The 60,948-nt window shown below is 32.7% G+C and overlaps 2 protein-coding genes across 3 annotated transcripts; one reads left to right on the top strand and one right to left on the bottom strand.

Annotated features, from left to right (window-relative positions):
- Window positions 1-10,463: 10,463 nt before the first annotated feature.
- Window positions 10,464-22,693, top strand: LOC124929987 (protein ROOT HAIR DEFECTIVE 3 homolog 1-like). The gene is made up of 23 exons (XM_047470361.1): window positions 10,464-10,785; window positions 16,458-16,607; window positions 16,734-16,800; window positions 16,884-16,986; window positions 17,801-17,871; window positions 18,034-18,097; window positions 18,183-18,248; window positions 18,335-18,382; window positions 18,461-18,523; window positions 18,668-18,724; window positions 18,824-18,982; window positions 19,060-19,128; window positions 19,209-19,300; window positions 19,551-19,629; window positions 19,700-19,865; window positions 20,064-20,188; window positions 20,350-20,612; window positions 20,681-20,777; window positions 20,863-21,024; window positions 21,651-21,755; window positions 21,893-21,987; window positions 22,103-22,199; window positions 22,302-22,693. The coding sequence occupies exons 1-23, from the start codon at window positions 10,464-10,466 to the stop codon at window positions 22,503-22,505; spliced, it is 2,724 nt and encodes a 907-aa protein (XP_047326317.1). The 3' UTR covers window positions 22,506-22,693.
- Window positions 17,926-24,636, bottom strand: LOC124930696 (putative pentatricopeptide repeat-containing protein At1g64310). Of its 2 annotated transcripts, none has more exons than XM_047471037.1 (2): window positions 22,918-24,636; window positions 17,926-17,949 (listed from the first exon to the last, which is right to left on the bottom strand). In XM_047471037.1, exon 1 carries the CDS (start codon window positions 24,586-24,588, stop codon window positions 22,936-22,938), a length of 1,653 nt encoding a protein of 550 aa, XP_047326993.1. In that variant the 5' UTR covers window positions 24,589-24,636; the 3' UTR covers window positions 17,926-17,949; window positions 22,918-22,935. The 2 variants fall into 2 exon arrangements, with proteins under 2 accessions (XP_047326993.1, XP_047326992.1); XM_047471036.1 differs by lacking the exon at window positions 17,926-17,949 and adding an exon at window positions 20,571-21,000.
- Window positions 24,637-60,948: the final 36,312 nt, after the last annotated feature.

Genomic DNA, 60,948 nt, shown 5'->3' with positions numbered 1-60,948 from the left:
TAAAATATTTGATTGACAAAGTGAAAGTGTAAAGTCACAAAATGATAGATTATTCGGAAAAAATATGTGATGAAACATGTGAGAAAATAAGCTGTTTTATCGAAGTGAATAAAATGTGGAATGAGAGCGTTATATTTTTTATTTTAGTAATTTTAAACATTGAATAAATATTATTATAATTTTTTTAATTTATTTTATTTTTATCCTTATCCGTGTGCATCGTACGGAAATTTTCCTAGTAATAATAAAGTTGTTATATTTTTCAATTTCTATAATATATCTATGTAATGCAAATAAATAATATTTTTATTTCTGTTTTTAATGTTTTGTATATCTAGAAAATAATAAATATAAATTCATATTTTAATCGGGTAGTGGGTATCCGTCGATAGAGGTGGCCAAAAAGTCAAATTCGAAAGATTCGATTTGTTGATCCGGCCAATTCGATTCGAATCTGATGGATCAGATTCGAATATCGATCTAATTCGATATTTTTATTGGATTTCCGGATTGGATACAGATCGGGCAAAAAAAATTGAATACCCGAAGCCGATCTGGTGAGTTTTAAAATTTAAAAATAAAATAACATATTTATAAAAATTAGAAACCCTAAATGCCTAAACAATAGTTAGTCTATTTTTATTATTTTTCTGAAATAATATTTTGATGATTTTTAATCAAATATGTCAATTAAAATAATTCTATATTTACTCAAATAAAAATATTATTAAATAATTAATTATCAAACAAAAAATTAGAAATATGAAAAAAATCGGATCGGCGGATATCCGGCTGGCCGATCCAATCCGATCTGGATAGTTGTCGGATACCGGGTCGGATAAGGATCACAAATTAAAAAAATAGAGGCGGATATCCGATCCAAAATATCGGATCGGATCGGATTAGTAGGTTTCTCCACCCTTACCCGTCGGGAATTGGGTACCCGATAAATCGGGGATGAGATATAAATAGAGATACCCGTCGGATTTGGGGTCAGGTAGTAAAATAAAAATCGAGTTCGAAGTCGGATAGTAAAAATGTGACATCACACCCTAATTTATTAAAAAATCAATATAATTCACTATTTATTTATTTAATTATAAAAAAATGGTAAAACTTACTTTTATCCATTCGATTTATTCAAAATTTTCTCGTTATTTTTTTAAAATCACCTTAACTCTAAATTCTGGATCCGTCCATAAGGGATGAATACGGGTACCGTTGTCGTCCCTACCATATTATTCAATGAATAATGGACCATGATGTTATATTGGGAAAAAAATGTAGTAAAAATTTAGTAATAATAAATTGTATTAAGGTTAGTTATGTTTTTAGGAAATAAAATTAATATTTTCATGAGTTAACTTGCATTAAATAAAAGAGTAATGACAGAGCTACAAATTTGTTGGGGATAGATTTAATGTCATATACATTTATATACACTAGCATTTAGCCTGTGCATTTGCACGAGTAATAATATAAAAATCGTGAAAAAAAATTACGGATAACATTTTTTATTTTTAACCGTTTTAAGTTTATGGGTGGGTCAACCCACAATCCGACCCAAGTATCCATTTACTCAACATCATTATATATTAGTTAGTTAAAAAGTTGAACTTATATTAATATTAAAACGTCCCGCGTTTATCAAATTTGGTGTTGAATTTAAAATATAAAGTCTTTGTAGCCTAGTTGGTTAAAGAGTTGTACTTGTTTTGTTAGGTTGCAAGTTCGAAACATACCTCTAGCATTTTTAATTTTATTTTTAACCGTTTTAAATTTAAAAACGGGTCAACCCACAATCCGACCCAAGTATCCAAATTAATCACAGCTCTCGACCCGGCAATCCGAACACTTTAAAAATTAAGCGTCATTATATATATATAGATTTGTAGATTTGAAGAATAAGTTAGTCATGTACAAGTACATTATCTACAAGTACATTGTGTAATAATGGCTCTTTATTTATTATGTATTTGATCTCTTATCTCTCTTAATTCTTTCTATCCTTTTTATTTATTTATTATGAAATATATATTTTAAATAAAATAATAATAAGAAGAATCAAATTAATATATATATATAAAGTAATTATAGAAGTGCTAAATGTAGTTAATTGATTATTTCTTTCTGCTAATTATTTCTCTCTTCTCATTGCTCGTAAGTAAGAAAATCTTAACTAGTTGCGACTAAAATAAAATTTTTGATAAATGAATATAAACCTTGATTTATATTAGTTAAATATATTATTTATAATTTGTTATATTGTATAAAGTAGTTAATTAATTGAATAGTGTTCTTAAGAGTTAATTAACTACTTGAAGTTTTTTAAATACATTGAAAGTTCAAAGACTTAAATAGCATAGTTGAGAGTTAGGTACTTAATTCAACTTTGTGTAATCTTACTTAAGTATAAATAGATAAATGATAAAATCGAAAGTTCATCAAATTATTTTCTCATTTCACTATTTCTCAATGGTTTTAGCTTAGTTCATTTTGATTAATAATCAAATTGAATTTGTTTATGATATCAGATTAACTGTTAAGTGAAGAAAGAAAATCAATTCGAAGTTATTCAAAATATAACATCCAATTTCCTAACTCCACTAGTACGTCCTAACATTAACTCAAACCCTAACAAAGTTCCTATGCAATTTCCTTCGATTCCTACCGTTTTGATTCTGATTCTGACAAATCCAATCTAGATTCCAGTTGACATACCGATTTCGACCGTCAACCACATGACAACAAAAAAGAAATACAACAATGATCCACTTATCATTTATTCAGTTGTTCACCCAGTCTCTACATTTCAACAATGGCTCTCACTAGAAGGGAAATGTATTTCGAATGGAGTTTAAGTGTCAAACTAGCACTACAAGCCAAAGTCAAGATATGTTTTATTGATGGCTCATATCTGTAGCCAAAAGAAATGAATGAAGGTGATCAATGAGGGATTATATATGCCCTTGTAAGAGCATGGATTATGAATACGACCGAACCAAGGATTGTAATAAGATTATAGTAAAAAAACAAATTGTGATATGTGGCTTGAAGTCAAATCCTACTATGAAGGCAATAATGGACCAAGATGATATGGATTACAAAATAATATAAGTTTCGTACAACAACAAAAATTTAGACCTTGAAAAATATTAATCTAAGATAAGGCTATTGTTGGGTTTTCTGCAACGGATTATGACAATGGTAACGGTGGAGATAACCGAGGTCGTGGCAAATGGCAAGGTCGAGGGTGAGGTTGTGCATAAAGCTCACCTCGACAAGAAGACACCAAGCCCCGCAAAGACAAGAGCAAAGTGAAGTCTTACGACGAGCTATGAGATTCAATTAAGAAGAGGACTAGAAGTTGAAGAACTTGTTAGTTTTATTAACAACGACATAGCCGGTGACACAGACGACATAAAAAGTACTAAAGGGATGGTGTTTTATCTCAACGAGAATTTGGCCACCTGACAATCTCTGAAGCAACGAATTATTGCTTTATCTTCATGTGAAGCAGAGTTTATGGCATCTACTACAGCGTCATGTCAAGGAATTTGGCTGAGAAACTTGTTGAGCGAGGTGCTCGGATGCGAGCTGAGGCTGATAACCCTCTATGTCGACAACAAGTCCGCAATAACATTAATGAAGAATCGGGTGTCGATGAATCTGATACCAATTGTGAGTCTAAGCATTGATTGTTAGTAAATTGAAAGTTGTTGGTCTTTATTGTCTTTTATGCAATTATGACTTATTTAATTATTAATGGGCTTGAGCTAGTATTTAGGGTTTTTAGGATAATTACTTCTTTATAAGAGTTGTTTGTAAATGTTGATACACAACACTTAAGACTCTTAAAACTTTCTTCTTCAACAAATATTATTGTCCTTTCTAGTTTTTCTAATGTCTTCTTTCTTCATAATTTGTAGAATTATCCTCAAATATGCAAAGTCGGTAGCAAATCAATCAATTAAACTATTGATTTGCTAACTGACCAAGAATGGAAAGTCATTAGGAAATCAATCAATTAGACTAATTGATTGAAGATTTTTTATCAAATCAATTATATAATTTTATCGTTTAAATTATTTCTTTTCTGTAAATGTATTTTTCACTATTTAAGCATTGGACTTCCTATATAAGAACACAACCAATAAACTAACAATAAATTTCTATTTTTTTTTAAATTTTTACATGATATCAGAGCAAGTTTTTCCATCTTGAAGGAACCTGTTCACAACTTCCGCTGCCTCCTCCAATGGTGGAAATAGCCATTGGAGGAGAACTCAAATGATTATATTATTTTATATTTCTTAAGTTTTATTTTTCTTTATTTTATTACCCACTATGTTAAACAAGTGGGACATTATTTCAAAATTGCATTTTATATTATCACTTTGCACTTCAAGAGCTGAGCCAAGAACCAAGTGCCAAGAGCCAAGAACCAAGTGCCAAGAGCCAAGAACCAAGTGTCAAGAGCCAAGTTCCAAGAGCCACTCCTCTAACTAAGTGAATCATTGATTAAAATTAGACAAATTGAAAGAATGTCATCATCATCATCCAATGAAACTCCAACGTTTCAAGCCAACTCGTTGTCATCAAATTCTAGTGAAACTTTGGCAATTCAAAGCCTTTTCACTGCCATCCAGTGACACTCCGGTGTTTCAAGCCAACTCATTGTCATCAAATTCTAGTGAAACTTCGGCAATTCAAAGCCTTTTCACTACCATTTAGCGACACTCCGTCGTTTCAAGCCAACTCGCTGTCATCAAATTCCAGTAAAACTCTAGCGTTTCAAGACTTTTCACTACTAGCGATACTCCGACGTTTCAAGCCAACTCATTTTCATCAAATTCTAGTGAAACTCCGGTGTTTCAAGCCTTTTCACTACCATCTAGCAACACTTCAGCATTTCAAGCCAACTCGGTGTCATCCACATTTCATCGGTTAACATTCTTATTAAAGCTCTTCCCAAGTCGATTTGAAGAAATATATGGCAAGTTGGGCAATCTCAACATCAATTACCCAACTTGAAGGGGAGTGTAGAATTATCCTCAAATATGAAAAGTCGGTAGCAAATCAATCAATTAGACTATTGATTTTCTAATTTACCGAGAATGGAAAGTCATTAGCAAATCAATCAATTAGACCAATTGATTGAAGATTTGCTATCAAATCAATTATATAATTTTATCGTTTAAATCATTTACTTTTCTGTAAATGTATTTCTCACTATTTAAGCATTGGACTTCCTATGTAAGAACACAACCAATAAACTAGCAATAAATTTCTCTATTTTCTTTAAATTTCTACATAATTATTCTTAGAAGATTCGATAATCAGAACTAACATTTGGTAATAGAGTCTATCTGAAGACCATGTCGTCGATAAGATCAACTTGAGATGCGACGACAATGAAGATCAGAAGTGAAGGGAACGTGATGCTCTCATATCCGTTACTCACGAAGAGTAACTACTCGTCGTGGGCGTTGAAAATACGAGTAAAATTACAAACATAAGGAGTGTAGAAAGTTGAGATGCTCGATGAGGTCCACGAGAAGAATAATAGAATGACTTTCACCGCCATCTATCAAGCACTCCCCGAGAACATTCTTCTCATGGTGGCCGAGAAGGATTATACTAAACTAGTGTGAGAGACACTAAAGACAATGCATCTTAGAGTGGAGAGAGTCAAGGAGGCAAAAGTACAAACCTTAAAGACATAATTCGAGACGATTTGCATGAAGAATGAGGAATTAATGGATGATTTTGCCATGAAATCGTCATCCATTGTGACTGGTATCCATTCCTTGGGAGAGAAGGTGGAGGAGATCTCCACTCTCAAAAAGTTCCTTAAATTCGTACCACAAACATACATGCAAATCGTTACAACTAAGGGTGGCCAAAAAATTCGATCTGAAAGATCCGATCCGTTGATCCGGCCAATCCGATCAGAAAAAATCCGTATCCGATGGATCGGATTCGGATATCGATCCGATCCGATATTTTTACCGGATTTCCGGATCAGATACGGATCGGGCAAAAAAAATCGGATACCCGAAACCGATCCGATGATATTTAAAATTTATTTAATAAATAAATTTAAAAACAAAATATTATAAAATAATTAAATATATATCTCTCTCTACCTTTTTTTTTCTCTATCTGTTTACAAATTACAAACCCTTTCAAACGAGTTTCTTAATTCTTACCTTTCAGATAATCAGATCCGTTTCTTCTTCTTCTTCACATTTTCCTTTCTTCTTCTTCTTCACATTTTCCTTTCTCTGTCTGTTTCTCAAATAGTCATTAGAAGCTGCCGGAGTTGTTCTTCTTTACATTTTTCTTTATCTGTCTGTTTCTCAAATCCTCATTAGAAGTTGCTGGAGCTGGAGCTTGGAGGCTGGAGCTGCTGCGGTAACTTGTAAGTAATGTTTTCTATTTCTGCTGTAACTTGCAAATTTGTTTTCCATTTCTGCTTCTTCCATTTCTAGATCTGTTTTTCAGTTCCTATTTCGTAGTGTTTAAGTATTTGTTTTCTAGTATCTATTTAAGTATATGTTTTCCAGTTCTTAGTGTTTAAGTATATGTTTTCCATTTCTACTGCTGTAACTTGTAGATCTTACTAGTATTCAAGATCTACAAACATGAGTGAGAAATCTATGTCTGAGAGAAATGAAATACCTATTTCTACAAGTCAAAAATCACTAAAGCATCCTATGTCTAGTGATGTTTCTTCTTTTAGTTCTATCTGTGATAATAAGAGAAAAAGTTCTATTTGGTGGTCTCATTTTGATAGAACAGATGATATAAATTATGCAAAGTGCAAATATTGTGCTACAAAAATTGGTTGTGCGGCAAAAAATGGAACAACTCCTTTAGCTAATCATATCAAGAGATGTAAGCAACTTCCTGCTAATATGCTAATATGGATAAGAAACAAAAACTTATGGGAGTTGAAACAAAAACTATTGTCCGTGATGATGGTGTGTTTGAAACAATTTCTCTTCCGTCTTGTTGGCAATTTGATCAAACAACTTGTAGAAAGGCCCTTGCTAGGATGATTATTGTTGATGAGTTGCCTTTTGCTTTTGTGGAACATGAGGGATTTATATACTTCTGTAAGTGTTTGAATCCTGCATTTTCAATTCCATCACGTCAGACCATTACTAGAGATTGTTATAGCTTTTTTATCGAAGAAAAACGAAAGTTAAAAGCTATTTTTGAAACACTCTCTTCTCGAGTTAGTTTGACAACCGATGCATGGACTTCTGGTCAAAATTTGAGCTATATGTGTCTTACCGCTCATTTTATTGATGACAATTGGGTTTTGCATAAAAGGATCATTAATTTTTGTCCTCTTGCTGGCCATTCTGGGTATTTGATAGGTCGAGGTGTTGAAAAATGTTTGATTGATTGGGGACTTAAGAATATTATGACTATGACTGTAGATAATGCTAGTTCTAATGATTTGGCAGTTGATTATTTGAGAAAAAGACTTAATCATTGGGAATCTAGTATTTTGGATGGAAAATTTCTACATATTCGTTGTGTTGCTCATATCTTCAATTTGGTTGTAAAGGATGGTTTGAAGGATATGGATTTATCTATTATGAAAGTTCGTTCTATCGTGAGATATGTTAGATCTTCTCCTTCAAGACTTCAAAAGTTTAAAACTTGTGTAGAAGAAGAGAAGATATAAAGTAAAAGTCTTATTTGTTTGGATGTTGAAACAAGATGGAATTCAACATATTTGATGCTTGAGTGTGCTGTGAAGTTTAAGAAGGCATTTGATAACTTGATATTTAGGGACTCCTCTTGCCATAAAGAGATGATGAAAGTGGGTGGAGATCCTAATGATGAAGATTGGAGAAGGGTTAGTCATTTCTTACCAATTTTGAAGGTTTTTTATGATGCTACTTTGATGTTATCCGGTTCTCGTTATGTCACTTGTCACTTGTAATAGTTGTGCACAAAGTGTGTTTGCCATTGGTTTAGAGATCTCTAATTTGTGCAAAAATGATGATGAAGGATATAGGAAAATGACACAACAAATGAAAGTGAAGTATGATAAGTATTGGGGCGACATTCTTAACATCAATTATTTGATATTTATCTCTATGTTACTTGATCCAAGGCATAAGATGCATCTAGTTGATTGGGTTGTGCGTAATTGTTTTGATGATACCAAAAGCACAATCTTGAATTTGAATGTGAATCTTCTTATTGATGAAATATTCAAGCTCTACACTTCTTCAATGCCTCAAGAAGATAAGCAAACATGTTCCTCTTCAAATAGTCCATTGAAAAATAGGAATGAGAATCGTCAAGGGGAAGTTATGGATTTTGCAAAGTTGTTGACTTCAAGGTTTCAAATGGATGTTGGTTTTGATCATGCTCAAAGGAACAAATCTGAGTTGGATAAGTATCTAGAAGAGACACTTGAGAATGATTATGAGAATTTTAATATTTTGTCTTGGTGGAAGGATAATCAAAGGAGATTTCCTATTCTTGCAAAGATGGCCCGTGATGTACTTGCTATACTTGTGACAACTATTGCTTCTGAGTGGGCTTTCAGTACCGGGGGTCACGTCCTTGACTCATTTCGTACTTCTTTAACCCCGAGAATAGTTGAGGCTCTTATTTGTACCCAAGATTGGGAACGAACAACTAAGGTTGTGATAATTGAAGAAAGTTTAGCATCATTGGAGCAACTTGAAGAAGGTTTAATCTTTTAATTGTTTTATTTAATTTTAATTGATTAATATGTTTTTAAATTTACTAATAATGATATTTATAAATTGTTCATTGTTGATTTTCGTAGGAATGAAAGATTTAACTACAGAGCAACCAAGCTTTATAATTGATGATGAGAGTTATGACTTAAGTCTATCATACCAGAACTAGAAAAATGTCAAGGTACATCATCTTGTAATGTTTGATTGAATAAATCATTGTGGTAAAATATGTGAAGCTATTGTGTTGTTTTTTTTATAGAATAAGCTCATAAATTTTGAGACTCATTGAAGAAGAAGACACTAAAGTTGATGGAACTTCCTACAAGGTTGCAGCCTACAAGTATTATAAAATGTTGAGTCACTTGGGTGGACTAATGTCTTTTTGTTTTAAAAAAATATTGATTTCATTTTGGTATTTGAATTATATTTTTGATATGTATTGTACTTATGAGTTGAATTTTAAGATTTTTAATGAACAATTTCAATTTTCTAGCATATGAAAAAAAATCGGATCAGCGGGTATCCGGCTGGCCGATCCGATCCGATCCGGTATTTTCGGATCGGATAGTGGTCGGATACCGGATCGGATACGGATCGCAATTTTTGAAAAAAAATAAAAGCGGATATTCGATCCGAAATACCGGATCGTATCCAATCCGTAGGTTTGGCCACCCCTAGTTACAAGAATCAAGCAATTTGGTGACCTCAAAAATATGACCGTCAAGGAGATCGTCGGTCGTCTCAAAGTCCACAAGGAGAGACTTCACGGCTACAAAGACCAAGAGGAGGAGCACCTATTGATCACGTATTATGTATGGATGTCATGAGTGAAGAAAAATGGATAAGCCAATTTTTTTATGGATCGTCGAGTCACAGCGACAACGGTGGAGATAACTAGGGTCGTGCAATAAAAAAAAAATTAGACCTTGAAAAATATTACTTTAAGATAAGGCTACTGTTGGGTTTTCTGCAACAAATTAGGGCAAGGGTAACGGTGGAGATAACTGAGGTCGTGGCAAATGGCGAGGTCGTGCATAAAGCTCACCTTAACAAGAAGACACCAAGCCCCACAAAGATAAGAGTACAATGAAGTGTTACGCTTGTCAAAAGTACAGTCACTACGCGTCCAAGTGCCCTAACAAAAGACCCAACAATGAGGCAAACCTCACTAGCTTCTATGACGAGGAGCCAACATTAATGTTTGTTGAGGGAGTGACACATTCTTTGCATGAAGACAATGAGGCAAACCTCACTAGCTTATATGACAATGATCCATTATTAATGTTTGCTGAGGGAATGACAAATGTTTTACCCGAAGACGAGGAGACAAACCTCGAAGAGTTCGTGCAAGAATCATCCAAAAAGGAACCAGAGGTGGTGTTGTTGAATAAAGAGAAAGTAATGGAGAACCTCTTTGCAAATGATGATGAGTATAATCACACCGACGTGCGGTACCTTAACAATGGAGCAACAAACCATATGACGAGCCATCGAGAGAAGCTCAATGAGCTCGACGAGAAGATCATCAGAAATGTGAAGTTCAAAGACAGAAGTAAGGCGCATAGTTTTCTTGATCCTGTTTATGGGAAAATCCGTGTGAGTAGAGATGTCGTATTTGAGCAAGAGAAGAAGTGAGAGTGGTGCAATGACAACAATAAGCTCGTACAAAATTCCGTGGAGTTTAGAATCCTACGAGATGTCTACGCGGAGGAACCACTAGTAGAGATGAATCGTGATGAATTGTTGTTGCTCACCACCGATGAGCCAATAACATATCACGAGGCAGTAGTCAAAGATCTCTGGTATGAGGCCATAAAGAAAGAGCTCGAGTCCATTAGGAAGAACAAGACATGGGAGCTCATCGACTTACCACCCAGTCATAAGACCATCGGGTTTAAGTGGGTTTTCAAGTTGAAAAGAGACAACAAATGCAACATCCTGAAACACAAAGCGAGATTGGTAATGAACATGCAGAAGAAAGACATTGACTTTAAGGAGATCTTTTCACTTGACATAGTTAGGCTAATTCTTACCATCACAGCTCACCGTGAATGAGAGATCCACCACTTTGATGTCAAATCAACATTTCTTAATGGTGACATCGAAGAAGAAGTCTATGTCGCTCAATCTGAAGGCTTCATAAAAAATAAAGAGCACAAAGTGTACAAGTTATATAAGGCTCTCTACGTACTACGTCAAGAACCAAAGACATGGAACATTTGCCTCATCAAGAGAATGATGAGTCTTAGCTTCGTGAAATGTTCTCAAGAGTAGGTTGTGTACACGAGAAACCATGGAGAAGAAGTACTCATTGTTGGCGTATATATCGACGACTTGATCGTGATATGATCAAGCGATAAGGGTGTTGAAAAGTTCAAAAAAAAAGATGATAAATGAGTTCGAGACGAGTAATCTTGGGCTACTATCGTACTATCTTGGTATCGAGGTGGACCATAAAAAAAATAACATCGAGGTGAATCATGCAACTATGTGAAAAAGGTGTTGAAACAGTTTACAATGGAGGATTGAAACTCAAGAAAGTATCCGATGGAAATAAAGTTGTTGCTTGGAAAGGATGTGGAAGGAAGCTTAATGGATCCGAAGGAGTATATGCGTATCATCGAGTGTCTCAAGTACTTGACGCACACTCGACCTGATATCTCTTATGCAGTTGGAATAATGAGTCGAAACATGGAGCAACCTACCATTCTACACCAATACACAATAAAACACATTCTTCGTTACATGAAGGGAACGACGAGTTATGGATCCAGTTAAGAAGATGACGAGAAATTGAAGAACTCGTTGGTTTTATTGTCAAAGACATAGCTGGTGACACGGACGACATAAAAAGTACTAGAGGGATGGTGTTTTATCTCAACGAGAATCTGATCACATGTCAATCTCAGAAGTAGCGAACTAGTGTTTTATCTTAATGTGAGGCGGAGTTTATGACAACTACTACAGCGTCGTGTCAAGTAATTTGGATGAGAAATTTGTTGAGAGAGGTGCTCGGATGCGAGTCAAGACTAGTAACCCTCTATGTCGACAACAAGTTCGCAATAACATTCATGAAGAACCCGGTGTTTCAAGGACACATCAAACACATCGACACCCGGTTCCATTTCATCCGTGAATGTGCCGAGAACCGACATATCGTTGTAGAGTTCGTAAGCACTAGAGAGCAACGTGTAGACATTCTCACCAAGGCGCTAGCAAGAGTCAAATTTGTGGAGATGCGAGAGCTCGACGTGAAGAATCTCAAACAAAATCAAGCTTATAGGGGGAGATTGTGAGTCTAAGCATTGCTTGTCTGTAAATTGAAAGTTGTTGGTCTTTATTTTCTTTTATGTAAATAAGACTTATTTAATTATTAATGAGTTTGAGCTTGTATGTATAAGTAATTTAGGGTTTCTAGACTAATTTACTTTTTATAAGAGTTGTTTGTAAATGTTGATACCAACACTTAAGATTCTTAAAACTTTTCATCTTCAACAAATATTATTCTCCTTCCCAATTTTTCTAACATTTTCTTTCTTTATATTTGTTATTAGAAGACCAATAATCAGAACCAATACTTGTAAGAGCATGAATTATGAATACGACCGAACCAAGGATTGCAAGAAGATTATAGTAAAAAAACAAACTCTGAGCTGTGGCTTGAAGTCAAATCGTACTATGAAGGCAATAATGGACCAAGATGATATGGATTACAAAAGGATATAAGTTTCGTGCAACAAAAAAATGTACAAAAAAATGTAGACCTTGAAAAATATTACTCTAAGATAAGGGTGTTGTTGGGTTTTCTACAACAGACTAGGGTTGCGCAACGGAAGCAACATTCAATTTTTTTTCGCAAACCCTAATTTATTTCATCGTGCTTAACGATTAAACCATAATAAGTATACTAACCTGGTTCCCTTTTCAATGATTATCGAGACACTACTTGATGCGAACGTCCTCTATTTGTATTCACACATGAGCGGGAATATTCCAACGTCGTTGATTCTTGTCTACTAGGACTCTTAATTTTTTACACACACTTGAAAACCCTTTTCAATGGTATATATATATATATATATTGCTAAGTTTTAATGAAACCCTAATAACAACTTTATGGGTTTCATAAGCCCTTTAAAATTTTGACCTTAGCTTTATTTTTCAAAACTCGTTCAGTTGTGCGACCCAATAGACTTATTTAATATGACAGTGGGCTTAAAACATTTTTACGGTTCAAAAGTGGTAATTGGTCTCTAGCAAGACATTACTACTAACCATATTAAATGAAGAAGTAATATATAAATTGCCTACTTATAATTATTATTAAAATCCCTTTGTCTCATTATATGTGATTGAACATAAGGCATGGATAAAGTCACCTTATCAAATTCAATCATTGTTCGATCGATAAATAGACTGACCTATTAAATGATATTAATACACTTATTAATTCATTATAGCACGACCATGCATTTCTTAGTCATACTTACACGAAGGACATAGATATATCACTCTCATAATAAGATGAACAAATCTCATCTTAGTTATTCACTATCCACCACATAATTCAGAATATGTCCGAACACACTTTTATAATCATCCAGTTAAAGATGATGTTTAATTGTGTCAAAACATATTGATCTTTTGTGCAGAATTCTATGATATTCTCATGTCTAAGGATTGAAACAATCAATCATTACGAAATTACTTATGACTTATATCCATGTAGTAATTTCCCATGGGTCGGTCTAGTCTCTTATACTCTTATAAGAAAACCATGATTATGATTTATGTCTCCACATAAATAACTATCTCATGATTATCAATCATAACTCATAGTTGTCTTAATTTATTATTGTTCCCACAATAATAATTGACTAGAGACCTTTTAGAATACATCAAATATATTCACAGATCTTTATTAAACAATAAACATGCAATTATATAATAATAACGAAAGAAAAAGAAAATTAATATCATTTATATAATTATTCTAGAGCACTAGCACCAATAGTTGCTATGAGATGAGATGATGGGATTGAAACCACTTCGTAGGTGTGGATATCAGGTAATGAAAACTGAATGTAATGGATGTTATCTTGAAGCACAAATATTTTAGGATGACGAAGAGTTGAAATTCTTACTGTTTCTAATGGGCCTCGAGGAGAAATATGAGTATGTGAAAGCTACAAGATCCTTGGTCAGACGTTTACAAATCATTTACAATGCTACAAATGTGGAGAAAAAATTAAAACAGAAGAGACCTTACCAAGAGTCAATTAAATAAGAGAACTCAAAAAGAAAAGAGTAAGAACACAAATGCATATTGTTCTCACTGAAAATAACATATTAAGGAATGATGTTTTAAGTTTATAAGCTACCCTATTTGGTGGAAACAACCTAATGAAGGAATTGTAAAGAGAAATAACACGTGAACTTCAACGAAATATGTTAGAGGACATGTCGATGGAAAATATTGAATGTATAAACAGTTTCTTAAAAACATGCGAGAAATTAAGAATAAAGAAAGTAACTCCACTTTGTAAGTCATCTTATCCTAATTCATTTACTTTGAATATATATTTGGTTATAACATCATGAACCTATAGGCATAGAAAATATATGGCTAATTGACAACAAAATTTCAATACTGATATCAGAAATCTTAATTTGCCTAAAGTAATGAATTTAGCTGATGAAATAACTACTTTGAACTTAAAGATGTATTATTTGCACATTTTTTCAAACTAATTTTAATAAAAAGACGTCGAGTCAAAATTCAAAAAACACTCAGATAAGTTAAAAACTCGAAGAACACTCAAGAATTTTTTTTTTTCAAATTATAAAGATAATGAGATAAATGAAGAAGATGTGTGAGATATATTAAAAATTCCAATAGTATATATTATATATATATATATATATATATATCATTAAATAAATCCATTTATCAATTTTACAACAATTAATACATCACATAACTGTTATTTCTAGCCCTTGACATTTTTAAATTTTTGTTATTCAATTTTATTCATTAACATTCAATCTTATCAATTGGTACCAGAAATTCACAATTTGATGTTAATTTATATTATTTAAATTAAATTACATTTAATTTATTTATCCAAATTCTTTATTAATGTAATTATTTAAAATTCTAACATTAAACTATCATTGATTTGTATATTTTTTTTTTATCTCTATTATTACGATTTGAAAATGAGGTAATATTATAAATCAAACCATGATTAATATCAAATGAATAATCAACTGCTCAATCATCAAAACGGCTTGAAACAATGCAAAATAGGAATTAGGGCACAAAGAAACAAAATGTTCTAAATTTAAAAATAAAACATTTTTGGGTATAGAATTTTTAGCACTTTTTTAAAAAAATTAAGAAAATTCATTTGGTAAATATTTCACTGTCAACAAATTCATAAACAAAAAGATGAGCAACTTTTTGTATGCAATGATTCAAACAAGTCTTAAGTTAATAATACTAATAAACAAATTTAATTATCATCTTAATTAACAAATCACTTCTTTTTAATGAATTAAAATATATTTACTTTATTTTTATTAAATTTAAATATATAATTTATTTTAATAATTAAAACCCAAATAACTTACATATCAACTTTTTTTTTTATAAACCTCAAAATAACCCCAAAATAACCCCAAAATCAAACAAGCTCTCAATCTTTTTTCTCATTCATATCTTTACCTCTCTTACCTCAATCTCAAATCAAAGTTGTCTGAATATTTTTCTTTTTAACTAAAATTTTGAAGTTTTTTTACTACATTATGAATCTTAATTATTATTTGATTAATCAAAAATATTTAATTATAAATAATAATAATGTCTTAATTTTATTTATTTATTTAAAATTGCAATAAATTATTTGATCCAACATGACATAAAACAAAATTCATTGTAGTTAAAAAATAAATAAAAGAAAATTAATATAACAAATCAAATATAAAAAATGGCAGGAATAAAAAAGTAAGATATAAAAAAATCTATAAAAAATGACAAATAAATAAATAAATAACAAATAGTTTAATCTATTTTTATCATACCAAAATGAAAATCATTCACTTTACATTTATTTGTAAGTTATACTGAAAAATAAGAAAATAACTTATACCAATAATGAAGAGTGTACATGCATTAGAGAAACCTTAAAACTAATACAAAGTGTTTTGCATCTAATTATGGATTTTTCTCTCTTAACCCAATTTCTTATTTCTCTAAATTTCCATCATTGAAAAATGATGCCACTTTTTAAGGAGCATGTGAGAAGGTGAATGCTCGTCAAAGGAACTTGTTTTGATTTCTCAAATTTCTCATTCCTGAGAATCCTTTCGTTCCTCCTCCTTCTTCCTGGATCACGCCATTGATGAACGAAATGGGTTTGTCTATCAACTCTTAATCTCTACTTTCATGGAGAATTACATATTACCCATTATTTTTAATCCTTCATTCTCAAATGCCCTCCAAAATTCATGCCGAATTTAGTATTGTTCTTCATTCACCTATAATGCTTTTTGTTCTTCCTGAAATTTTGCCCAGATATTTCATTCATTGATGGATCATTGTTCACTGTCTCTGTTTACACTAAAAAAATGATTTTCCTCTTGTCTAGCATTAGGTTTCTGGACTTAATTTCTTATATCTATTTCAGTTTTCATGATCCTTTTGTTCTTATATGTCAGATAAAGAGAGTAAGTGTTGTTCCACTCACCTTATTGATGGAGATGGTACATTCAATGTTGATGGAATAGAGAGTTTCATGAAAGAAGTTAAATTAGGCGAATGTGGACTTTCCTATGCTGTCGTTTCCATTATGGGCCCTCAAAGCAGTGGTATGCATTTTTCATTTTTTTTGGGTCAGGAGTGGAATATTCTCAGTACTTAGAACAACAGACAAAATCACTTGATCTTTCCATGTGATTGATGATGATGATGATGCTTCTTTACTATTCTAACAGGGAAGAGTACTTTACTAAACAATTTGTTTGTGACCAACTTCATGGAAATGGATGCTTTTAAGGGAAGGCATGTCAATACAACTCTCTTTTTTAGTCCTTAATTAGTGAAGTGTTTCATCTTCTTCCCTAAATTAATTGAGTTAATTTCAGATCTCAAACAACTAAAGGTATTTGGATGGCGATATGCGCTGGAATTGAACCTTGCACTATAGTTATGGATTTAGAGGGCACGGATGGAAGAGAACGAGGAGAGGTGCTTTGCAGTTATATTTATTCAGTTTCCATGTTTTTTTTGGAGATTATTTATGCATTTAGGGCACTTTTACTTGCCCATTGTTTCAACTATTATCTAATAATTTTTTCCCTTGCATAAAGCTTCAAACCAATAGAGGTAATGTTACTTACCAACAGAAGATGTGAGATTTGTATAAGAATTGTAGCTTTAAATACCGGAAGCGCTCTAAATGGAAACGGGTATGACGGTGGGATGTATACTAGTTTTCCTTAATTAAAAAAAATAATTGTAGCTCTAAATCACACAAATATTACCTACTCCACTATTTATAAGACACTAACTTATCCCACTAGGGTAACGAGTGAAAAAAAATAAATCGTGCCTAAGAAATCAAAGATCAGGAGTTTGATCCCACTAAGAACAACTTGAGTTTAAGTGAGGGTAATAACTGTGAGGAGTCGTGATAACTTTCAAAATAAAAATAAAAATCAACTTACTAACTTACTCTACCATACTATCCTTTACAGTATACAAACTCATATAGTTTTTTTTTGGGTGAAAAATATTAGGGATATAAGTATATATATTTTTAAATTAGAATAAAGGGTATTTGGATTTTGATTAATTGAATGAAGTGGTTGATGAGTAGATTGTTGATCGGATAATAAGTTTTTTGAAATTAATCTTAAATAACCCACATCAAACAAGGCCCGGAAGTTTTTACTCTCTAATTTGAAGTCCTTGAGATGTTTCAGCTTGTACAACTTTGAAAAGTACATAAGGGAAAGACCAATGCATTTGTTTATGTTTTCTAATTTTGCCTCCTTTTCAGGATGATACTGCATTTGAGAAGCAGAGTGCTCTTTTTGCCCTAGCTGTTTCCGACATAGTGCTGATTAATATGTAAGTTTGTTTCCCATTTCAATTTCGATTCACACTAATAACACCTTGTTGAAAGTTGGGATTACTGGCTTCCTCTCCCTGATTTTCATGAAAAAATAAAATCCAGTCAGCTTTCCTAGAAACTAAACAAGTAATAACAAGTTCATCATGCATGACCATTAGGTGGTGTCATGACATTGGCCGTGAGCAGGCTGCAAATAAACCTCTCTTAAAAACTGTATTCCAGGTACATCATATATAGTACTTTCTTAGCCAATTTACCTTTTCTCTTGCAAAATATGTAAAAATATAAATTGTTGTTCTTTGGACAGGTTATGATGAGATTATTTAGTCCACGTAAAACAACGTTGATGTTTGTAATACGTGACAAGACAAGGGTGCGTTCCTACCTCTGACATAGATGTTGAACTTTCCTTGGATTGATTGTCTTAAGAGTGTATAATAATAGATTGAATGTTTATAGACTCCTCTCGAAAACTTGGAACCTGTTCTAAGGGAAGACATTCAGAAGGTAAAATTTTCTGACTGTTATTTCTCATTATAAACTTCACAATGTTGTCAATAATATGTTTTTTTTCTTTGTTTGAAGATATGGGACTCTGTTCCAAAGCCTGAGGCTCATGCAGAAACTCCCTTAAGCGACTTTTTCAATGTACAGTGTTTTCCTTCCTCTTAGATTAGCATATGTATTTCATGTATAAACATGATCTCATCTGGATTCACATCCAGATGAGATATGTCAATGGAAAAAGTGTACAGAAAAGTTGGCTAAAGGTAGTTATGATTAATATTCTAGGTTCAAGTTGTGGCTCTTTCTAGTTTTGAAGAGAAGGAAGATCAATTTAGAGAGCAGGTTTTCCTCTAACCTAAATACAACAAAGATCTGCAGCAATTCCTTTGACATTTTATAAAAGATTGGAGTAATGAAGATAAATCATGTCTTAATTTGAAGGTGGCTAGCTTGAGGCAGAGGTTCTTTCAATCAATAGCACCTGGTGGGCTGGCTGGAGATAGACGAGGAGTAGTGCCTGCCTCTGGGTTTTCATTTAGTGCTCAACAAATATGGAAGATTATTAAGGAGAATAAGGATCTTGATCTTCCCGCTCACAAGGCAATTATTTGTATTTTTTCGTGGAATCAGTGGAGATATTAGTCTTATAATATGCGGTTCATTATTGACGATCGCAGGTTATGGTAGCAACTGTAAGATGCGATGAAATTTCTAATGAGAAGCTTGCAAATTTTATGGCAAATGACGTAAAATAAGTCACCATTCAACTTTTCTTCTGCTTACCATTTTTTATTTTTGTCTTTGAGAGTTTGCATAACCTTTACAGGACTGGGTTGAATTAGAAGTTGAAGTACAATCTCATGTTGTTCCAGGTTTTGGAAAGAAACTGACTTCAGTTATAAGTGGTTGTCTATCACAGTAAGTACATTAGGTTATGCTTGGTTTGAGGCAGAATGGAAATGGTTATTGTTTGTTTACATTCTTCACTCATTGGAATTAGGTGATTTTTTCAACAGAAAAACAATTCTGGAAAAGATATTTCGTATTTTAATCTTATTTGGATTCATCAAAGACCTAAATGTTTCATGTTTAATAGAATAATATACTTATTAGCCATTATTTGAATTTAACATTTTCACTGAAATTTTGACATATATAATGGTTGCAGATATGATGCAGAAGCTGCCTTTTTTGATGAAGGTGTTAGAACTGCAAAGCGAAAACTTTTGGAAGAAAAATTACTGCAGGTAGATAATTTTTTGTTGGTATTTATGGGTCTTTAGGCAAGCTTCTTTCTCATATCTTTGTACTTTTCAGCTTGTTCATCCTGCATATAATTCTATGCTTGGTCACATAAGGTCCGAGATATTGGATAAATTCAAAGCAGATTTCGACAAAGCTTTAAGTGAAGGAGAAGGGTTTTCAACTGCAGCTCATAGATGTGCAGATTCTCTCATGGCTATATTCAATGGAAAATGTGCAGGTATTTTCCACATTTTTCCTCGGAGCAAGTTTTCTTCTACTTATTCGTCGAAGTTTAATGTATTTATATTTTTCTTAGTCCAAAGTAAAAACATAATGACCCACTTGGTAGCTCAAGTGGTAACAATCTTGAACTAAGAGACTGAGGTCACGGCATCTGTTAAATTAATAGAGCTGCAATATTTTCATCTAATCTCAGATGCCACCATCGAACAATCGGATTGGGAACCATCTAAAGTTCATGATAAGCTTCAGCGCGATATAGATTCGCACATTGATGCTGTTCGTACTGCCAAACTCTCCGAAATCACTAGCTTTTATGAGGTACTCTAGTCTTGCCTTTACAACTTGAATTTGAAATGGAGAGAAAATACAAGTTTCTCCTCCAACAACTACAGTTCAAACAAAAAGCTTGAACACAACCTTGAAACAAATACTAAACAACACAATGAAGAAGAAAACTGACAATGGAAGTGATCATGCAGTCTAAATTGAACGAAGCATTGTCGGGGCCAGTTGAAGCACTTTTGGATGGGGCTAGCATCGATACCTGGCCAGCAATACGGAAGCTTCTCCGTCAGGAGACTGAATCAGCTAAGACTAAATTCACAAAAGAACTTTCTGTTTTTGAGATGGATGAAGAAAGCAAGGGAAAAATGATAATTAATTTGGAGAATTATGCAAGTGGTGTAGTTGAATCCAAGGCTAAAGACCAATCCGCAAAAGTTTTATTCTGTATGAAAGAACGGTATGGACCACAAATTATATATTTTTTTCCTAAACGGTTTTCCTTTACTAATTGAAGAATATCAACAGGTTTTCGACAATATTCAGCAATGACTCTGATTCGATGCCACGAGTCTGGACTGGGAAAGAAGATATAAGAGCTATCACGAGAAGGGCTAGAACTGCAGTATGAAACTATAACTAATTAACAACTTGCCTTTTTCTTTGTCTGACTTCATTTTATACTAATAGATACATTCTTTCTGATTCAGTCTTTGAAGCTTCTTTCTGTGTTGGCTGCAATTCGGTTGTATGATGAAGCCGATACCATTGAGAACACACTTTCCCTTGCACTGATGGACCCCAAAATGGAAACTGCTACCAACAGAAGCACAACTGCAGCTGATCCCCTGGCATCAAGCAACTGGGACAAGGTGACTTAAAAAAAATAATCATCAAGTCTTGGGTAAACTCAAATACTGCATCGACCGCAAAAATTAGTAAAACCAATTACAATCAACATTCCATTTTATGTAGAACAGTGACTGCTTGTTGCATGCCTTGATCCACCACTGAAATATACTAGCTTCCAGAAATTCTCAAAAAGAAAAAATTAGACCATAATTTTTTTCCATGGATGCTAGCATAACATTCCATCGCCATTATCCTCATTCATTCAAGGTGCTTTGAGTGGGAACTGAACTTGTAAACTCACACATTTAGTTCAAGACTTTTGTGAAAATTTTCAAAGCTATTTAACAGTTTTCAGAGAAAAAGAAAATATGTTAGTAACTGTTAGACTAGGATTACAGACGGACTTTGATTTTTTAACCCATTTAGTAGGTCAGGTGGCAAGATTCTTGTCTAAGAGAGATCATAAGTCTTGTATTCAATCCCAAGAACGCTTTGTTGGAAGTGGGGGCGATGATTGTGAGGGTCATGCTAGCTTGCTCAAGGGAATAAACCCTGATTTTCAATAAAAAAAATTTAGACCAGGATACAAATCAAATTCCATTTTACTTTGATATACAACCCTATAGAACTTTTGAATTGATCTCAGGTATCATCATCGAAGACATTGATAACACCTGTTCAGTGCAAATCTATATGGAGACAGTTCAAGATAGAAACGGAGTACACAGTCTCTCAAGCAATTGCTGCCCAGGCATGTTCCTGCTCATGTTGTTGTCTTTATCATATAACTTCATCCCTAAAGATTCTTTTCATGGTCTCATATTACTCTTAACAACATTAAATAGCGCAATAATAGTAAAACCTGTGTTGGATTACTACCGGTTACAGGAAGCCAGCAGACGTAACAACAACTGGTTGCCACCTCCATGGGCAATTGCCGCATTGTTCTTTTTGGGTTTCAACGAGTTCATGGCAGTTTTACGGTAATTTTCTTCATCTACTCAGAAGCGATATACTATTTACCTCTATATCTTATCTTATTTTTTCTGACTCGGATTTATTCCCGGGGATATCTGATCTTTATTACCTCCATTTCAGGAATCCTTTGTATCTAGGTTTTTTTTTTATTGTTTTCCTACTTGTAAAAGCATTGTGGGTGCAGCTTGACATCGCAGGCGAATTTAGACATGGCGCTGTGAGTATATTGCTTCCCTCTAATTATACAAATGACTTTTAAACAATAGTTATACAACTCCGTCCTTCTAACTAAAGAACTTGTGGTTGTACTTATTTTCAGCTTCCTGGGCTTCTATCACTATCCACCAAATTCCTTCCAACTATAATGAACCTTCTAAGAAAATTAGCCGAACAAGGAAACAACATGTCTACTCCTGATCCTGATCCTCAGAGGACTCCAGCAGTTGCCCCAAAAAGTTCCAAGAATGACACAAAAGATAATGGCAATTTTGCGGGCTCGATCTCATCCCAGACAACAAAATGAAATAAACTAAAACTCATTACACTCCAGTAAATCTTATACAAACTGTGTGATGGAACACATAAAGTTTTGATTTAGGTGCAATTTAGCTGGGGCAATGTTTGTTCAAGAGTCGCCCGCATAACATTTATTTGTTTTTATTATGAACCTCCACAATATATCTTTGAATGATTTTCAAAGCATTGTAGTCATTGTGCATTTCTTGTGAACTTTTTTTAGACCAGTTTAGTCTTGTTTGTTGCAATCTCAAGATACTGAATCATAACAAGAAAAAGGTCTATATTGCAATGTGAATAAATGCAAGGTAGAAGGGGGCAAATCCATTTCAATACCAAATATGAGGAAAACATTTTCCTTATCAATTCATGAGAAAAAAAAATAGAACATTTGAAAGAAAGTATAAATGGTCACTAACCTGCCATGAAGAAGCTGGCTATAGTACATTTGTCCAGCTTATACCAGGCATCTTCGTCAATCGGTCTCTCAATTTAGTCGCCTCATCCCACTTTCCATTGCCAGCATATACATTAGAAATCATAACTCTATAAGCACTTCCATCTTCTCTATTCTCAAACAACCACTTAGCTGCAATTTCTGCCATCTCAGAATTTCCAAGAACATCACAACACGAAAGGAATGCACCCCAAACGCTAGAATCCACTGGCTTTGCCAAGGATTTGATAAATTCATAAGCCTCTTGTAACTTTCCAGCCATTCCCAGAAGTTTCACCATATAAATATTATGCTCTATCCTATATTCAAGACTAAATTCATCCTTCATTCTTTTGTAATATACCTGCCCATATTCCACAAGACCAGCATGACAGCAAGCACAAAGAAGAGCAGAAAAAGTGGATTCATCTGGTTGGTATCCATTCATAAGCATCTCCTCAAACATTCTAAATGAATCGAAAGGGAGCCCGTTTAAAGCAAAAGCATGCATGATCAAATTGTAAGATATAACATTCCTTGTTGGCATCTTCCGAAAAACTAGTAGCCCCGTAGGCAAGAAACCACATTTCACATACATGTCAACAAGTGCGGAAGATACCATAACGTCTGAATCCAATCCATGCCTTACAATATAACCATGTAATTCAGTGCCATGGCCAAGAACAGCTAATTGAGCAATAACAGATACTAAACTAGCAATTAATACACAATCGGCTTTGTTACCTACTACCATAATATTCATTTCCTTGAACAAGGCTATAGCCTTTTCGTTTTCTCCAGACTGTGAAAGTCCAGTTATTAAAGCAGACCATGTAACAAGATCGGGATGATATATGCTATGAAATACTTTAAGTGCTGAATTAAGACACTTACACCTTGAGTACATACTCACCAGTACACTGCCTATATGTGGACTTGAATCAAAACCACTTTTCAAACAAAAGTTATGCATACTTCGTCCAATTCCCAATAGGTTAGGTTCAAGTAAACTTGACATTAATCCAACTAATGTCTCAGCATCTGGCTGCTTTCCCATGCTCCGCATCGTGTTGAACAGTCGTAGGCCATTATTCCAACATCCCGAATAGCCATAACCAGAAGTCATTGAATTCCACAAGACCAAATCTGGGTCAGGCATTTCATCGAACACCACACTTGCTTCGCCAACAAGCCCAAGTTTTGAATAAGCTGTTACAAGCGCACTGCTCACTACAGGGTCCTTTCTGACGCCCAAAACTTCCACTGCTCCATGAATACGCTTCAGTCCTTGTGAATCTAGGTTTTCAGAGCAGGCACGCAAAATGCAGGCGAATGTGAAGTTATCTGGCTTAGTCTCGGAAGTCAACATTTTCCTGAACATGAGGAATGATTCACCAAATAAATGGAATCGAGCATAAGCTCTGATGATGGAATTCCAAAGGAAGACAGTTCTTTGAGACATTCGATCAAAGAGCAAACGAGCGGAGTGTAGGTCGCCATTGATGGCATATAATCTGATGAACTTTGTTGCATAAAATGGATCATTGGAAAGAGTAGTTTTGGTGATGATCAAACTGTGGAGCTGCTTGGTTATAAGCAGATTCTGGTAGGGTTTCAGTATCTCAGATAGAAGCGACCGGAGCTGGATGAACATTAATCAGTTAACATCGATCAACCATATGCTGCCAGTTTATCAATTGCCGGATGTTCGGAAATACAGTAAATAAATGTTTCAATTATTCATAAATTAATTCATTAATTAATTTGTTATATTAGTTTATTTATAAAATTTATGTAAGTAAAGTAGTGTGATGTCACAATCAAATTATAATTCTTTTATTTTTATAATAACTAGAAAAAAGTCCGTAAGTTAACAAAAACATGAAAAAAAAATGAAAAATGAAAATTGAAAAAGAAAAATTAAATTTTTTGTTTTTTCGTCTTAATAAATCGTCGTTCGCCGAACCGCCAACTAAATGCGTCGAACAACAACTAAATGCTTGTAGTTGAACATGCTACTTAAATATACCATTCAAATGGATTCCTATTTGTTATTTTTTGAGATTCTAATATCAATATATATTATAATAGTTAGTCTAAGTTATAAACATATAAAAAATATAAGATGAAATAATAGGTGGAATGAATATCGATAGGACAATATTTTTTACTAAATTTTTTTAAAAGGTTGTAATGATCGTAAAAGAAATGAGAAGTTCTAATTTCTCAAAATTTATGACTATAAATATCATTTAAAAGTCTTACCAATTTGAGACTATAAATATTAAACAAAACTCTTATTCATAGTGTGGATTCAATTAAAACTTCAAAATGAATATTTTTTTTTAAAATTATGTTTATTTAATTTAAATTGGATTTTATAAAAAAAAAAATCAAATTACTATTTGATTATAAACAAATTTTCAGATTATTAAAATTTGAACAAAATTAATATTTACATGATTAATTTTAAAAGCGGTCAGATACCATCAAAATATTTTTAAATAATATTTTATTTTAAAAAGATCTTTGACACGCAAACTGAAGTTAAAACAATCGAACTTCAAGCCACTCTGAGCCCACATGCGCACGTGCGCCTGACACGCACATGCAATGCCTGCTTCAGGATTCCCAAAGCATCTAGGGTTACAAAGTGTTATAATAATATTGACTTGGAAAATATGTTGTATAACTATAGGTAACCATAATTTATTTCATATATATATTTCAGATTTTACAATAACTTATTGCGGATAAATAATTGGATGTATAATGAAATAATTTAAATAAGTAGTTTCTTATTGACAAATGTCAAAATTATTTAAATAAGTAGTTTCTTATTGACAAATAATATGCTTTATATAGTCAATAGAGTGCAAAAATATATAATTATTTTAATTTTGTAGATATGCATTAATGATTTTTTTATTTATTATAAAATTAAAATATGGTTTGAGTCAATTAAATATTATTATTATGATTCATTATATATATATAATATATAAATAATATGTAATAAATACTATGTTATAAATAAAATTAAAATAATCAATAATAAATACTCATATAGAAATAATAAATTTTTTTATAAAAATATAAAAATAGAGGATTCATTTATTAATAATAAATGAAAAAGAAAAAGGGGGAAATATATTAATATTTAATTATTAAATATATAAAATAAAAAATAAAAAATAACTATTGTTTATTAATAGAGACTAAATGAGCCAATTTTTGATAAAACATATGTTTAAATGACATTTTATTAGTATATACGTTTAAGTGAGCTAGTTGTACAAGTACATATATCTAAATAAGTTTTTTTTTCCAACAATCTCAAGTGGTTAAAGTGTTCATATTTAATGCTTAAAACAATGGTTCAAATTCTAAAACATGCAAATTTAGATTTTCAAGAAATGCATTATTGACTATAATATATGATGGCGCAACTTTTAAACAAATCAGAATTAATGGTTGGTTTGTTGAAGCGTTTGAAAGTGTGACTGTGTGAGGCAATGTGATGAATGTCGGGTGATGGGTGGTTTGTCAAGTGTGATGTCAGAATTAGTAGTTGGTTTGGTGAGCATTTAAAATGTGAAGTTACAAGATAAAAGTCGGGTGGTGGGTGGTTTGTCGAGTGTGAGGTCACGAGATTAAGGTCGGGTGGTTGTTGGTTATTTGTTGAAGTGTGAGTAAAATTGAGATTGATTGTTGATTTATTGAAGTTGGAGTAAGAGAGAGGTCGACTAAGATTGGTGTGAGTCACAAGATTAAGAGGCATGTGAAAAGTGGTTTGTTGAGTGAGGGATAAAAATGTATGTGAAAATGTGTGAGTCACAAGATTAAGATCGGTGGGTGATTTGTCAAGGGATAAAAAGACATATAAAAAAGTGTGAATCACAAGATAATGTTCAATTGATGGGTTAGGTGGAGTGTCTGAAAAATAAAATATATGTTAGATTAAACTTAATTTTTACCAACTAAAACCAATTTTAAATTAATTAGATTTAAATAATATTTTTATTTTATACTAGCAAAAAGTTCGTGCGTTTGCACGAAGTTAAGTTAACATATATTAACTAAAAAACATGGAAAAAAATGAAAATTGAAAAAGAAAAATTAATTTTTATGTTTTTTCGTCTTAATAAATCGTCGTTCGTCGAACAACCACTAAATGCGTCGAACAACAACTAAATGTTTGTAGTTGTTCATGCTACTTAAATATACCATTTAAATGGATTCCTTTGTGTTATTTTTTGAGATTCTAATATCAATAGATATTATAATAGTTAGTCTAAGTTATAAACATAAAAAAAATATAAGATGAAATAATAAGTGGAATGAATATCGATAATTGAACAATATTTTTTACTAAATTTTTTTAAGGTTGTAAGGATCGTAAGAGAAATCAGAAGTTCTAATTTCTCAAATTTTATGACTATAAATATCATTTAAAAGTCTTACCAATTTGAGACTATAAATATTAAAACAAAACTCTTATTCATAGTGTGGATTCAATCAAAACTTCAAATGAATAATCTTTTTCTTAAATTAATTATGTTTATTTAATTTAAATTGGATTTTATAAAAAAAATCAAATTACCATTTGATTATAAACAAATTTCCATATTATTAAAATTTGAACAAAATTAATATTTACATGATTAATTTTAAAAGCGGTTAGGTACCATCAAAATATTTTATTTTAAAAAGATGTTTGACACGCAAACTAAGGTTGAAATCATCGAACTTCGAGCCACTCTGAGCCCGCATGCGCACGTGCGCCTGACACGCACATGCAATACAATGCCTGCTCCGGGATTCCCGGAGTATCGAGGGTTACAAAGTGTTATAATGATATTGACTTAGAAAATATGTTCTATAACTATAGGTAACCATAATTTATTTCATATATATTTCAGATTTTACAATAACTTATTGCGGGTAAATAATTGAATGTGCGGATAAATAATTGAATGTATAATAATAAATAGCTAAAATTGGTTTCATAAATCTCAAAATCATTGGTTTTGTTTGTTGAAAGTAATAGATCTTCATTATATTTATTAAAATTTATTTGATTATTAGTAGTAATAATAATAATAAAAGTTATAAAACAAAAAAAGAAAACATTATCAATAATTTTATTTTGGATTTATTTATTTGTGCTCATTTTTTTTAAAGTTAATTGAATAATATATATAATTTTAAAAAGTTAACATTATCTATTATTATGAGTTTATTTTAATTTAACATTTTTTTAAATCATTAACGGTTACCACTAATTATAAATTCTATATAATATTTGACTATTAAAATTAAAAAAACTGAAAAATGGATCGAATTGTATAACATATGTAATTACAAATTATTTATTTCTCACACCATACCGCACAATTAATTTTTTTTAAGAGTAAACGATTTGAATTATTAATTCACAAACGGACACCTCCACTATATTTGAAATAGTTAAATTATAAAATATAATTAAAAGTATTATATGTAATTCTTATTGAACTTATGACATAAATTATAAAAACTAAATTTCATATCCATGTGATTACATGTTCTAATATTCATAAGATCATCTTTATTGTATTTAAAATGTTCCATGACAGATCTTATTTATTGCATATCACACACATATTTTCCATTTACACAAAACATAGTCATGATACATCGATTTGTATCGCACTTTTATTCATTCTTACATATTCCAAATGTTTTTTCATAACAAATACATTTACCTTCACATAATTTGCAATCATACATTCACTTGGGTTCTCGATCAATCAGTCTCTTAGAAATTCATATTTGAGTTATTTTTATGGATTTCACATTTTGTTTTGTAATTAATGCATATGATTTTGACTTAGCAGACGTCTTTTTACTAGCCACTGATTCCTTAGCTTTAGAGGATGATTTTATTTTAAAACTCCTTGACTTTGAGTCAGTTTTAGATAGTCAGACTTGCTTGCTGCATCTAGCTTAATTTTTAGTCAGCTAATAGTCGGTGGAACATAGGTTATTTCATCTTTTAGAGCTAACTCCTCATATATTGGATCAGTTTAAGTGTCCGTTAGACTCCCTTTGAAAAAGTTTATTGACTTAAGCTTGTCAATTGCTAAGTTTAACTTTTTACAGGGCTGGTTTGGGTCACTGCTATCAAATCCTAAACCGGATTTGGATCCAGTAAGTTTCGACAGACTAATATGATATTTAACAGCTTCTACAGACCTTGTCCAAGCACTAACAATATAATTTAACCTTTTATTTTCTGAAGAAAGAGTTTGAATCTGTTCTTTGAGCATCTCATTCTCAGATGAGAGCTCAACCAATTTATTTTCAATAATGTTTAATTCTGGAGATTGAGATAAAATAAGTTGAGACACTTTAGAGGAAGATTTTATTTCATTTTGGGATTCTGGTAGCTTTCTATACTCTATGACCATGTCATTTAGTGCAACTACCAGTTCTTCCCTTGAAAATCTTTCAGAAGAGGAGTCAAATACCTCAGATTCCTTAGCTTCTTCTTCCTCTTCTCTTTCCATGAAGTAAGAAACCTCGTCATCATCACTGTCACTTGATGAAGAGTCAGAATCACTCTAGTTCTGTTTGTTCTCCTGTCTCCTACTAAGAGAGCCTTCAACTCCTTTTCTTCTTCCTTATTCTCATCACGCTTCGGCTTCCGACATTCCGATTGGTAATGACCTAAAATACCACAGTTAAAACACTTAACATTAGCTTTAGATTTCTTATTGTCATTTGTATTTGAAGAGCTTGAGTTAGAGTTGCTCTTCTTCATGAAGTTGTCAAACCTCTTCACGAAGAGAGACATAATATCGTTGTTGAGCTGTTGGGCAGCTGTCTTCACATCAGGGATAACTGGTGGCTCTTCTGCAGTCACCAAGGCTTTGGTATAGATGGTGGATGAGGGTTGATCTTCTTCAATCCTTGAGTTCAGCTCGAACTCATAGGTCTTGAGATCAGTAAACAAATCGAAGAGCCCGATCTTGTTGAGGTTTTTGGATTTTCTCATTGTCATCGTTTTTATGTCTCACTCCCTTGGTAAAGCACACATGACCTTGATAGCAATCTCCCTGTTGCTATAGGTCTTGCCAAGAATAGATAGAGTGGAGATGACTTTGCTGAACCTTGCGTCAAACTCAGTCATTGTTTCTCTAGGACGCATTTTGAAGCTGTCGAACTGTTGAGTGACAACCATGATTTTATTCTATTTGGTTTGCTCATTGCCCTCACACAGTTCGGTGAGTCTGTCCTAGATCTCCTTGGTAGTCTCACACTCGATGATGTAGTTGAACATGCTGTCATCAAGAGATCTGTACAGAATGTCCAATACCATGTTGTTGATGTTGTTTCTCTTCTTGTCTTCAGTGGTCCATTCGGATTTATTCTTTTCGATCTTGATGGGATCATTTGTGATAACACTCCACATGTCATCATGAAGAGAGGAAAGGTGAGCACAGACTCTTTTCTTTCACACAATATAGTTTTCTTTTGAGAACGTAGGGATTACGGTGACATTGACATCTTTGGATATGATCGACATTCTTGGTGAAAGCTTGAGAATAGAAACAGGGCTCTAATACCAATTAAAAGGATTGATGTAATCAATAGAGATGGGGGTCTAACTATTGATGACAACTTCTGAAAAACGGTTTGATTGAAATCCTGTTAGAGATTAATATCACTTTCTATTCTTCACAAACCCTTGCAAACAATTGAAGCGATTCAAGTGCGGAGACGTTTGCTCAGATTTGAAACTAAGAACCAGTTTGAAAAGAGAAGACAAAATGTAAATGACATAGGAGGTTGTTTATGGATGTTCGGAGCAAACTCTCTTATGTCACCCCTTCTTCCAACCACCGGAAGGATTCACTATATTTCTTTGAATCAAATATAGTTTACTGGTTAGCTAACTGTTGAACAGAACAAACTCTGTTCAACTTACAATATATTTAAGAATTTCACTCAGCTAGACAGATATTGATTCTCTCTTGAACTTGAAGATGTATAGATCAGAAAATGCAAGAGTGAGATTGATAACAGGTAGTGCTTATGAAATTAGTACGCTCGTAAAACTTGTTGCTCTAGTGATAACACTGGTAAACTGGTAGGCACCTCGACCGTTGTCCTTGAAAATCTATATATAGAAGACACACACCAACGGTCGAATATTCTAGATGGACACGTGGCAAGTGCCCATTGGAGAGCCTCCATAGTACAAGAGTATAGCAGGCTCTGTGAACAAGGATCATGACTGTACTGAACTAGTAGTGCGCCAAATATTCTTCTGCAATATCCTTTACTGAACAAGTAGTGGAGAATTATTCGCGTACGTGGCATTCTTTCATTGGGTACAAATAGCTGTCGTACTGGACTTCAAGGATGAGTAGAGTAGGAGTAGCATACAACTAGTTGATCGTGGGTAAACGAATGCTAACTTCAAGCAACTGCTGAAGCGATGCATTAGACGTGCTTCGTTAGACTGCCAAGTCTAAGGAAGTTAGACGCCCACGTCTAATAGCGAGATCCATTAGACCACCAAGTCTAATAGGGTTAGACGGCACGTCTAACTACGTTTTACTTCAGACTAGTATGAAGGAGTTAGACGCTAACGTCTAACTTTCATCTGTTAGACTGCACATCTAACTACGTATCTGTTAGACTGCATGTCTAACTACGTATCTGTTAGATTGCACGTCTAACTATGTATCTGTTAGACTGCACGTCTAACCACGTATCTGTTAGACTGCACGTCTAACTACGTATCTATTAGACTGCACGTCTAACTACGTATCTGCTAGACTGCACATCTAACTACGTATCTATTAGACTGCACGTCTAACTACGTATCTGTTAAACTGCACGTCTATCTACGTATCTGTTAGACTGCACGTCTAACTACATATCTGTTAGACTACACGTCTAACTACGTACGTGCTAGACTGCACGTTTAACTACGTATCTACTAGACTGCACGTCTAACTACGTATCTGTTAGACTGCACATCTAACTACGTATCTGTTAGATTGCACGTTTAACTAGCAACACGTCTAATTAGACTGTTTCAAACTAAGTCTAACTTAACATTTTTGATGCACCTACACAAAAGCAATTAGAAGGCTTAGCTTCATTCTAAATCAAAGTTTAGTTAATACATCATTAAAATAACGTCAGTCAAAATAATTTAACCCAGCATATATTGTTTTAAAATTTATTTGTATATATATTTAAAATAAATAATGATAGGGAAAGTGACACTGAGGGAAACGACCCCCACCTGCCAGCCGCGTGAAAAAAATAAGCCATGGTAAAAAAATATTATCATGTAAAAAGTTAGAGAGAGAAAACATTTTTCGGGAGTAGTCTTTCCAGAATATGAATTTCTCTCTATAACTTTATACAAGATAATTTTGTTTTCCACCGTGGCTTTTTTTCCACGTGACTGCCAGGTGTGTGTGTGTGTGTGGGGGGGGGGGTCGTTGTGGAGGCGTCGCTCTCCCTATCATTACTCTTTTAAAAATAACTTCTTATATATTTAATTTTAAAATTTATTTTTTTTAAAATTGCTTCTTATACATTTATTTTATTTGAATTTATACATTAAATATTTTAAACCATTAAAATGTTATAAATTATTAATTTTAGATGAAATATGCATAAATTCCTATTATACGCGGTATATCTATTTTTTAATTTTCTAAGTCCTACTTCGGGTAAAAGCTTTCACATTCGTCTTGAGATGACTTCTTCAAGCCATTATCAAACGAAGACGCATCTGTCATGTTTCATTTCTAGACAACGATGTTACAAATTAAGACGACGATTATGTTGGTACTCATTCGTCTCCTCCATATTTAAATATTTTATGCTTGTGTTGTACTCTTAAAATCATATCTAAGCAATAACAAATATTTATGTTGACGAAAGGAATATGTCGATATATAGTCATATAATCATATAAAGATGATAAAAGATCAAATATGACATCGTAATACAAACCCCGTAATATGTTTGAATTAGTCAGGTAAACACGGCCTACATTAAAATGACAACTATCCTCCTAGTGAAAATAAATTTAGTTTGAAGACAAAATTAGTTTATTAATCAAAATAAACTCTAATCGAAATCTGAGAAACACACCATAATTCGAACCTTAGAAGATCGATAGTTTAGATTAATTATCAATAGAGTTTAAATTTCGACTACAATAAGGATTGTTCATACATGGAGTTATGTTTTTTAATTTGAACTGTTTGAAAGATTTTAACTATTTCAAACAAAATAAATGTATGAAAAGTAATTTCAAACCAAAATAAATTTATAACGAACAATTTCAAACAAAAATTTTTTATAAGAAGAAATTTAAAATTTAATTAAATGTATATGAAATATTATATCCAATATTTAATTAATTTATATTATGTAAATATGTGAATTACACTGAGATATTTTGTTTAAGAGGATACACTTCCTTGACTTTAAATAAATAAATAAATAAATAAATAAATAAATAAAGGTTAACTGATAAGAATATTTTATTATTTTTTCAAAATAATTAACTTTTTACAGAAAATAATTAATGTTTGAATAATAATTAACTTTTTATAGAAAAGATATTTACCCTTTTTATTTTCAAAAAGCTAAAATTATTTTCATATAATCTTAAACCAAACAAGTCGACTCTTCTATAAATAAGGAAATAGAGCCAACCACAGATACAACATCAATAGAAAAAATCTAGAAAAATATGGCTTCCCATATTCATCATCATTCCAAACAATTCATTCTCTTTGTACTCGTAATCTCGTTGGTCTCGCTAAACGTAGATTCGGTAAGACCTCAAACTACAGCACTGATCAAGGAATATAAATGGTCGCCAATCCACATCTCCCATAGCACAGAAGAGCTTGGAAAGTTCGCGATAGCAGTACACAACATAGATGTCCATAATTTTAATATGGTGTTCGTTAGAGTGGTGAAGGGGGAGAAGGCCAAAGTGATGGACAAGGTCAATATCCATTACCGTCTCGTGATCGCTGCCAAGGATGGACTCATCAATGAGTATTTCCAAGCCATTGTTTTGGTAGAAAAAGCGACTAAACTTCGAACACTCGTTAACTTTATCAAATTGTACTAGCTAGTCACTTAGTTTTGGTCCTTCTAGAATAAATGATTTCAATAATAATAACGAAAATAATATTAAATAAATAGTCATATTTTCTTAATAATTATTTTTTATACAAGTAATTAATACAAAATTAAACTATGAAAATGTTATTAGAAGATTTTGCGCTTCAACATATAAGGATAGTGTGACGTCAAAAAAGAAAAGAAAAAAACGAATCAAAGCATACGATTGAAATAAAAATCACACACCTAGTTAACTTATATTTCTCTCGAATGGTGTGTTAGAAATATTGTTTTGAAATAACAGAAATATATATATAAATTGTGTTACAAATAGATGAAATAAATAAAATATATAAAAAAACAATATCACCGAATAAATTGTTGATTCGAGGCATGTGCTTAGCACATTTCCCTTAAAACAGTTCCACCGTCTCCCCATGTGCTAGAGCTTATCACAGATGGCTGTCTCCCAGGGTACAACGAATCTAGTAGTGATTCAGCACCGAAATCACTACACAACGAGCTTGATAAAGTACCTGAACTATCACCGGGTTTCAACGGAAAAATCGAACACAGAACTCGAAGAACACTCACAAACAAGAAGAAAACTTTTGGAATTCTAGAGTGAGAAAGAATGAAAATGAAGAAGTGATGTGGTTTTTTTTTGTCCATCAAATGGTGTGGGATAGAATGCCTATTTAGATTGTTGAAATAATAAACTGTTAATTAAATCATCAATTGATCCAACGGTTGGCATTGCTTGCCTCTTCATTTGCCTTAATATTTCTTCTTAATGAAGGATAATTGTTTGCGAAAATTAATGAAGACATTTATTTTGCAATACTCACGTTACATGGTTTTTTAATCTGTTAATAATAATATTAAATTATCATAACAATTAATAATAATAACAAACTCATGTAAGTCACACTATAAATTAACAACATTTTGTTAATTGGTCATCAAGGCATTTTGATTAATTAATTTAAATTAATTAATTCAAACATTTGGATCAAATTTCATCATATAATTCACATTTGAATTTCACATGAAATTGATTTAATTTTATTACCCATATTCTAATTTCCATTCATTAATAGAATTTATAGAATTAGTTTAAAAATTCCAACAATCCCCCACATTAATGGAAATTGAAAGATTAACCCGGTGAAAGGTTCAACAGTTGAATTCTACATAGGATAGGTAGGTGTAACCCTTTGAACCTTCCCTTATGAAAGTATATAACTTTACTAGCCGATTAGTAGACTCGATGTCCTTGAACTATTCTGTCATTTGTGTAAACGATTACACACTTTCACATAGAATTCTCCCTGATACATGTCAAGCTCTCATGGTTGTGTCCGTTTTGGCCATGGAACACGCGCCTGGTTCTGTGAGAGGGTCTAGAATTGAGCCATGCAATTCTTTCGAAGCGGCCCCACTTCTCCCTCACATAGGTGATCTCTTTGCTCACAAAGAATCATTAAAAGCAATATACTTATCCTCGTCAAAATATATATTGTTTTGTTATAGGATTAATCCTCAACAATAACTTTCCAAGTTAGTACAATTAGGTTGTCCCATTGAACCTAGTTCTTGGGATCTCCAGTCTGCATAGGTTGGGTTTTCCTTCATACCAACTTATAGTAGGCTAATGTCTCAAAAGACTTCAAACTATCTCTCTATTCAATAATCTGATTAGTGGATCCACAATGTTATCTTTGACTTACATAGTCAAATTTGATAACTCCATTAGAGAGTATAGTATAATGACATTATGTCTAAGACGTGTATGTCTAGACTTGTCACTGACTCTAAGCTTGTCCAATTTCTAATTACTATCATAATAATTAGAAATTTATGTTGGTACATTCTTAGTTAACCTTGGAACATCTTCTAATAAGAAGCATAGTCATTCGTACATGCTTATCATTTAAAATTTTATGAAAATATTGTTTACTTGGCTAACTAGTAGACAAAATGTCTTTGAACTATTCTGCCTTCGGGTAAACGATTATATATTTTACATAAAAATATTTTATTTTTCGACATAAGTCAAAAATATAGATTATAACGTTTAATCTATCCATCATAAATAACTTAGAAGATTTCCCTACGTAGATTGCACTTCTAAGTGTAAACATATTCACTTTAAGACGTAAAGTCTTTCATTTAATAATATCAATATATCATTTGATAACAATATGATATTTCGTTCAGTGCAATTCATATCCTTTATGGATTTAATCATTTTTATCGTAATTTTCAACGATAAAAATATCATACAAAAGACACGTAATGAAATAATTTTCATTGTCTTCATGATATATATAATTGTCACATCCACTTTTTAATAAAAATATGATCAAATTTTCATATCATTATTATAAAATTTGTTATAAGTCATATCAAGACTTTATAAACTTTCCTTTTCATTTATTTCATAAAATCCTTTTGAAGACATTGGTTCTTCAAAGTTTTATGAAAATAATGTCAAAATATGACACGTTTCTTGATTTCAAAATCCTCAAATCTAAAATATCGATTTGAACACCAACTCAGCAAATATAAACAAGACATTTTCTTGTTATTTTATTTCTTTTTTGTAAAGTTGCGCAACTTTATCTTTTATAGAGAACATATTTCTCTAACAATAAATTATCTTTTTATTTATCATAATATACACAATTATTTTTGTGTTATAATCAATAAAAATATTTGCCCCCACATTCGTGTTGGTACCATTTTTTAAATCACACACTTATATGATTTAAATCAATGATTTTCTAATCAAGAAATTGTCACACAATTCTTTTACAAATTTCTTTTGTTATACTTATCATACAATGAATAAGATAACTATATCATAAATATTTAATTGAATAAAATATAATTTCTATACAAGAGATTAGAATGTTTATTCATATGTAAATCATTCTTCACATAATCTCTACATAAGAAATTAAAATATTTAATCAATTAAAATATTTATTTCAACACTTAATTTCTATAAAAGAAATTAGAATATTTAATCAAATAAATATTCACCATATCACATGATTTATAAAAAATAAATCATAATGTTTCAAGCATCTTTGACCGAAGTCGCTTAAACATTTATTTCCGGTTGCACGTTTGCATCCCGGAATATCGGTACGTTTGCCACATTATTCTCAAATCAAACAATACTTTGCTTGTAATTATTTGTTTTCAAAATTATCAAATATATTTAAACCAAAATTAATATATCCATATATATAATATTATATATTATTCTTCTTTCATTTTAGTCACCACGATGACAAAACAACTATAATATATATATAGTCAATAACATAGAAACGTAATCAGATAAATAATATGTCATATATATTCTTACACAAATATATATACAACTTCATTTATCATTAAAAATACCGTTTAAAAAATACATAATAATTAATTAGAATATTAATTATTACACTTAATTAGAATGTTGATCATTTATCTTTAATCGAATATAAAACTAACTAATTATAAAAATAAATATTCATGTCATCAATTATTCGTTTCTTAATTAATTAGATGACCTTTAACATTCTATAACAATTTTTTGCCAATTAAAGAACACATGATTTGTGACAAATTTCAAAATTATCTATTAAAATAAAAATAGATAGAAAATAAATCTTAATTTATATATATATATATATATATATATAAATTTCTAGATAATCATACTTATTATGAATAACATGAATCATCATATTATTAGCTAATATGCATGATTTATATTAATAATCAATTAGCACATAATCAAATATATTTCATATATTAATCGAAGCACTTACATTGCCATGTTTTGAACAATAAGCGTGAAGCGACTATGCATGCTCAAAATAAATCTTAGTAGATTGTTCTCACCGAGACAATTTTTGCGAAGAAAATTTCGACTAACATAGTCATGTCTCTTTAAATGCATGATTAGAATAAGTTCTAAAACAAATAACTTATTTAATCTCATTATACATATGACCTTCATTTTCTGTCATTATGAATCACATAATTTCTATAGTGCCCCATTTCATTTCATTTAATAATTTTTACACAAGAAATTATAATGATTTTCACATCAATGACTCAAGTCTGATTTCTATAAAGAAATCATTAACTACCTCATTCATCTCCAACATTAATGGATAGAGTCATTTTAACGAGTCTGATTTCTACCAAGAAATCATTGACTACACATTCAACTCATAATTTATACACAAGAAATTGAAATGGTTTTAATATCAATGACTAAAGTCATTTTAACAAATCTGATTTCTATAAAAAGAAATCATTGACTACCCCCATTCAACTCATAATTTCTACAAAAGAAATTGGAATGATTTCAACATAAATGACTAGTGTCATTTTATAACACATCAGATTTCTATGAAAGAAATCATTGGCTCCATTCATCTAATAATTTCTATACAAGAAATTTGAATGGTTCCACCGTAAATGACTAGTGTCATTTTATCACGTCCGATTTCTATAAAAGAAATCAACGTAAATGACTAATGTCATTTTATCACGTCTGATTTCTACAAAAGAAATCATCTTATCAGTTGGATTTGAACAGGGGACCTCCCTTCCATCACGCACCATTGCGTCTGAACTTTGAACCACTGCACCAATGCGCCATTTCATTGTTGTACCGCTTTTATGACCTTTTGTCTTCTTTTTAGAGAAACTTAATTTTCTCTTCTTTTTGACTTAAACTCTGTCAAACAATATATACCCATTTAAAACCATAACTTATTACCATAATAAAATGTAATATATAAAACAATGTATAAATAAAGATATCATCTCTCTTTATTTATTAAATCATCCTACCATATTCTTATTAATTATATTGTTTAATTAAAAAGAAGGTATATAATATAATTAATTATTTTAAAACTGAAACCATATGTTTCAATTATAATTAATTTTAACACCATAAATTTTATAAAAATTGAAAGTTAACATATTAGTTACTTTCTTATTTTCATTCATTATTATTAATAATTTTAATAACCAAACAAATCTGTAAATAAGACTAGAACAAATTAAATTATTGTGTTCTAATTTATTTTCTATATAACATTTGTATAATGAATATACAAATTAATGTTTCTTGAGAAAATTTTCCTATCAAAATATATTAGCTTATAAAACTAAGCTTTAACAGCATAAGAACATATGTGTTAATAATCAAACATATTTATATGTAATAAAGACTTATCTTTATTTGTTGATTCCTTAAGATGAATCTTTTTCATTTTTTTTGAAATGAACATCATCTCTTCCGCAACACCGCGACTCGTATTTCTGAAACATCAAAGACAAAAAATATATTCGATGGTGCAAGCTCTTAAATAGCTTAGCACAAAGAACCTGTTTTAAGATTGTTAGAAATATTGTTTTGAAATAACAGAAATATATATATAAATTGTGTTACAAATAGATGAAATAAATAAAATATATAAAAAAACAATATCACCGAATAAATTGTTGATTCGAGGCATGTGCTTAGCACATTTCCCTTAAAACAGTTCCACCGTCTCCCCATGTGCTAGAGCTTATCACAGATGGCTGTCTCCCAGGGTACAACGAATCTAGTAGTGATTCAGCACCGAAATCACTACACAACGAGCTTGATAAAGTACCTGAACTATCACCGGGTTTCAACGGAAAAATCGAACACAGAACTCGAAGAACACTCACAAACAAGAAGAAAACTTTTGGAATTCTAGAGTGAGAAAGAATGAAAATGAAGAAGTGATGTGGTTTTTTTTTGTCCATCAAATGGTGTGGGATAGAATGCCTATTTAGATTGTTGAAATAATAAACTGTTAATTAAATCATCAATTGATCCAACGGTTGGCATTGCTTGCCTCTTCATTTGCCTTAATATTTCTTCTTAATGAAGGATAATTGTTTGCGAAAATTAATGAAGACATTTATTTTGCAATACTCACGTTACATGGTTTTTTAATCTGTTAATAATAATATTAAATTATCATAACAATTAATAATAATAACAAACTCATGTAAGTCACACTACAAATTAACAACATTTTGTTAATTGGTCATCAAGGCATTTTGATTAATTAATTTAAATTAATTAATTCAAACATTTGGATCAAATTTCATCATATAATTCACATTTGAATTTCACATGAAATTGATTTAATTTTATTACCCATATTCTAATTTCCATTCATTAATAGAATTTATAGAATTAGTTTAAAAATTCCAACATGGTGACACCTAGTTAACTTATATTTCTCTCGAATGGTGAGATGAATAATTAAACAGAACGGGGCTCAATCGTATGTCTTCTTTTCATTTTTTTTTTATAGATTTGTTTTTTTATATTCGGCCCTCAATTTGCCAAAATAAAAACAGACAAAAATAAAATATTATTTTTAAATAACAAAAGTGCACTGGTGGAACTAACTCGACCAACGGGAGAGAAACGAAAGGAAATGGAAAGAGGCAGAAATGCTGAGGAGATTAAAGCTGCAATGATGCCTTGGATTCCTTATGTGCTCATAGGTGACATGCCACATGAGCTTTCTCATCTCGTTGTAGAGCTGTCAGTTGTACCGGGAAGATGACAGAAGGCTTGTACAACTGCTCCCAAGGCTCATGCTCTGCTCCAAGGATATTGCTGCAAACTCTCAAATTCCACCTAGTTAAAAACTCTCGGTTTTGACCATATAACTCTCGGTAAAGAGACCTTACCGAAGGTTTTAGTAACTCTCGCCATCCCTCGGTAATGACTCTCTCGGGATTTCCACAAAGAGAAAAACCGAGAGTTATATGAAAACTTTCGGATTTTTCTCTTTTGGAAAAACCGAGGGTTTTACAAAGAACTTTCGGTTTTTCTCTTTTTGAAAAACCCGAGGGTTGTACAAATAACTTTCGGTTTTTCTCTGTATGGAAAAACCGAAGGTTTTGCAAACAACTTTCGGTTTTTCTCATTGTGGAAAAACCGAGAGTTTTCATATAACTTTCGGTTTTTCTCTGTGTGGAAAAACCGAGGGTTTTACAAAGAACTTTCGGTTTTTCTCTTTGTGGAAAAACCGAGGGTTTTACAAATAACTTTCGGTTTTTCTCTGTGTGGAAAAACCGAGGGTTTTGCAAACAACTTTCGGGTTTTCTCTTTGTGGAAAAACCGAGAGATATTACAAAACTTTCGGTTTTCCCTTATATGAAAACCGAGAGTTTTCTAATAACTCTCGGTTTTCTCTTCGGCTAAAACCCGAGAGTTTTCTAATATCTCTCGGTTTTTCCACAAAGAGAAAACCCGAGAGATTTCATTTTTACTTTCGGTTTTTTCATGTAAATTTTTAAAAATGTGCGGATTATTTTGTTTGCAACCAAAACCTGTTCAGCAACCAAACCAATATATCAATGATAAAAGAAATGCAACATACATTAAACGATCACATTAATTGATCATGAACATTACAAAATTCGACACCAAACTAATATTCCTACAATCTGTTCTAAATTCAACCACTAATGAAAAAATGTTTTGAATCGAAACAACCTTAGCTTGTGGGGGGAGGAGGTGGTCCTTGCCTCATATACAATTCTATTCTCTCCATTCTTGCGTTCATCTCTGACTTCTCCCTCTCCATTCTTTCCACAATTTCTTCATTTTTCGCTTTCATTTCATCCATTTTGCGCCTTCTTTCTTCATCCCTCTTCTCCAGTTCCTCCAGCTTGAGCTTCATCATTTGATTCTCTTCTAACAATCGCTCATTGTTTCGCTGTGAACTGTTTCCACTACGACGATCCTCACGAAAGTGTGTGGGCCGGACGCCTGATCTCATTCCGAAGACGACCCCGTGTTTTTGTTGTCCGAACACCCTCTCCGTCAATTCAAAATCAGATATTCCCGGTTCGTTACTAACAACCTCCTCCATCTCAGCCTGCACAATTCAAATAAAATATCATTTCTATAATAAAAAAACTAGGCATATTCAATTCACTTACAATTTTCTCTTGCACGTGTTCGTCCGGGACGGGTGTTGGGTTTTCTTGTGTCGGTTTTGGTGTACGGGTCCTCTTGAATACTTCAATTACAGACGGTGGTCGTCCCATTTCAATCGCCTGTTGAAATAAATGATTTATATAATTAATAACAATCTTTATATTAAGTTATTACAAATAATGTACTTACCAACTCGTCTTCAATTTGTGCAAACGGTCTACTTCCCGTTCGATGCGGGAATTTCAGATTCTTCCGATTCTTCATATTTGTAGTACTGTGTCTCTGTATTTGAAATAACAAATGAAGTTAGATTAATTAATATCAACTCTTATTTGAATTATGAAACCGTACCTTAAACGTTTCTGTGAAGAAATGGTTGCGACACACAAACTCCCAATCATCTCGATCGTAGTCCGGTGGAGGATTAGCCAGTACCGCCGCCTCGTCTCCTTTGTGGACGCGGATATAATTTTTGTTCAAATCCGACCGCCATCTATCCCATATCTGATTGGCGTGTCCCAACCCCGTCGTTCGAAAAGACTCAATGTCACCATTAGTCGCTTCGAACGGATCCTGAAAAAAATAACATCCAAATGTGAAAAATAATTATTTAATGACGTAATGTATAATCAAGTAATAATTATTAACCTTGATAGCAGTCCACAGTGAATCCAATTGGTCTGCACTTAAAGCCTTCCACTTGAGAAGACGGTGTGAGACGGCTGCGGGGTCCCGGATAATCGACCCCACATGTCTAGACCACCGTGTCCTTCCTACGTCTGTACCGCCTGGCCTCCCATCCTTCTCTCTAAACTTTAGAGGGATCCTCGTCCCCGCTAGCCTCTTAGAACGCGCTATATTCTTGTTCTTCCCCCGTCTCTTGCGGGCAGAAGATTCTTCAAAATTATCAAAATCTTAATTAAATATGTCAATCAATTGAAACACTAACTAATTTGTAAACGAAATACCTGTCGATGATGGGTCGGGAGTGGTCCCGTGCTCCTCCTCGTCATCCTGCTCCTCGATAGGCTCCTCAAGACCCTCGTCTTCAGCCTCATCGCTAGGCAGGTTATCAGCGAATGTGCTCTCTATAAACTCTGCGAGGTCATCATCGTCTTCAGTCTCGTATGTTCGGGGAGGCGCAGTAGCTATCGGGACCACAGGAATCGGTGGTTGGTCTCTAGAAGACGATCCTCGTCGCTTTAACGACTCGGATTGGGCAAGTAGGTTTTGGTAACTCTTATCCAATTTCTTGGGTGTCTTCCTCATACTCTTCCAAGTTGTTTTAGGACCTTCAGACATTCTTAATTCACACCATTAATAAAAATGAGTGAATAATTGAAATAAAGTAGTAATAAAAATGAATATAAAGTTAAAAACATAATTAAATCTACCTAATTAATTAATCTCAACTATATGTTTGTAAACCGCGGTTTTATTTTTGTCACAATCTTCCAACCGGGTCGAGCTGACATATCAGGGGCGTAGAATACTTGTTTTGCTTGACTCGCCAATATATACGGGTCTTGACTTTGGGTTTTCAAAATTCGGTTTACATTTACACTTACGAAGCCATATTTATCCACTTTCACTCCTAGTTCCCCCGAGTGTGTATCAAACCACTTACACTTGAATAAAACAACTCGTTTGTGAGAATAGTATTGTAATTCGATTATATCCGTCAAAACTCCGTAGTATGACATAGTTTCAGATCCGTTGTACCCCTCAACAACCACCCCACTATTTTGAGTTGTCAAACCTTCGTCGTGTTTTTCTGTACAGAATTTGAATCCGTTTACTTTACACCAAACATACATAGACGAGTACATACTTGGACCTTCTCCTAAGATCTTGAGGTCTCTTGATATGTCGTTAATTTCTGCTAAATGGGCGACCTATATATGTATCCGAAATGTAGTTGTTAATATGAATAAGAAGAGTTAGGATATATGGTTTGTAATTTACTCACTCGATGCTTGAAATATGCGGCAAACGTTTCTCCACTGGACTCGTTGTTATAATCTCTGCAAATAGATCGAATGCTAATTAGTAACACTCTTTAATGCTAATTAGTAACAGCAACATTGAATCTTACGTGTAAAAAGGTTCTGCTTCGGGACAATTTTTCAAAATGTAAGAATGAGCTGTCACTCGATCGATATAATCCAAGTTGTATACTTTTCCGTTGGATAGGTCTTCCAATGATGCAAATATTGAAATCCCCGAGATTTCAGGTTGTGCATTTTCTTGATCTTGTTCCTCCATATACCTGGCACATAAACTAATACTTTCGTTAACAAGATAGCTCTCGCTTATAGAGGCTTCGGGGTGGTTATTATTCCGCAAATATCTTTTCATTGTACCCATGTAATGTTCAAAGGGATACATCCATCGATACTGAACAGGTCCTCCAAGCAAAGCCTCAAATGACAAGTGAACCGGGAGATGCATCATGATGTCGAAGATTGACGGCGGAAAAATCATTTCAAATTTGCAAAGTGTCAATGTAATATCCATGTACAATTGTTCCAGGTCCTCTTCAATCAACTCTTTGAAGCACAACAACCAAAAGAAACGAGACAAATTTACTAACGCATCATACACATACTCTGGAAGCAATCCACGAGTTGCTAAAGGAATTAGATATTCCAACAAAATGTGACAATCATGACTCTTTAATCCCGAAAGCTTTTTCTCTTCCAAATTTACACAACCCCCGATATTTGAGCAAAACCCATCAGGCAACTTAAGATCTTTCAAGAAGTTACAAAGACGTATTTTATTATCGGATGTCAAAGTGAAAGGCGCTTCTGGATAATGAACAATTCCTTCATCATTTATAGGATGTAACCATGATTTTATGCCTAAGAGTTCTAAGTCTTTACGCGCTTTAGGACCATCCTTAGTCTTCTCTTTCACATTCATTATTGTTCCCAACACGCTATCACAGATATTTTTCTCAATATGCATCACATCCAAATTATGTCTCAATAATAGCGATTTCCAATAAGGTAGACGGAAGAAAATGCTAAGTTTGTTCCAATTGTCTCCCCGCGTTTCATGATATATCTTTGTTCTCTTGCTCATATCCGCACTAAGAATAATGTCTTCTAGGTCTCGTGCTTGCTCATAACTTTCTTGCCCCGTTAACAATCTAGGGGGATCCCTATAATCAGTTCGACCATCAAACGACTCTTTATCCCTTCTGTATTTGTGCTTCGGTGGAAGGAAACGTCTGTGACCCAAGTAACATTGTTTGGAACCATGAACCAATCGAAGGGATACCGTGTCGTTGTTACAACAAGGACAAGCAAATTTACCTTTCGTACTCCAGCCTGATAAATTCGCGTATGCGGGAAAGTCGTTAATGGTCCACAACAACGCCGCTCGCATGTTAAAGTATTGCGAGGTGTGTGCATCAAACGTTTTCACACCTGTTTGCCACAGTTCATGCAACTCTTCGATCAATGGCTGGAGAAATATGTCAATTGCATCTCCCGGACTCTTTGGACCCGGAATTAACATAGATAAGATGAAATTGCTAGAATCCATACAAGTCGTGGGTGACACATTATAAGGAACGAGAATAACCGGCCAAACACTGTATGATTTTTTCCCATTTGCAAATGGCTGAAACCCATCGCTTGATAAACTCAGTCTTACGTTTCGAGATTCTGAAGCAAAATCTGTATAATTTTCATCAAACGTCTTCCATGTTAAGGAATCAGCGGGATGTCTCAACGTATCACTATCAACTCTTCCTTCTTTATGCCATCTCATCATTTGAGCCGTTTTTGAGGACATGTATAGTCTTTGCAGTCTTGGTATTAAAGGGAAATATCTCAACACCTTTTTTGGAATGAATTTCCCGTTTTGCTTCTCCCGAACTGTCCCACTTGTTTGGTCGACTTTCCATCTTTAAAGACCGCAAACTCTGCAAGAATCTTCATTTATGTCGTCCTTCCAAAATAGCATACAGTTGTTCTTACATGCGTCTATCTTGTCATATTTTAGCCCGATATCAGTAATGAATTTTTTACTTTCGTAGTATGAGTTTGGCAATTGAGCGTCAATCGGTAATATGTAGTCTTTAAGCAGACGCAACAACATATCGAACGAAGAATTCGTCCATTGACATACATTTTTTATGTGAATTAGTTTCAGTAGTGCCGATGATTTCGTTATTCGAGCACCTTCATACAATGGCCGTTTGCAATCATCAAGCAATTTATAAAATCTATGCGCATCTTCGACTGGTTCATCGTTATCCGGGACGTCATTAACGTTGGGGAACATATCGTTTATAAATTCGTGCATATAGCGTTCTTCGTTGACCTCTTCATTAACTGTATTATTCATCTCCGGTCTCGCATCGTTGAATTCCGGCACGGCATCCTCCGACTGATCATCGTCATCATCATCATCATCATCGAAGTCATCGGCATCTTCATCGACATCGTCATTCACCACTTGAGTAGTACGTCTTTTTTCTCCATGAAAATACCAATACTGATAATGCACATTTATTCCATAAACAATGAGGTGAGTCTTCACTTCGTCTATTTCCATAAACGGCGTGTTCAAACATTTCACGCAGGGACATTTCACGGTTTGTCGAGATGTATTCCTAACAGCATACTCGAGGAATTTGTCAACGCCTTCCTCGTAATCTGGATGATCTCGACGTAAGGTCATCCAACTTTTATCGGGTACTTCCATATTTCTAATAAAATGGAACACAACCCGCATTATTATTTACTTATATTTCACTAAATTAATTAGGCTTACATAATGCTAACATAATTTATATCTAATCTATCATTATCCAACCAATAATCAATTTCATCTAACATTATCGAAGCCCAATTCAACCTAAACAAACAATATTTCATTCATATACATTTCAACAATATCTATCATTATCCAACCAATAATCAATTTCATCTAACATTATCGAAGCCCAATTCAACCTAAACAAACAATATTTCATTCATATACATTTCAACAATATCTAACATTATCCAAGCCAAATTTCACCTAAACAAACATTAATATGTCATTCATATACATTTCAAACCTAATCTAACATTATCCAAGCCAAATTCCACCTAAACAAACAATATTTCATCATAAACATTTCAAATCTAATCTAACCTAATTTAACCAATCTAGCACGGCAGTCTTCAATCTTGCCTAATTCAAATAACCAATCATCATTAATCTAACCCATTTTTTAAACTAATCAAACCTAGTCAAACACTATTTCAATCATATATAATTCAAATAATTCAATTCATACCTAAAATCAAATATAATCCTAACAACATAAAAATCCTTAAAAACTAACCTTTTTCAGCAGTTGTGGCGGCGACGGTGGAGGAGGCAGCTGAAGGTGGAATAACTTCGGCGATCTTCAAGAGACGGACGGTCCTAATCCAAAATCAGACAAAATCAAACCATATTATCTAACTTAAATTTGACATAAATCCAAACAAAATATAATCTAACAAACCTAATCTAACAAATCAATATAAAAACCAAATCTAACCAAAATATTGAACATATAACCTAAATCTAACATTAATCAAACAATTTCAAACCAAATCTAATAACCAAAATCAAATCTAATCCAAACAATCTCAATAACTATCAATCAAACCAAATAACCACACCTAAACCAAACTCAATATAAACCAATTTTTGACATTAATCAAACCTAATAACCAAACCTAAATCAAAATCAATAACCATCAATCAAACCCATTAACCAAACCTAAATCAAACTCAATATAAACCAATTTTTAACGAAACCAATTAACCAAACCAAAATCAAACATAAACCAAACCAAAATCAAACATAAATCAAACCAAAATCACACCTCAATCAAACCAAAATCAAACCAATCTAAACTAAATCAAACAAAAATCAAACCATAATCCTAAATTAATTAGATTCTAACATAAATCAACTTTAATCCAACAATTCCAAACCAAATCTAACATATATAACATCAATCTAATACTAACAAATTCAAACACTAACCCTAAAATCTATCATTCAAACAGATTCAATTAGATTCAATAATAACAATAATAATTCCTAAATCTAACAAATCCTAAAAACTAACCCTAAAATCTAACATATATAACACTAATATATATAAATAAACCTCAAATCCAATAACTGACCTTCAATCGTCGGCGGAGGCACGGCTGAGGCGCGGCTGAAAGCGGCGGAGGCGCGGCGGCAGATCTTCAACAGGAGCCGCGGCAGATCTTCAACCGGAGAGGCGGAGAGACGTCTTCGCGGCTTCAACAGGGGCGGCGTCTTGGCGGCGTTGTCTTCTACGGGCGACGTCGTCTTCTTCAACCGGAGGGAGCGGCGTCGATCAGATCTGTTGGCGGCGCTGGAGAAGAGGAGCGGCTGGAGAGGGAGAAAGCGGAGAAGAAACGGGCCGGGGAAAAGAGAAAGAGAGGGTTTTTTTTTAATTAAATAAATGGTTACCGAGAGTTATAGCAAAACTCTCGGTTTTTTATTATAATAAAAACCGAGAGTTATATCAAAACTCTCGGTTTTTATTATAATCAAAAACCGAGAGTTTTCATATAACTCTCGGTTTTTAATGTTCAAATTCCGAGAGTTTTAATATAACTCTCGGTTTTTAATGTTTAAATACATTTTTACAATTAAATTTAAATACACAAAAACGAGAGGCTTTGGTAAATCTTTCGTTTTTTATGCATATTTCCGAAAGTTATATATTTAACTTTCGGTTTTACAACATGAGAACTTGTTAAATTATTTGGATTCTCACTTTCTAATAACGTTGAACAACATTAATTTAACACATTTGATATCCTTAAAACATTTCCCAATCCATATGATCAAACATTACACAAATACATAGGATAATCAAACATAAACATTCATATACACTTCTATATATAATCAAACACATTCATAAACATTTTAACATTAAAGACAATTTAAATTTTTAAAATAAAAACACACACTTGATTATATTACTTAGGAGTCTAGATTGGAAGGTAGAAAACCAAAGAATTTAACAATTTGTCAAGTGCTAATTCCGAAAGTTATATAATTAACTTTCAGAAATATCCATCAAAACCGAAGGGTTTATATAAAACCCTCGTTCTTGAGAAATGTAAAATCCGAAAGTTTATAGAAAACTTTCGGTTTTGATGGTTATTTCCGAAAGTTAATTATATAACTTTCGGAATTAGCACTTGACAAATTGTTAAATTCTTTGGTTTTTCACCTTCTAATGACCTATAACAATATTAATTTACCACATTTGATGTCTTTAAAATATTGCACAATCCATATGATCAAACATTACCTACATTCATAAGATAATCAAACATGAACATTCATATAGACTTCTCTATAATAATCAAACACAATCATAAATATTTGAACATGAAACACAATATTAATTTTTAAAATAGAACACGAAAATGATTATATTAGTTAGAAGTTAAGATTAGTGGGTTAAAAACAAAATAATTGAACAAACTAGGTAGTGTTAAAACCGAAAGTTATAAAATTAACTTTCGGTTTTGATGTGTATTTGCGAAGGTTTTAAATATATCTCTCGGTCTTGACCTTGATCAGAAGTTTTTTGGGAATTGTTAAAACCGAAGGTTTATTTGAAAACCTTCGGTTTTTACCCTTCCCCATACTTAGAAAAAAATCTGATTTTTTTAATGTAAGGTCAAAACCGAAGGTTTATTTGAAAACCTTCGGTTTTTACCCTTCCCCATACTTAGAAAAAAATCTGATTTTTTTATTGTATGGTCAAAACCGAAGGTTTATTTGAAAACCTTCGGTTTTTACCCTTCCCCATACTTAGAAAAAAATCTGATTTTTTTAATGTAAGGTCAAAACCGAAGGTTTATTTGAAAACCTTCGGTTTTTACCCTTCCCCATACTTAGAAAAAAATCTGATTTTTTTAATGTATGGTCAAAACCGAAGGTTTATTTGAAAACCTTCGGTTTTTACCCTTCCCCATACTTAGAAAAAAATCTGATTTTTTTAATGTAAGGTCAAAACCGAAGGTTTATTTGAAAACCTTCGGTTTTTACCCTTCCCCATACTTAGAAAAAAATCTGATTTTTTTATTGTATGGTCAAAACCGAAGGTTTATTTGAAAACCTTCGGTTTTTACCCTTCCCCATACTTAGAAAAAAATCTGATTTTTTTAATGTAAGGTCAAAACCGAAAGTTTATTTGAAAACCTTCGGTTTTTACCCTTCCCCATACTTAGAAAAAAATCTGATTTTTTTAATGTATGGTCAAAACCGAAGGTTTATTTGAAAACCTTCGGTTTTTACCCTTCCCCATACTTAGAAAAAAATCTGATTTTTTTAATGTAAGGTCAAAACCGAAGGTTTATTTGAAAACCTTCGGTTTTTACCCTTCCCCATAATTATGTTTTGTTGACTTTTCACCTTTTTTAAAAAAAAACCGCATCGCCAAAACCGAGGGTTTATTTGAAAACCTTCGGTTTTGACCAATTTTTTTTTAAAATATTGAGGTCAAAACCGAAGGTTTATTTGAAAACCTTCGGTTTTTACCTCAATATTTTAAAAAAAAATTGGTCAAAACCGAAGGTTTTCAAATAAACCCTCGGTTTTGGCGATGCGGTTTTTTTTTAAAAAAGGTGAAAAGTCAACAAAACATAATTATTTAAAACATATTAAACCAAACCAAACAAACATAATAACAATAATTCATAAATATTAAAACATAACGCATAAAATTAAATATTAATTGTCATAAACCCATAATAAATCCATAATAAATATACAAATTAATTATTAGATGGGGTGGAAGGAGGGGGTGGTTGATTCAGTCGACTCCTCAACAAGACAAGTTCCTGTTCGAGATTCTCTAATCTCTAAGACATTTCGGCCCGGTCCGCTTTGATTTCACTGAGCAAACGACCTCTTTCGGCATCCCTTAATCGGATTTGTTCCATTTTCAGCGTCATCTTTCTGACCTCTTCCTCACGTGCCGCAATTTCTGATTGTGTTATCAGATTCTGGTAACACGGATGCAGTTTCTCCGGTGTTTGCCGAAGTCTCTTCCATGTCGAATCACCCATATCCTAAATGCATTTCAGATATATATATGTATATATATATTAATCAAACAAAATAACGTAAACTAACATAAATCTAGATCTATAATATATATATATATATAAACTTAAGAAACCTAAATCTTACAATAAACATAACAAAAAAACCAAATAAACAAATTACCTGAAGAGAGGAGAAGAACCCGCGGCTTGGAGGAGGAAGGCGGCGGCGGCGGAAGAGAGAGAAAGGAGAAATGAGTGGAATGAAAAAGAGAAGGGTTAGGGTTTGTATTTATAGAGGTTTATGCCGAAGGTTTTCATAAAACATTCGGTTTTGATATTATTCAAAACCGAGGGTTTATTAAAGACCCTTCGGAAAAAACCATAACCAAATTTATAATTTTTTTTAATGAGCAAAACCGAAGGTTCTTTGTAAAACTTTCGTAAATGAAATTTTCAAAAAAGGTAAAACCGAAGGTTCTTTGAATAACCTTCGCAATTAAAAAACCAGGGATTTCAAAACCGAAGGTTTTTACAAAAACCTTCGCAATTAACCCACATCCAACACTTAGAATTTTTTGGAGTTTTTTGGGAGGGTAAAAACCAAAAGTTCTTTGTAGAACTTTCGGTAATAATTAATAAACCCGAAGGTTTTACACCCCTCTCGGAATCTATTTTTAATCCCGAAGGATTTGTTCCTCTTGGGAGTATTTAGGAGAGGTTTACAAAACCTTCGGGAAAAACCGTCGGTAAAGGTCCTTTTTTTACTAGTGGTGAAAAAATTTATTTCTTTGGTTTGGTACTTGTTATGTCGTCGTGCATGTCTTCCTATAGTCTCTTCTATGGGGGAATTGGACTAAATGACCCTAAAGATAGGGTTATTTGCGTCCATGGTCACTGATAATTAAATTTGATCTGGTGACCACTTTATTTTTTTGGACGAAATTACCCTTTTCGCGTAACGCGAAGGGACTTCGCGAAACGCGAAGTGAATTAGGTTAATATAAATACTTAAAATTTTCATTTCCTGCATTTTGTTTCTCTCTCTTCTCTTTCTTCTCTCTCGTTACGCGAAGGGCTTCTCGTTACGCGAAGGGCTTCTCGTTACGCGAAGGGCTTCTCGTTTCGCGAAGTGCTTCTCGTTACGCGAAGGGCTTCTCGTTTCGCGAAGGGCATACTACATAGGCACTACGAATAGGCACTACGAATACTAAAGGGTTGATCGTCATGTAGACCGGTAATACTACATACACCTTTGGTGCTTTCATTTGAATTCTTAGTTTTAAATTGTTAAACAAACAAAAGAATTAGAATTGTACCTCTCCCAAACACAGTTAGTGTTTTTTTATTCTGAATTTCAGTTTGTGCATTTTGATATGAATGATTCTGATGTTCACCCCATCACGTGTAGGGAAAAATCCCGTGAAAAGGGAAGAGATAGAGAGGGTGATAGGGAGAAATCTCGTGAGCGATCTTATGAGAAGCCAAAGGATCGTGATGAACCGGAGGATGAAGTGGAGGGATTGTATGAACATGAATGTCGTCGACGAGGACAAAGAAAATCAGACAATCATAATAATGGGCGTGGTGGTGCGCAATATGAACAACTAGAACAAATTGACGAGGACAAAGAAAATATTAGGTGAATGATTAGGTGAAAGAGAACAATTCTTCATTTCTATAATAGACTACCACCAATATCCAAAGAAAAGATATATCTTATTTGTTCAAATAATAACTAGACTGGTCCTCCATTTTTTGTTTTTTTATAGCTTTATATATGATAACTCTCTAGTCTAGTTTGAAACTTCTTGGTGAGTATGAATGATAAAAACATTACATTTTGGTGAGTTTTGTCTTAAATTTCTATCCCAAATTGTAAATAACAAAAATATGTTTATCATTTGATTTCTTTAGGCGACATGATGAAAGTACAATATTACATTAATAATTAGAAAAACTTTATATATATCTGATTAAAAAAATAAAACAGACAAAAGAAATGAAGCTTCATTTTAATTAGAGAATTTGAAGAAATGAAGCTTATTTTAATGTCCATTAGAATTAGGTTTAATAATGCAAATTGGATTAAAGTCCCTTAATATGAAGGGAAGTTTATCCAAGTCCAATCTCAATTTCTCTATGTCTCCCCCCCTTTCAAAATGCAATTATATAAATAAACTCTTTAACATATAATTATAAAACACCTAAATGAAAACAACTCAATTGTATTGACTATTGAGAAAATCCTTCATCTATAACGTCGATACTTAGCCGGTTTCCGTCTTGCTGTAAGTACTTCTTCACTGAATCCAGACCCATATGACGAAACATGAAGCCCTTCGCGAAACGAGAAGCCCTTCGCGTAACGAGAAGCTCTTCGCGAAACGAGAAACACTTCGCGAAATGAGAAGCCCTTCGCGTAACGAGAAGCCCTTCTCGAAACAGAACTCATATGATCTGCAAATATCATCATCGACATAAGAACAATAAGATGAACAAAAAAATGAATCAATATGAACCAGTATGAACCAGTATGAACAAATATGAACCAATATGAACAAATTTAATTGATTTAGGGTTTTCAGATGGAGATGCTGAAAACATGAACATAAATCGATTTGGGTTAGAGTTAGGGTTTGAAATGAGGCATGGAAATAAGAATCTGTATTATAAACATCGATTTAGGTTAAAGTTTTCTTATCTTTATAGATTCATGGGGCATAAATATCGTAGTCGTCGTCGCCAAAGTTTTGGCTGTCGCCGTCGTCGACGAACAAGAACAGAGAGAGAAGAGAGAGAAACAAAATGCAGGAAATGAAAATTTTAAGTATTTATATTAACCTAATTCACTTCGCGTTTCGCGAAGTCCCTTCGCGTTACGCGAAAAGGGTAATTTCGTTCAAAAAAAATAAAGTGGTCACCAGATCAAATTTAATTATTAGTGACCACGGACGCAAATGACCTTATCTTTAGGGTCATTTAGTCCAATTTCCCCTTCTATGTCTCTCGAGCCAATTTCCCCTTCTATGTCTCTCGAGCCTGTTTCAACGGTATTTAATATTAACTTTTGACAATTTTTGTAAAACAATATATTTACATTTTATTATGAATCCAAACCTAAGTAATTCTGGTCCCAGCAGATGTCTTAGTTATAGACCATTATGTCAATAGTCATGGTTCAAAACATTCGAATTAATTAGAGAAGAAAATGGTACCAAAATGATAATAATTCAATCCCTAAACAATACCTGAAATTTCAAGGATATCAAGTTAGAAAAAAAAAATTAAACTTAAAAAACATTTTTTATTTTAAGTCATTTAAACTTTAATTTAAGGCAGTTTTATAGGTTTTATTTGAACTCAATTTTGGGTAGTTTAAAAGTCAAACGGGAAAAATGAACGTAGTGTGTTATTTGTAGATAAACAAGTTAATCGAATTTCTGTTCAAGAATCAAGTTATTTGGAGCAATATTGGAATTGTTATGGATTTTACAAAAGTATATCATGCCTCGATATTGGAATTGCTTCGGTTCGTTTATTTTCACTTTCGTTGTTAGATTTCAATTTTCTTTATTACAGATGAACGCCTCCGTGAATCGCAAGACATCTTAGCCAAGTATCCCGACAGAATTTCCGTAAGTCATCAAATTCTAGGGTTTAACTCGTTTCTGTAACTGTAATTATCTGTTTTAACGGAAGAAAATAGGTCATAATTAGATTATATATACTGAAAGAGAAGTCTTCGATTTTGTTTCTATTACGTGAAAGATCTTCTGAACACGTTTGGCAAATTTGAAATGAGCTGTTCTTTGTTGCTTCTTTATAGGTAATGGTTGAAAGATATTCAAAGAGTAATCTACCTGAGATGGAGAAGAAGAAGTAAGTTCTCTGATTGTATGTGAATGAATTACTGACATGATATCATCGATTTCTTTTTTAGTTAGTTAGCCAAACCATGGAAATCAAATCCATATACATTCTGCAAGCTTAGACATAATTCGGTCTCTTTAAATATGCATTCACCTGATCAATGATCATCAATGTTAGACTGGAAGGCGTAAGCTAATACCCATTTCAGTTATTGGGTTGCTGCAAGTTCTTACTATCGAACTTGAAATCACTGTTTGCTATTTGAGAGTTTGTTCTATTCTGATCTGATGATGTTTTCTCAATCTGTGATCGAATTGAAAAAAGGTATATGTCTGTTGGATTGTTTATTCACATTCTGCAAGTTCTTACTATCAAACTTGAAATCACTGTTTGTTACTTCATACTTGAGAGTTCTAACCTCTTGCTTGTTTGAGTTCTAACCTCTTGCTTGTTTCTGTCAAAGTCGACCTCGTTCTCTTCATTTTCTACTAGGAAAATCTCTATAAGCTTGAGGAAATTCTCAATTGCGACGGCGGTTGGTAAGGGGAAGAAGAAATCCGATTCTCATAGCTTCGTCTCCAGACCAGATGAAGCTGCTGGTTTTTTTCCGAAGCTCTTTTGCTCAAAGAGGTGAGTTCCATCAAAATCTAATGATTATGAGTCATAGAGTCTTAATAGAGTAGAATGATAAATTTGTGTGAATTTCAGTGCTTGTGATTCACTGGATTTTATCTGTTAATATTTTCTTTTATTGGTTGAATCAGATAAAATATATTTGGAGATGGTGATGAAAGTCAGTCCAATATTTGGAAATTCTTTTATTGCAGAAGAAAGTTCAGGAAGATGGAACAATTCTCCCTAAATTTTAATCAATAATTTTATTACCTTTTGCCTACTTTTATTAAAGTGGATTGATTAATCATTTTGCCTACTTTTATTAAAGTGGATTGATTAATCATGATTTGCAGGAGAACTTTTTAAACAACTGAATCATTAGTTGGAAAGTGATCCTGGATTGAAGAGGAGTAAGCAATCTCTTCTTTGCAATTGTTAATTACAGTAATATTTGAATTCAAATTGTTTAATCTATTGATATTGATATGCAGTGAGACACTATAAAGTTGTATACTTGATTCATGAAGATCACGATGAAGAGGTGGAGAATGTAAACTCCAAAGTCAGAGGTGAATCTTCTATCCTATCATCCCGTAATAATCATTGTTTTGACACTGATTTATATTTTTGCAGGCATCATTTGATAAAAACTCGTAGTTCATGATAGCCATGTTAAGGTGAATTCTTGTACCGTTTATATGGTCATGTTAAGAATCCACATGTTTACTGTAATAGAGAATACGGATTAGAACAGTCATTTTTCTACTGGATGAGTTTGACTTGTTTACACAGGTATAATAGTATAATAGTGTGATACCAATACTCTTATATTATGATTTCTAATATTTCACATGTTGATATTTGTTACCTCTTTAGGGTAAACAAAAGTTGTTTTATAGCTTGTTGGACGTATTGCAATCTATATTATCACAAGTTGTGGTTATCGGTCTAAGTTGTCTTACTGGTATGTGATGCTATAATGTTTCTTTTTTTTCAATTTCCAATGATTTCTTGTGCTATTTTGGTTAAGTAGTTTTATTGAAATTTCTCTTTAAATGAATTGTTTTTACTAGCAACATAAACTTTTAGATAGTTGTTGATCAATCTGGAATTTATTTGCATGATGATGATCAGCTCTTGGAGAAGATGGTAACATTTCGTTTCTCACATCGAAAGTAGTTATTCTTTCCCCCTCGAATGAAGACTCTTTAAGGTATACTTTATAATTGCATTTGCATGTTCAATTAGACAAACTCTACTTCGTTTTGTTCTTCTTGCTTCATGTTGATAATGGTGGTTGTGCAGATTAGTGGACCATGTTCTTTTACTTCCCAAGGACTCAAGTTTGTCTTCCCACTATGTAGAACAAATTAATCTCAAGCTTTGAGTTTTGAAACTTAATACATGATCTTGTCTGATAGCTATGCTCAAAATGAATACATGAAGTGATGCTCGTTACAAAATTTTGTTTTGTTTTGTAGGTAAGTTGGGACAAGGAAATATTGTAGCTTCGAGTTTAGTTCTTTCGTCGTTGATATGTGCTTAAAGGATTGAAATATTGATGAGTCGCGTTATTTGATATATAAGACTTGTTATAAAATATGTTTTAGTTTTAATGACTTTGAGTTTACAATTTAATTTGAATGTATTTAGTGATAATGAATTATTGATAATGTTATTTTGTGATAATGAATGATTAATTATGTTATTTTGTGATAATGAATGGTTAATTATGTTATTTTGTTTTATATTTAAATTTATTTTTGAATAATATCAAAATTTTGGTGAAAAAAATTAAATTATAAAATATTTTAAAATAAAATATGTGCTAATAATAATACAAATTATTATTTTGAAAAAAAATCGTCAAAAAAATCGTCAGAAATAACGTCATAAAGACTGTCGTAAATATTTACCGACTAAACAAAATGGAATGAAAAAAATGTCGAAAAATGTAATCAGAAATACTGTCGCAAAAATATATATTGGAAAAAGCGTCGTAAAAACTATTCCGACTAAATATCCATCCGTCGAAGTATTAGCGACACACATATTTGCAAAATAATTATTTAGAGGGAAAAAATGTCGCAAATGGATATCACATCGTGACTACAAATGAAAGCAATAAAGAATATTTATCTATTACAAGTATCATCTCGGGTAAAAAATGTTATTTAGAAAAATTACCCGCAGTTTCCTCTAGATTATATCTCACAAACATAAGTGTTGGCGAAGTACATGTAGTAAAACCAGAAGTTTGTCGATCAAAATAATTTTATTACATGGCATGATAGATTGGGACACCCTGAAGCTATTATGATACGAAGAATAGTTAATATATGGACATTCACTGAAAAACTAAAAGATTTTTCTACCCAATGAATTTTCTTGTGCTGCTTGTTCATAAGGGAAGTTAATAATAAGGTCATCACCATCTAAAATTAGGACTAAACCTTTGAAATTTATTGAAAGAATACAAAGTGACATATGTGGGCTTATTCATCCACCATGTGGACCATTCAGATATTTTATGCTATTAATTGACGCATCAACAAGATGGTCACATGTGTGTTTATTATCAACTCGTATTCAAGCATTTGCAAGATTGCTTGCTCAAATTATCAAATTATGAGCTCACTTCCCGGACTATTTAATTAAATATGTTCGTTTTGATAATGCTGGAGAATTTATCTCCCAAGCTTTTAATAGTTATTGTATGTCAATTGGGATAAGTGTTGACCATCTAGTAACACATGTTCACACATAAAATAGCCTTGCAGAGTCATTGATAAAACGTCTTCAACTAATTGCAAGACCGTTGCTTTTGAAAACGAAACTTCCGATACATGCTTTGGGGCATGCTATTTTACATGCAGCAGCATTAATTCGTATCAGACCTACACATTATAATGAGGTCTCCCCTTTAGAAATGGTTTATGGTCAGGAACCAAATATTTCTCATCTAAGAATTTTGGATGTGCGGTATATGTGCCAGTTGCTCCACCACAACGCACAAAGATGGGACCTCAAAGGAGATTGGGGATATATGTTGGATATGAATCACCGTCTATAATTAAATATCTTGAGCCATTGACGGGTGACTCATTCACGACACGGTTTTCCGACTATCATTTTAATGAAATGATATTTCCAACTTTGAAATGGGAAAATAAGCAGTTGGAAAAGGAAATAATCTGGCGTGAGTTATCATTAGCTCACTATGATCCTCGTACAAAGCAATCTGAACTTGAAGTTCAGAAAATCATTCACTTGCAAAATTTAGCAAATTAATTGCCAGTTGCGTTTACTGATCCTAAAAAGGTTACGAAATCTTATATTCCAGCTGCAAATGTTTCAATTAGGATTCATGTCCCTGAAGGACAACTCACTACTGCTAACGAGCCTAAAATGCAAGTGAAGCGTGGTAGACTAGTCGGTTCCAAAGATAAAAATTCTCAAAAAAGAAAAAAAGTAATGGCTCAAACTGAGGAAACAATTATTCTAAAAGAGTATCCAGTCATTAAAAAAATGATTCCAAAAGAATCATAGGTACCTGAAAATAAAGAGATCTCTATAAACTATGTTTTGACTGGAAAAAGATGGAATCGAGATGAAATCGACGTCGATGAAAATTTTGCATATGTTATAGCATGCGATATTGTTAAAGAAGATGAGGATCGTGAACCAAAGTCTTTAGAAGAATGCAGACGGAGAAATGATTGGCCAAACTGGAAAGATGCAATTGAAGATGAATTAAAATCACTCGCAAATCATAAAGTTTTTGGACCTATCGTCCGTACTCCTGAAGATATTAAACCGATCGGTTATAAATGGGTATTTATCAGAAAAAGAAATGAGAAAAATGAAATTGTCAGATATAAGGCACAACTTGTTGCATAGGGATTCTCGTAGAGACCTAGTATTGATTATGAGGAAACATATTCTCCTGTGGCGGATGCAACAACATTTAGATATCTGATAAGTTTATCAATACATGAGAAATTGCAGATGAGATTAATGGATGTTGTTACGGCATATTTATATGGCTCCATTGGTAACAACATATACATGAAACTCCCTCAAGGATTTAAAATTCCAGAAGCATTTAATTCAGATCGTCGAGACCTTTACTCAGTTAAATTATGAAGATCTCTATATGGATTGAAACAATCTGGACGTATGTGGTATAAACGTCTTAGTGAATATTTATTAAAGAATGGATTTCAAAATGATCCAATATGTTCATGTGTGTTTATTAAGAGATTTGGATCACAATTTGTAATAATTGCAATTTATGTGGACGATTTGAATATTATTGGAAATAATGATGAACTATCTGAAACCGTTAGTTATCTTAAGAAAAAAATTGAGATAAAAGATCTGGGAAAAACAAGTTATGTCTTGGCTTGCAAGTTGAGCATTTAGATAATGGAATTCTTGTCCATCAATCTGTTAATACATCAAGAGTACTAAAAAGATTTTTTATGGATAAAGCGCATCCCCTAAGTAGTCCAATGACCGTGAGACTTGATTCAAATAAAGATTCATTTCGACCTCGTATGTGTGATGAAGAACTATTGGTCCTAAAGTACCATATCTTAGTGCTATTGGAGCACTAATGTATTTGGCTACTCATACTAGACTTGATATATCATTTGTAGTAAATTTATTAACGAGATATAGTTCTTCACCGACAATGAGACATTGGAATGGAATTAAGCATATTTTTCGGTACCTTCAAGGAACTATGGACATGGGATTATATTATCCATATATATGTGAAGCCGAATTGATTGGGTACACAGATGCAGGGTATTTATCTGATCCTCATAATGGTAGGTCTCAAACGAGTTACGTATCTTGGAGATCTATAAAACAATCAATTACAGCCACATCTTCAAACCATTCCGAGATCATCATTATTCATGAGGCAAGTCGAGAATGTGTATGGTTGAGATCAATCATTCATCATATTCGAGAGTCATGTGGCTTATCTATAAACAAGAATTCTCCAACAATTTTATGTGAGGATAATGAAGCTTGCATTGAACAATTAAAGTGAGGATATATTAAAGGTGATAGAACGAAACACATATCACCAAAATTCTTTCACTCATGATCTCTAGAAGAAAGGTGAAATTGATGTTCATCAAATTCGTTCATCAGATAATCTAGCAGATCTATTTACAAAAGCATTGCCGACTACGACCTTTGGAAAACTACGGTATAATATTGGTATAATAT

This window comes from Impatiens glandulifera, chromosome 3 (assembly GCF_907164915.1).
Source record: "Impatiens glandulifera chromosome 3, dImpGla2.1, whole genome shotgun sequence".
Taxonomy (NCBI): domain Eukaryota; kingdom Viridiplantae; phylum Streptophyta; class Magnoliopsida; order Ericales; family Balsaminaceae; genus Impatiens; species Impatiens glandulifera.
Note: the sequence above shows the minus strand (reverse complement) of the source record. Positions and strands in the feature narration are given on the sequence as shown.

Excerpts from the sequence above, each read along its gene's own strand:
- LOC124929987 (XM_047470361.1), top strand. The coding sequence starts at position 10,464 with ATGAATCGTGATGAATTGTTGTTGCTCACCACCGATGAGCCAATAACA. Across the intron at positions 19,301-19,550 it reads ATAAGTGGTTGTCTATCACA|ATATGATGCAGAAGCTGCCT; the intron begins GTAAGTACATTA and ends TAATGGTTGCAG. Across the intron at positions 19,866-20,063 it reads ATTCAATGGAAAATGTGCAG|ATGCCACCATCGAACAATCG; the intron begins GTATTTTCCACA and ends ATCTAATCTCAG.
- LOC124930696 (XM_047471037.1), bottom strand. The coding sequence starts at position 24,588 with ATGTTCATCCAGCTCCGGTCGCTTCTATCTGAGATACTGAAACCCTAC.